This window comes from Netta rufina (assembly GCF_964035555.1).
Source record: "Netta rufina genome assembly, chromosome: 1".
Taxonomy (NCBI): domain Eukaryota; kingdom Metazoa; phylum Chordata; class Aves; order Anseriformes; family Anatidae; genus Netta; species Netta rufina.
This window is the reverse complement of record NC_140123.1, coordinates 18239815-18307431: the sequence shown is the minus strand read 5'-3', so window position 1 is coordinate 18307431 and position 67617 is coordinate 18239815. Positions and strand designations below refer to the sequence as shown.

At 43.6% G+C, this 67617-nt stretch overlaps 1 protein-coding gene across 2 annotated transcripts; it reads right to left on the bottom strand.

The window, feature by feature from the left end:
• Positions 1-6878: 6878 nt before the first annotated feature.
• On the bottom strand, positions 6879-47020 carry ZC3H12C (zinc finger CCCH-type containing 12C; the record flags this gene model as incomplete). 2 transcript variants are annotated; one of them, XM_084306189.1, is made up of 6 exons in its annotated part: positions 46952-47020; positions 26546-27312; positions 13858-13997; positions 10545-10779; positions 9469-9575; positions 6879-8278 (listed from the first exon to the last, which is right to left on the bottom strand). In XM_084306189.1, the coding sequence occupies exons 2-6, from the start codon at positions 27238-27240 to the stop codon at positions 6879-6881; spliced, it is 2577 nt and encodes an 858-aa protein (XP_084162315.1). In that variant the 5' UTR covers positions 27241-27312; positions 46952-47020. The 2 variants fall into 2 exon arrangements, with proteins under 2 accessions (XP_084162315.1, XP_084162316.1); XM_084306190.1 differs by lacking the exon at positions 46952-47020 and adding an exon at positions 46769-46797.
• Between the last annotated feature and the right edge of the window lie 20597 nt (positions 47021-67617).

Sequence of the window (67617 nt, the reverse complement as noted above, 5' to 3'; positions counted from 1 at the left end):
GTGTGGGCACAGCCCCACTGGGAGCGTCCCCGTGTGGGCCTACACGAGCTGTGGCTCTGCCATCTGAGGCACTGCTGGCTGCCTGCAAGACAGGCAACAGAGACACCGTAAGAACACGTCAACTGGCATCAGGAGCTATCTGTGAGACGAGGCCGACCCCCAGCTCCCCACAGCTCCTTTCAGGCAGTTGCAGAGAGCAATGAGGTCTCCCCTGAGCCTCCTCTTCCCCAGACCAAACACCCCCAGCTCCCTCAGCCGCTCCTCACAGGACTTGTTCCCTAAACCCCTCACTGGCTTCACTGCCCTTTGGACATGAATGTCCCTGATTCCTGCAAACAAAAGACCTCTGGGTCTATTGTGTGGAGACACAAAGGAATTGATTTAGAGAACGACTTCAAACACGTGGCCAAGCCACCGGCCAGTGCTGCACCGCTCAAATACACGGCCAAGGTGACCCGGCCTTGGGTCATAAGCTGTCTCCTCCACCCACTGGAGGTGAAATTCACCTCCACCCAGCCCTCTGCTGCCACGCGCTCTGCTGGACCTGCAAGCGTTGGTTTGCTGGAAAGCAGTGATGAGAAGTCAAGAAACCCTGGTTTAGCGCATGGGGCACCCGCCCGGTGCAGAGCAGCCGGTAGTGCCCTGTTGAAGGAGCTGTGAGCACCCAGGACAGCCCTGCCCCATCCCATCCTGGTTTCAGACAACAGTGAGATCAAGGTGTTTGCCGTCTAGCAGCAGTTCAAGAAAAAAAAAAAATAAAATCAATCTGTATAGGATAAAAAGGCAAAACCCTGGTGAGGTTGTGAGGTTGATCAGGAGCCAGGTGAGCACCCAGAGTCATTTCCCTCCACCTTGTGTAGCATTAAAATGGCAGGGATGGAGGGGAGGGGAATAAATTAGGCTTTTTCATCACAAAATGCTGGTTCTGCCCAGACAGAAACATCAAAGGCACCTTCCCAGTTCCACTCCAGTGCCCCTGTTTGCCCTGAAAGGAGGCGAAGCCACGCGCTGTGCTCAGCCCGGGTGCAGTAACACAGCTGATGCACACAGCTGTGCAGAGCATCCCATCAGGCACATTACCCATGCTCACAACTCATTTTGGGCAATGCTGCCTCATTTCTCAGGCCAACTCCATCTGCACTCACCTCAGCCCTGCCGGGCTCCTTGCCCCAGGGCTGGCAGGACTCTCTGTGCACTCACTGCTAACTTCTATGCTGCTCGAGGTTTTTATTTTATGAAACAAAACCAGCCCATCAGTGAGGAAAATGAATCTTTATTGTTTTCTCTAAAAGCAGAATTCGAGGTACATGTTTCTTTTTTTTTTTTTTTTTCTTTTTTTTTGTATGGTTTAGACGGTGGCTTTAAGGTGTGAATTGTCACCTCACAGAAACAACACAGAACAACCAGTGGAGGAACGACGAGCAAGTTTGACAACTGCTTTATCACGTAGTCCAAACATGACTTTTAACTAACGCTTTTGCCAGAGCTGGCTTCAGGACAACATTAAAATCTCGCCTACTCAGTACAAGTACAGTCATAATGAGGGGAAAAAGAACTACAAAACACAATTATTGCTGCTGTATCTGCATTTCTGTTTCCTTGCACGATGTTCTGTAATATGCTGGTAAAACATTTCTTAAATACCAGTATAATTAAGCATGTTGTTCATATAACGTAACCAACCAGCCAACCTCACTTGTTAAATGAGACTTCATCTGAGCACGACGACAACAAAAAGGCTGCCTTACAAAAATGGAGAGGTTTTTAGGAGGTGTGATTGTTACACCTTTGAGACAGTGAGGATGAGATGCGCAGAAATATCTGAACAGATTTTGTTTTCTGCGTGCTTTCAGTGCTGGCAGCAGCAGTGAGCCCTCACCTCTGCAGGGCAGCAGGCTGCTCCCAGCTGGTCCCGACGTGCTCAAGGCCCTGACTCCTCCAGCACTTGCACACATGCCCACCTTGATTCGTGCCTTCTCCAATTCCACCAAAAGCAGCCAGTGCACGCATTTGTGCGGAAGTCAGGCATGTGCGTAAGCACTCAGGAGACGGGGCCCTAAATGGCAGCTAAAGCTGAGCGAGGGGAGGGGACCTACTGCAGCCATTTACACTTCAGAGGTGAACGGGTAGGCAGAGGAATAAACAACTCGAGCACACATTGTGCCCATCCCTCGAGACCTGAAAACGGAAGATGGAAAATGATTTGCAGCACACTCACGGCTATTAACAGCTCAGTGCATTCGGCAGTGCCTGCATAAACAGCTCCTGTATGTCACAGGCACCAGCGTACTGCTGCACGGAAATCCCAGCGTGCAGGGGTCGGATCCACCCGCGTGGAGATGTTCTGCGGGTGATAGATCACGACTCCACCAGCTCCTGGTGAAGCCTGAAGACATCCATGAACGATATGAAACGTATGCTGCAACATCTGAAGGTGAAGTCTGAACACACCTCGTGTTATCTACCGAAAGGTCAGCTGGAACAACCATTTCATCACACAGATGGTTTGGGGATTAGTTACAGGGTCAGTCCGAACAATGCACACACACACATCGACCTGCAACAAAATTCTTGGACTAAACTTCTCTATAACTTACAAAGTATATAAAATGCATGATTTGACATTTAAAAAACCTCAGCCCTTTTGTAAGAAAACAAAACAAGGCCATAGGAGTTTGTTTTGTTTTGAGCTTTAATCTGTTGTTTCAACAGCTTAAGTTCCTAGGCTAAATAAAAAATATAAACGGCACTCCACCACGGCCTTATAATGCAAGGAATAAATTAGCAAGAGTCACACTGTAAATCAAAATAAATAATTTCTAAATTACTTTTATTAAAAAATGGTCTCTTTAATTGCACAGTATTTTAATTTCTCAGTAGCAATGCAAAGTCAGTTGGGTGTTGTATTGTTCTAAATGCTTTAGACAGTACGGAAAGCATCGTCTCGCTTTTTTTCCTTTTCAAGCTTCACACGTCAAAAATGTCAAAGTTGGTCAAACCAGCAACTGATGGGACTGACACGGGTTTTGGTAGCCTCGCGAGGTGTTGTGGCACCTCTCCCCTGGGCACTGCGTCCTCCCACTGTCACCCCGCGGGGACAGGAGCCGCCGGCTCCCCGCTCCAAGTGAGGTACTCCGGTTTGCACCGACGGGTTTGGTATTTTTGGGAAAGTGTTCACCAGTAGCTACTACTTTCACAGCAGAAGGTCGGCAACGAGTCAGTGACAGTCCGCATACTCGAAGGCTGCAAAAGTCCCCTTCACGGGCATCCCCAGGCTGGCACTCCTCCTTTTTGGGGTGTTCCACGAACACGGCAGCCCTGTGGCTCTCCCCGGAGCTGTTCTGCAGCGGAGCCCCGAGCTACAGTTCAGACATAGCACGGACAACGGGACACCTGAAAGGACGTGGCCTTACCTCAGAGCATTAGCGGTAGTTGGCAAGTGAGTTTAAGGTATTAAAAAACAAAACAACCAAACAACAATGTGACATTTCAGGATTTTTTTTTTAAAAAAGACATCTTAGTGATTAACACTGTCGCAGCCCGGGCACGTTGAGCTCTAAGTCAGGTATCCACGGGGCATTTTAGGAACTCTAAATATTGGCAACACACTTCGTATACAAAACTGCTGTGGGCAGACGCCAAATGTCAACGTGCGCTCAAAACACCGTGTATCTACACACCATTACTGAGGGAGCTATAATGGCTTGGATTGTATTTAAAAATACGGAGTTTCTGCTAAGTATCAAAACAACTCTTGAGTAGTGAAGACAAGGGTAAGCGCTGCCCTGTTTTTAGGGGTGGGACAGGGCTAGCTGTGCTTTATTCTCTGTAACCCCAGCACTTGCAGCAAAGACAACGTTACCGAGCCACCTTTTGCTGTTTAAGATGCTGCGGTTCAGTTATTTGCATCAACACAACCACACCGCCAGGCGCAGTACTGAGCAGTACCACCGTGGTCATGCCTAGCACTGGTTTCCTCTCCACAGGGTGTGAAATACACAGACCGATCTCCTTCTCGAGGGGGAGGTCGCACACACCTCCTCCTTCCCTCTGCTACTCACATCAACAACAAAGGAAACACCACGGCCAACGCTTTGTCCACTGCGTGTTTCCTTTACCCAAGGGCCTAAGGGGACCTAGCACATCATTGCACAACACTGAGAACCACCGAATATCCCCCGTCCTTCTACTTTTAAAGCATTTTCAGTGCTTCAGCACAAAGCACACAACGTACGGAAAGGACTCCCCACCCAGCACCACGCTTCTTGGCACGGTGGCGCTGCTCGGAGCCTTCTGAGGCTCGTGTGATGGGCAGGAGATGAAACGCCTCGATTACACGCACACGCTTCTGTTGGCCTTCAAGGAATTCATCTTTTGGCAGAAGGGAATTCCTACATAAGAATGAATGTAGAAACTCACCAAAAACACAAACACAGGAACTGCAGTACTAAAGCAGCTGCACCTACACTACGGTGTAGTACTTCAGTGTAATTCAGTTTTTAAAAAATCTTAGAGTACGACTGAGACGAGACCCATTTACCACTCCAAACCTCAGCGCGAGCGCTGCATCAGCCTCTAGGTTCAGACAAGCTCTACGGACAGCGACCCACCACACCACGGGACAAACTACTGCCAAGCAGACAACTCAGGCTAATTATGTACAGCACCTCCTGTATTGTCACAGGGACAGGCGAATGCAGATCCCAGGCCAAATCAGCAGTAAAAGCTGTCTGGAACACTACTTCCTGAATTAGTTTGCTGAACACGGTTCAGATTATTGGATATGTCTATAAGCACAATGCTCTTTAGAAGCATTTACTGTATACCCAAATCCTACTCGCCGCAACACATGGTGTCGCGCAAGTAGTGAAAATGTCTTCGTATTCAAAGGTGCTTGGACATCATTTTCAGGCAGCATTTTACCTTTATTTTAGTGAGTTTACACTACAAAGATTTTAGAAGGAAGAAGATGCCAATAGTTTCTTTCTTTCTTTCTTTTTCTTTTTAATATGTGAAATTGAGACAGACACCTAAATAAATATCTATTTTTACTCACCTAAGTCTATTCTATGTCTGAAAACTCTAATTTTCCAATAAGGGATAAAATGTTGCCCAAAAGACTATAGTTATACGTTTGTGTTTCTACTAAATCTACAAATCAAAATAGTTCTCAGTTAAAAAGATACAATTTGTATCAACAGTAAAAGGTACTTTCTGGTTCTTCAGGGCCTTTAAATTCCAGCAAGTGTACCAAAATTATCAGCAGTAAACTAGTGGTTTTGTAACACTGAAAAACATTACAATGGATGGAAACCTAAAACTGTAGGTAACTGACTATGTCACGTTAAGTACAACTGACATCAATTGCAAGATCTATTTCTATTTTATATATATATATATATATAAAAGCTTATGAGGTGCTAGTAAAACCCATGACTTTAACCAGAAATATCCCTTACTAGTACTAAAACAGACTTGTTTTATCTGTTTCTAAAACTCTACACTATTTGTGGCAAGAATCAGGCCTCCATGATGCAACAGGCCAAGGACTAATCTCAGGAACACGTACAGCCTCTTCTCTCCCCGCGGCCCTCCCTCCCCAACCGAAACAGAAAAGACAAAAAGTTTAAGTTATTATTTTGAGCTACAATATCATTACCATAGTGCAGTTAATAAACGTTGCATATCCTCAACACACAAACCCTTTTCAGGCCAGCCTTGATAAATAGCAAGAAAAAACAAAAACAAAAAAAAAAAAACAACAGTATCTTAAATACAAAACTTGCATTGAGATAATTAAATTCATTTAAAAACAGGTAAATATTTTATGAAAAGCGTATTTTATCCAGTACACTGGTGCAGCAATACAAAGAAAAACACATAAAACAACTAAACAGAACCCTACGAGATTTCAGGCCCCTTTCTACTGACCAGGAGTACAGGAAGCTGGAAAACAGCACGTGGGAATTGAAACCAGGTGGCCTGTTTCTAGGAGGTACTGAGTGTTTGCAGTTTGTGGCAGGTTCAAAGGGGGCTGCAAATTCTCAGCACCTTTGAAAATCAGGCAGTAAGGCTTTCCACCTTATCCATAAATTAGTAAAAAATAAAAATAATAATAAAAAAATTGTCCTCTGATTGCATTTGATCTTACTCATCAACTGCATCAACAAAACATGTAACTACTTAAACAAAACAAAGAGCAATGAAAAGTGCCATACTATAAATTACTAATATATCGTTACCCATTTCACCGTTAACTGGTAACTCAATTATTCGTTTAAAAAATAAAGTCAGTGCTGTAGTAAATCTTTGTTTCCTATAAATATGATTATAGCACAAAAAAAAAAAGCCCACAAAAAACAAACAAACAAACAAACACGGTGTTGTAAAAAGTTCAAAAACTTGGCTTGAAAATTGTCTGCTGGAAGAAGCAAAATCCTCTCTCTGCAGGTCGTTTTGACACCACGCAGCCCAAGGACAAATATCCAGCAAGTTAAAAAACAAAACCGAAAGTCGCAACAACATGTAACAAGGATAGAAAGTGCTGCATATAAACCCCTGATGCACCAAAGATTATAACCAGAGACGACAGATTTTTTTTTCATATATATATATATATATATTAATTTAAACTGGAGCATCCTCCAGCCATGAAAATAGCCATTTAAAAAATTTTCGAACTAGAACACAAAACATACCGGGTCCTTCGGATGCACGGGGCTATACATACAGACTCCATGATACAGCATTTCACATAAATGGATTACTATTATAACCTCCTTGCTGAGAAGGAGATCCCAAATGCTATTGTAGCAAACCTCCCTCAGCATTAGAGCTGAGCTGAAAAACTACTAGACACCACAAAGATGCATCATCTCTCAATAACCTAGCTGAGACTTCTCCACTAAGATGGCTGCGGCGAGCTGCTGCGCGTCCGTCACGTGAGGGTTCTTCTTCATGACGATCCTCACCAGGTCGGGGGGGAAGATGTTGCACAGGTTTATGTAAACCTTCTCCCTGGTGTCTTGGTGCCTCGGGGGGTCTTGAGGGATCCCGCAGTAGGGTACGCGCCAGGCCTGGTCCTGCTGTTCGGGCAGGCTTTGGAAGGCAAACTGCTCGTAGCAGGGCTGCGTGGGGTTGCTGGGCAAGGAGTAGGTCTGGCGGTAGCCGTAGGCATCGACCCCGTAGCTCTGCCTGTCCCAGCTTCCAAGCCCGTCCTGGCCAGCGAAAGGCTTCCTGTGTCTCAGCGGAGAGCTGTCGTACAAACGCGAGTCCGAAATGCTGTCGATTCGGGTGGACACGAGGGCTCTCCCCAGGTGCATGGCCTTGGAGTGCGGCGAGCTCTGCGAGGCCGGGTAGTCGCTGGGGCAGCTGGAGCGAGCACCCACGGCGGGGTGCTGCAGGTGCACAGCCATGTACGGGATCGGAGGTTTGTGGTGGTGCTTTGGTTCTTCGTGGCTGTAGCTCTGCACTCGGGCTAGAGGCTCGTGGTAGCTCTGCAAGAAGGGCTGGGAGTTAAGGCGGCCGTGGGGGTGCATGTGCTGGCACTTCAGGTTCTCCTCCAGCTGCGGGTCGGGCGAACTCATGTAGGAGCGGTCGCTGTACCCCACGTAGGAGTCGCTGCTGCCACAACTGACGCTCCCCTCGCTGCTGCAGTCAGAAGCCACGGAGCTGATCCTGTAATCGGTGTCCAAGGAGAAGCGCCTCTCGGGACTCCGTGGACCAGATATACTCAGATTCGAATACGCATTCAGCATGGAGTAGTACCCTACGTCCACGGGAGACTCACATTTTGGATACTGGTCGTAAGGCATTGGCGTTCCGTGATTTTTGGTTGCCATCATCACCGTAGGAGGATATTGTCCCTGTGGTCGTTGATCCTGAGGTGGGAAATGAACTCCGGATGGAAGGCCGTTGGTTAAAGGTGCAGTGCTTTGGGGTTTTGCAGCAGAGGAACTTGGTATGCTAACTAAGGAAGGTACAGACCTGGTTTCCAATTTGTTTTTGGTGGGAAGCTTTTCCTCCAAGTCTTGGTAGACTTGAGTCCTTATACTAGGATCCGACTGCCTCTTCGGAGTGGCACGCTTAAGCTCAGAAGTGCCATCACTCTTAGTACTACAGGGAACACTATTGCTTTTTACCAGTCCTCCTTCACTTGTAGTTTTGGCAGCTGTGCTTCGAGACATGGCACGAAGCTCATCAGCTACAGATCGCTGAGGCTGATTTCCTCTTTCTGGATGATAGTATTTGCACTTGTGTCCATAGGTACATTTCTTCCCTGTTAACACAAACATAATGAGATTAAGAACATGAAGTAAAATCTGTTAACTGTTAAACAATGAAAGTGCCTCTCATTGAAAGTTTTGCTGACAATTTGAAAGATTGATCAGAGCACCTCTCCTATGAAGACAGATAGAGGGAGTTGGGGTGTTCAGCCTGGAGAAGAGAAGGTTTCAGGGAGACCTTACAGCGGCCTGCCAGTACCTAAAGGGGGCTACAGGAAAGCTGGAGAGGGACTCTGTCAGGATGTGTAGTGATAGGACAAGGGGAATGGCTTTAAATTAAAAGAGGGGAGGTTTAGATTAGATATAAGGAAGAAATTCTTCACTCAGAGGGTGGTGAGGCCCTGGCACAGGCTGCCCAGAGAAGCTGTGGATGCCCCATCCCTGGAGGTGCTCAAGGCCAGGCTGGATGGGGCTTTGAGCCACCTGGTCTGGTGGGAGGTGTCCCTGCCCATGGCAGGGGGTTGGAAATGGGTGATCTTTAAGGTCCCTTCCAATCCAAACCTTTCTATGTTTCTAAAGAGATCTTGCAAATGGTTTTGTGTGACACAGTGAGATCTAGCATCTCCTTTCCTGTATTGTCAGTAGAAGAGGCAGTGGTAATGTGCTGAAGCAACTGCTCTAGGAACACAGACCAACACCACCAGCAGCGTTTTGAGCTGAACATGATGCCATCTGTGCGTATGCACACACTTGCTGTATTGTGCTAAGGAGACACACAAGTGGGAAACTTAACATGAAAATCATAGTCATAAGAGCAGCAAATGTTCAGCTCAGTCAAGATGCTGGTGTGCCTGTAAGGAAGTTGAGTAGCTAAACGTCAGGCAGCTTGATCCATTTTCTGGCAGAAAACTTAGATGTGCTATAGACAAAGCACATTACAAAATGGCTTTCTGGAGCCTGAAGAATTTAGGTGATGTTTTGGATCTCTTCCTACCAATGATTAATGAAATTACTCCTTTAGTTCAACTGGTACACAGAAATGTTCTTTAGCTAGCACATGAAAAAAAAAATCGCTTTGGTCTCCACTAACTCCAGTGCTCAGCTTTTCAAACATTCTCAGGCTAAGACAATAATGTAAGAACTTCTGTCTAAAAGTTTTATTTTTGGCAGCATTAAAGTAAAGCAGGAGTTCAGTCCTGAGTCCCAGCAGTACAGAAAGCTCATGGATAGAAGAACAAATTACCATATGGACAAGGTTGCTTCTTATGTTCTGGCACAATAGGCTTCTTCCTAAGAAAATTGTCCAGACTTGGGCCATGGCGGCCAAGAGGATCATCAGGAGGCATAAATCTATAAAGCAACAAAAAAGTGTTACAGAAGCAAATGCCTTTTTATATTCCTCATGCAATGACCAAGAACCTCACAACCGCGTCCCACGCCGTAAGCTGCCATGCTATCATCTTTAAGCCTGGGTACTTTCAGAGCTGCTTTGAAATCAGCTGCAGCTCTTGATGTCCCTGTCCTGCAGCGATGCAAGGCCACCTTTCTGCTGCAGGTACTACCTGAGAGACCAGTCATACAAACAGACTGTGGACACCCCTCGTTGGCTTCAGGCACCTCTAGTCTGGCCCAGCTGACTGCTCTGCAGCAGGGCAGGGCTGCTCACAACCCATTCCTAAACCAGTGGAAGGGAAGCAATTTCCTAAAACACCACAACTAGATTTGCAAAACTGTGTGGATTGAAGTCTTTTGACTTTGTCAAGGTCAAAAGAGTGTCAGAGTCTTTTTCATCATCACTGAGGCACTCAAATACAAGTGTCTGCTTGGCAGAGTACTGAGACCTTCCCACTACAAAAAGACACCAGTATTCATTGCAAGTGACACTTAGGCATTTACAAGAATTTACAAGAATTTACAAGAGATGGATCAAGGTAGATGGTTCAACTAGAGACCTCCTGAGGTCCATATGACTTTATGATTTAGGGGTCTAACCATAGGCACCCCAAAATTCTGGCTCAGTACATCAAGAAAACTGGAATACAATACTGTAACATACATACAATATAGCATATACATTGGCATACACCAGAAGCAGCAAATAATTTTACAATATAAAGATATAAACATATTGCCATAAAAAAGTCTGGCAAAAATAAACAAGTTCAAGTACTTTTTATTCAGAATACCAAATCTATGACAAACTATTCCTTCTATTTTCCTGCATGTACTTCGTGATTTGGGTAGAAGATAAAAAATCCATACACGTCTTCAAACTGTCCTTTCCTCAGTTATTTTACTTACAAGGATAGAATGACTTACTTGTCATTAACAAATGAATACATCAGCAAGCGTTCATCTATGAACTTCTTCCATTCGGGCTTCTCATTAGCTAGATCCCTGTAGTTGTCATTAGAAACAATGATGCCATCTGACTCGAAGGCCAGCTTCACTATGAATCGGTCATCGTAGCATACCACCCTTCTCCCTTGCACTCGGCGGGATGGTGTGAACACAAGAATCTTCTCTTTTTCTAATTTACGCAAGATCTCTTGATCTACAAGGAATACAAATTAAAGGTCAAAAAATAAAAAGAAGGTAAAGAAAAAGATGTTTGTTTCACCTCTGAAGACATTAGATTTTAGGAAGAAAACCCAAGCATTTAGGAGTAACTATGTCTTAAAAGGCTACAGCCCTGCAGAAGATGTCTGACGTGTGATACTTGAAGTTACAGGCAGCAATCAACCAGCAACACTTTCAAAACCAAACCAAAGCAAATGAAAACCTTCCACTACCCAGCATTTCTCTAAGAGCAACACAGGGGACCTTGTTCACTTCGCTGTGGTTAAAAGAAACACTGCTTACCAAAACTCGTGTGAAAAACTCCTCTGCTTGAGGGAAAAAAGTCTTAAATCTTACTCAATGTCAGTGATTAGGAAGATTACACCCAGCTTACAGCCAAAGGTTTTCCGTAACTGAGCTCTGTGGTAATGATACAACTCTTCCATCCTGTTGTGGTACCCCGCCAGCAAGAAACATCTTTTGCAACAACTTCAATAGCTTAAATAAATAGATCTGCCTCGTTAAAGTCTCTCCCCATCATGAGCAGGGTATTCCTACTACCCACAAAGACTAGAAATCTTATGTTTTGTACAAACACTCAGGCTCTTCACGAATTTTAGTAACATCTGCTAAAAAGCCTTCTGATGTCATCTTGTAACCATATAAAAAAAGGAAGCAGAATTTTTATTTTTTATTTTTACTGCCAGTATTGGCTCAGAACTTATCTTTCACTGTAGAGTTTTCAGTGTTATGTATGAAGTCTTACCAAACCTAAAAAGGTTTCTCTTCATTCTGCTGAATAAGTGTTTAACATTTGATGTAATTCCTTCCTGTCCTACGCAGTCCTTCAGTCACCCCTCCAAAAGCATCCTCTCTTTCTCTCTGTTGAACCTGGAGACCCTGGGGAGCTCAGACTGCCAAGGAGGTGACCTGGACTATGACTCTGGGTGTAGCACCAGAGCACCGAGTGCTGGGGCACCCCTGCCTTCTGTTGTTTCTGCCAGCTATCACTCTCCTCAGAGCAGACAAGCTACAAAAGAAAAATAAGCAGAAAGCTAGGCGACACCTACAACTGCAGAAGACACCTGCATGGTGAATATGAGTCATGGCTTTTAATAATGGTTTAAATCTCAAATAACTCAGCTGTTTTGTAGCACAAGAAACTTGACAGGGAACATGTTCCACCCAGAAAAGAAAGACTCCAGTACAGCACTGATACTACAAATAAGCAATATATTTCATGCAAGCACTTATATGCTTACTAGAAAAAACACAAGATCAGAAATGATGTCCAGCCTTTTTGTAGGCATTTTTCTCCCCATTTGGTAGATGATGAGCGAGAGTCTGAAGGAAAGTGATTTCTCCCCATTAAGAAAGAACAAAAAATCTGTCAAGTATAAGAATGACAGGTTGTACTAAGAAAAATGCAGTCATTACATAGTCCAAGAAGTTTCTTGGACAGTCTAGAGCCATTAGTAAGTCATTTGAGACTTTTTCAAAATTCCAGATGGCCAAGTACTTCAGATACCTATCTCCAGAAACGGAGTGTCAGCACAATGTATTTCGCAAGACTGTTGGCCAACAGGCTCCCTGCGTCCTGATACTTTTGTTTTACAGAAGACACAATAAACTGCTTTGGTTTTCCTTCCATTTTCAGGATCCATGATGACATGCAGGAAATTATTTTTTTGTGGTAGACAACTGGTCAACTCTGTGACTTCCTACTTGCTTGAAACTCCTTTATGGGTTTCTAGCCCTAGCCACAGCTCCAGCAGATGTTATGTTTCAATTCTAAATAGTCAACTCTTAATTACTTAGCCAATGCTCTTCTCATACCTCAAACACTGGTACAGTAAAACAACTTGATCAAGACCAGCTCTTACGACAGGGAATATGTCTTCTTTCTCAGGGTATGGTTTTCTGTTATTATCTTTGCAATAGTCTATAGCAAACATTTACCTGACTACCTTCAAGAGAAAAGCTCTACTCTGCCTCTGCCGAGGGGATGACAACAGCTTTCCAAATGCTTTCTTACACTAACATTGCATATTCTTGTAGCAATAGGGCAAATGAAACAAAGAGTTGTAAAGACCTTTCCATCTCTTCAGAAATGCACGTGCAAATCAAAGCATGCTTCCATATTCTTTTAGAAGTCATAGCTACTATTCTCATAAGCTTCTCTTCCTTTGCACCAGGGGAGGTTCTGAAAAGAAATTTGGAAACATTTCTGCTCAGAAAGAGCAGTCAGGCACTGGGACGGGTTGCCCAGGGAGGTGGTGGAGTCACTGTCCCTGGGGGTGTTCAAGGAAAGGTTGGACGTGATGCCTGGGGACACGGTTTAGTGGGTGATATTGGTGGTGGGGGGATGATTGGACCAGATGATCTTGGAGGTCTTTTCCAGCCTTTATGGTTCTATGATTAAAATGAATAAAAAAAAAAAGAAAAAAAAAAAGAAAAAAAAAAAAAGCCCTAATTCTCCTCTGTTTCAACTTTAGGGCAGAAGGGGGACAACTCTCCATACTCCATACAGAACAAGGAAGCTGGATAAAGAAGTAAATGCCTCTACAGCTTTTTTTTTTCTTTAATAAACACATTTAAAACAGACATTTTCAAAAGCTTTCTCACTCGTTAACAGGAATGTTCAAAAGGAGAACTGTTCCCTTTCTGCCGGGATCATTCCTCACTCCCGGCGCAGGGCAGTGACTCACCGCAGGTGACTGGCAGACAGGCCGGGCTGGCAGACTGCTCACCACAAGAGCCATCGCTTGGTGAATCACTGCCTTCAAACCTTTGCTGCCACCGCTACATGGGCGGAACAGCTTTAAAAAATGGCAGTAATGTTCTTGAAGAAATAAGTAGCAATATTAAGGGAAAATTTATAAGGCGAGCAGAAAGGGAGGGCTTGGTGATAACATTGCTTTGCCTTTTTCCTTCCTGAAGATTGCAATGCAGTTGCTACACCAAAAATACCTTCTATTATAGTCTTTCATTTTTTATGATCTGTTCATCTGTGCAGTAGCATTCACATTGTACAAAGCATCAAACAAACCAGTAAAGGCAGAACAGAGCTTACCTGTGATGAGAGCATCAGGTCTTGACTGTTCTTTCCTCCATGCTGGCACAAACACTGTAACATCCTTATGGCCTCTTTCCAAAAACCAGTCTACTGCCAATTTGATCCCTCGACAAGAAAATACTTCTTTATTCCCGTGGCTGAAACACACATTAAAATTCCTTGTTATATGACTTGGCTTTTCTGTGAGCACACAAGGAACACAGTGAGACACAAATCTCCCCGTCCAGCATCATGTTTTCCACCTGCTCCAGGGTTTCTGAAAGTAACTGGGCGTCAGTCTGAGCCTTGCCCAAACGCTGCTATCACTTGCAAAATGGTACAGCAGAGGGACAATGAATCTGCAGAATATTTTTAATATCTCTGCACAGACCAGAAAATAGGAAAAATATAAGCGCAGATGTTAAAAATCTTCACAGACCAACCAAAAATCTGGTGTATAACAACCCCCACAGAGACTTGGTAAGGGAAGGCTGAAACACACCATGAAAGAGTGCAACTTTTGGAGGAGATGCTGGCAATGAACACCGAGTCCCTGTGTGCACGGCGGCCTGAAGGGCCAGCAGGGAGCTTGGCGAGCTCCCGTCTGAACAGAGGAAGAGAAGGGGGACTCCTAACCCCAGGGGGTGGCAGGAGCTCTGCAAGACAAATTAGGCAAACTGGAGACTAAAATCAACAGGAAAAAAAAAAAGAATTTGCTTAGTGCTGCACTTAGGAAGGTGAAATTAATTGTGTGTTAAAAAAAACACGGAGAGACACAAGTTCAGCAGAATATGATCAGACACAAGCAAAACAAAAATGTGCGTCCGTTGTGCAATAACTGTCTGAGGTAAGGCAAGGGATGCAATTATTTCATTTTCTGAAGGCAGATGAGTCCTCAGCTGACTTCCACATCCAATTTCAGGCACTGCATAATACGAAAGATAGAGAGAAACTGGAGAGGATCCAAAAGAAAGCAAAATGAAACCTATGGGGAAAGCTTGGAAGAACTTCATGTAGTTAATCTGGGAAAAAAAATGTCTTAATACGTTGGATGCAACTGAAACGTAAGACAGCAAGCAAGCACGGGCCTCCACGGAAAGTTTCTGGTCCCCGGGAGGCTGCAGGGGTGGCCTCTGTGAGGAGAGCTCAGAGGCAACCTGTGCTGGATACAGCTGCTACCAGCGTGCGGCCAACAGGCCTGCCAGAGAAGCTGGTGGTACCTCTGTGAAAATACACTAAAGAAAGGGCAAAAGCATGGCACAGTCAGAGGAGAAGGTAACGAGGGACCCCCAAGGCCAGAGGAGGAGGAGGAGGTGCTCTGTGGGAGAGCAGGAACCTCCCTCAGAGGGGCTGCAGGGCTCCAGGGATGGGGCCACGCTGGAGCAGGTATAGCCCCAGGGGGACTGCGGCCTGTGGAGGGCCTGTGCCAGAGTGCAGGAAGAAAAACGTGAAAAGGAAGGAGCAGCACACAGAAAGAGATGTGTCCATTTGTTGGTGCCACCCCCTGCACTGCTCACCGCCTCACAGAAGGGACTGAACCTCCTGGGGAGGAGAGGAGCCTGCAGTGAGCGTGGGGATGAGGAAGCAGGGAGGAGAGGTGGTTGACGTGAAGGGAGTGTGGAAAAGATAGACATTTTCCCTCGTATTTTAATGTTTGTCTTTTTTATTTTCCAATATCTGAATCAGTAATTAGATAATTACCACAGAGGTTGGACTAGGTGATCTTTGAAGTCTCATCCAACCTAGACGATTCTGTGATAATTGTTAACTGGCAATAAACTGAAATAAATTCCCCAAGTTGAGACTTTTCTGACTGCAACAGTACTTAGTGATTTCCCTGTCATTATTTTGGGTTTTCTTGCTGCTGTTCCTCCTGTTTTCTCCCCTGTCCTGCCGTGGGGTGGTGCTGAGCAAGCAGCTGGCTGGGCGCTTGGCTGCCAGCTGGGGCCGGCCCATCCCGGTCCCACTGGGTAGGGACAGGAAAGTCACCATAATGTGTGTAAGGAACAGCCAAGCAATGCACTAGAAAACCCCTTCTAATCAATTAACGGGACAATCTGCCTAGGGGTGTTTTGAGATCTCCTCACGGGACACGTTTAAGAACAAGCCAGATGGCTCCTCTGGGGCTGGCCCAGGCTGTCTCCGCATACAAGGAGGCCGGCAGTTTTTCTAAGGTTTTCCCAACCCCACAGATCCATGACGCAGAAGAGACACACGGGCACAGCAGCAGGCCACTAGCTTTCACCTGACAGGTTGTTGCATACACTGCATCACCCGCTTTTCCAGAAAGGCAGGAGGTATTTCATGCACTGAGGAGCGGTTTGTGACAGGGACAATATGATGACACACTTAAAGGTTCCTACTTTCAAGTTGCTAAGTAAAGATAAACACAATAAAAGTTATTACATTTTTTTTTTTTTTGGTAGAACCATTCCAAAGTATCAGGTATTTCTACCTTTCTAAACCACAGCACTGCCACATGTTCCTTGATAGCTTGAGTGAACTCGAGTACCTGTGCCTTGGATGAAGTGCTACAGGAATAGTGAGGAAGAAAATTAGGAACTGTGTTCAGATTCCAGAAGCCCGCACAGGATTTGGCCTACACCTTCAGAGGTGTCTAAAGGTGGTGAATCGTGGCTAACACCTCTCACAAAGCACCATCCTCAGCAGAGGCTGTGTGGAAGGTCACAGGACCCCCAAAAAAAGAAGAAAAAAAATCGAAAAAAAGAAGACTAGCACATCTCTGTTTTAAGGAAGTAATTGCATTATTTCCTTTCCAATGATGCTGGAAACAGGACCTGGGGAATGTAAATCACATACCAAGATACTGCAGTGGCTGCAGACTGCAACAATCAACGTTTGCAGGTTTTAGCTGGCACAAGGAACTCTCTAAGGATTGCTCAAGTCCACCTCCTTGCCTACAGGGCTATACTAGGAAGACTGTAGGGCGCAAGAGATTTATCACCTTAACAGCCTGTTTAGCTATGGGTAGAGACCTCTGCAATAGTACTTTCCTTGTTTGGTAGAGTAATATAATGTAATACACCATTCCATTGTAATAACACAGTAATAATAAACTACATACAATAATTTTTTTCTAGGCATCACTTTATATCATACAATTATTCTTGCATTTGTTTAGCTGAAAGAGCAGTATGTGTGTATTTTGTAACTTCCCAGGAATGGGAAACCAAACCATGCAGAGATGCATCATGTTTAAAATGCACACACACGCACAGAAAAGAAATGGCCAAGAGTATTTCCAGCCATAGCAAATGTAATTACACCTCCCTGCGATAACACACATGCAGGACTCCTGGGTGTGTTCAGAGGGCAGGCCAAGCAGTATGCTTTTATTTCTGAGGAGTGATGCGAGGTTTCTTCCCTGCACGCATCAGTCAGCCTCCCTTGTGGAGCCTGATACAAGAAGTTACTGCTCCTGCTATCAGCACATCGTGTGCAGCCATGCACATACTGCAATCCATTTTAAAACAGTCAGGAAGGGTTTCTTCCAGCTACTAAATTCCAGTGAAATCACCGTGCTGATATTACTCCAAACAATCTCCATGGTTTCAAATGGATAAAACCACTTTTCGCTCCTTACGGTGAAGCAGCGTTTTGTTAGAGTACGCTTTAGTAACACTATGAGCAGTATGTTTCTCCCCATAAATCGGATAAATCACTTCTGGAACGAAATCCTGGCCTCTCTGAAAGAAATGAAAATTCTTTCCTGCTGCTCTCGGCTGGGTTGGAATTCAAGCCACGCTGTTCAAGGCAGAGCAAGGATCAGGCAGTTCAGCTCCTCAGCTTTCTCTTGCCTAACGCAGACCTTTGAAATATTCTCACCCAGAGCATAAATTTGAAATATACGTAAACTCTACATAACAGAAATGGGAAATATATTACAATACATACAAGCTTTTCAGCATTGCTGAGCAAGTGGATTTACAGCTCACATAAGTCTTCGCATTTTTTTGCTTCTCTTCAAAGGGATGCCTAAACTAGTATCTGAATTGATAAACTCCCCCCAAAATATGAATTATTAGTGAAAAACTCTGAAAAATGTGATTAAAATTTGTTATTTTCTTCTGTTTCGTGGTTATGCAGATTTGATGCTCTGCTTTTTGTGATCTTTGAGCTTCATCAGCTTTATGATATATCATGATGAAAAGACCAAAATCATGCTTCTTCCTCTTTCTTCCTTCTGATTATTTGTGAAGAAGAGAACTATTTGTATTTCTTTGTCAAGAAGCTTTTTTTTTAAAAACAAACAAACAAAAAACAAAACAAACAAACAAACAAACCTCTTCCAAATATTACAAGTATTTGGAAGCTCTGGGCAGTCAGGATAACCGCAGTAGCAAATTAGTGTATTCTGCTTTGTTTCTGTTTGCCGACTGTATTTAAACTACTGCTGCAAGTTAAAGGAAAGTAAAGAATATTCCTTACAAAGTATCTATTACTCTTTCATACCCTGCATGAATGATTTCCTTTTGTTACTACCTTTATGTTTGGTCTGTCGATAGATGTGGTTTTCTTTTTAAAAGAAAAAAAAAAGCTAGTAGTATTACACTGAACACTTCCTGAGCAAAATCAGACAAGCATTTCCTAGGCTGACAGAGGTAGTAGAAAAGTGGTAAAATATCTGATAAGAACATTTTCATTTTCTCTGTTACCTTCCTAGCCCCTAGATTAGATTTTCAAGAGATTAAGTCATTGAAAGGAGTTACAGCATACTCCTAAAACCCTGACTACTAACAACAGTTGCAAGCCTTCTGCCATGCCCTAATCCAATATTCAACCCAAAATTTGGCTCAGATTTTGAAAGCTGCAGAATACATACTAATGACATTAGAGCTGAAAGCTGTAATAAGGTCTGGGGCAATTCATACACAGGCTTTTATCTGAGTGAATTCTGTACACAACAAGATACTTCACAGGTAAAAGTATATTTATTAAAAAACAAGAACAACAAAACTAAATCAGTCTAGCACATTTAGAGGCGATTTTCTTAAATTTAGAGGATTTTCTTCCATCATGTCATAGGGGGAAAGCAGTCCACAAGAGAGATAAGAATTTCCACCCTGGATGAATGACTCATTAGCCTGGCAGGCTGGTTTTATTGCTAACCTCATCCCTCCTCACCTCCCTTTTATTATTATTTCTATTATTTTAAATTTTGTTATGAAGCTCCACCAATTTCCTGACCAGAGTAATAATTTGTTCCAAAGTATTTCTCAATAACCTAAACCTTCCATCCTGCTCCTTATCAGCATTTTGCTGCAGATGTGAAGTGGATCAAACAGTTTACAATTTTTTTCTCCCATTAGGCAAATGACTGCAGCGCTTTGAAGTCTTTGAGGGAAAATGTCCTTGTCTCAAAAGCCTGTATGAAAACGCCACTTCAGCTGCCAGATTTCCAGTGCTGGGGCACGGCAAGCGTTGGCACCAGCCAGACACGCATGCGGGTGCGTGACCGAGCCAGTCATGCACTCAGCAGTCAGAGTTCAAAAGAGACAACGAGAAGTTACACTCAGAGCTGCCAGCAACAGGCTCCCATCCACATGATCGTTACTTGTTGGAAAAATATTTTTATCTATTGCTTAAAGCGGCTTCATCAAAATAATTTAAGAAACAAGTCAGATCATGGGGAAAAGGCTGCTGGTGCCACTGAGGGATGAACGTCTCAACCAGTGCTGTTGTGGCTACTGAGCTCAGCAGCAGAGAGTCTGAGAAGAGGCTAATGCAGCTGAATTGTTGGTTAATTATCATAATATATAAGCAGTTTAATTGCTAGATGGAAGCTACATCTGGCATAGAGGAGACAAAACCACTCCTCCTTTGGTTGACACTGCACGAAGATTTGCAGCTGTGGAAAAACTACACAGAGCAGGTATCAGCAAACCTTTTACTACAGCCAAATGACCTGCAACGTGATTAGCACGTGTGGAGAGGACTCAGATACCTAAACAGAGACACCCAAAGGTGCCTCAGCCAGCACTGGGCATCTCCTGCACATCCTCCTGCTGAATGCCCCTCCTGAATAGCATTGGGACTGTCATACCTGCCAGGTGTGGATGTGCATTTCTGATACCGTGGAGTGCTGGAGGCAAGGCTGGGCAGGAAAGCTGTAAGAAAACTGTACAATTTCTGCCTTTTGTAAGTGGGAGCACATTTAACTAAAAATAAAAAAATTCAGCATCTTCTTCTCCCATAGAAAAGTTAGGTATGCAATGGATATCTCAGGTGGCCCTGTCCTTGTGCAAAGATGTATCACCAATACAGGCTGGGGTTTTCCAAAAGGGAAAGCTGAAGTTCAATGCCTACATCATCTTAGAATCCTAAGGGTAAAGGTTTCAGAAAAAACTAATTACTCAGAATAAGATTCACTGATTTTAACCAGCAAACCCACATGACACATGATCAAAACTCCAGTTCCTTCTCCTATGTAATTCTGAAAGTGGTTGAATAAAAATTCTAACACAGCCAATTACATGCTTACCATTCTTGTCTTCATGTTGCTTTCACCGTTAAGCACGGCAACAAGGATCAGACTTTCTTGTCTGTATGTTTTCAGCACAAAGTTTTATGTACATTTACATAAAACCTGTAACTCATTCTCCCTGTCAGTTAAGAAAGCGAAGGCACCCACAGCTGCCTTGTAAAGGTAACAAACATGGGACAGAAGCACATAAATTACACAGTGAAGGTTTTGCAATCGTCTTTGTAACTAACAACACTGTTCCTTACCCTGTACTCTTGCTGGCAAAAGGCTGACTTTGATTCCAGCAAAGAGAAGCATCACAGCAGTAACTAATTTTAGGCAATTTTCAGAGTCCCAGCCTTATCCTTGAAAAGGACAAGCAAAGGAAAAGGACTGTGTCAAATATGCTGCAGCATATTTTCTCTCTTCAGAAGGAACTCTCTGAAGCTCTGCGGTAGAGCCTTAAAAGGAAGGGGCAAAAACCCTTCAAACCCTTGTCTCTGCCACCTCATGGAGAAACAGGACCTTCTCCCTTCCACTCCAGACAAGGCAGCCTGGGATGCACAAAAAGTGGATCCAGGAGAGACAGCGGACACGGGGGTGAAGAGCTGATGATCGGTAGTTAGATGGGCAAAGATTACCTTCCTTTGTCTACCTCTGTTAAGTAAATGACAAATTTAGGTTAGCTTAAAGGTTCAGATGAGGATACAGAACTACTGTGGACTGAAACGTGTCATCTGTATAGTACCTGCTGTGCAGTTTGCGCTAAGTAAGGTGCTGAGTGAATTTCTATACAGTGAACAAATGCTATTCGTACTCTTGTGGACTAAAACTCTAAATTACAGTTGTGCATTACAATGCATACAAACTAGAGCACTATTCTACAGCATGATCACATCTACACAGCTCTCTGCAGTGCCAGCGTACATCACTGCACAGGTACAGTATGAGTGAATCCCAGGTTTCTACCCCGCAGTCCAGCCTCACTCTCAGTTGTAGTAAACGTACAGCAAGAGCTCTACACCTGCTCTAGGGGATTATCCAGCCTACTCTTCAGGTCTGATTTTAAATTTAGGGACATGCACACACGAGTCAGTCTCATCTGTAAGATTTTTCTAAGAAAAGAGTGTGTGTTTGTGATTTAAAAGGGGGGGGAAGATTGCTTTGTTTTTACACTTCAAGCAATTCTTTAGACAGTATTGGAGCATTACAATATGAAAGACACACAATGCATCTTACCAACTGTTCTTGGTTCAAGGCACGAATGACAAGCAATGCCACCTCAAAGCGTAAGGAAGATTTTCCAAGCATTAGTGAATGACTGGAAGCCCACTGCAGTAAGAGAGGGTTAGCAAGCTTGCTAAAGCAGCTTGTCTGGAGCAGCCACCAGACCAGACCGGCACCTAGACCAGCCAGAGTGAGTTATTCTGGCCCAAACCTGGATCTATGCTGCCCTTTATCCCCAAGGGACTCACAAATCTACCCACCATCACTTGGCTTTACGCAACCAGCTACACAAATACGAACATCCAGCCACATAATCAGGCAAGTCCTTCCTCCTTTGTTTCAGACCTAGTAGTTCGCCCAACCACCAAGACATCTGGCTTCATTTACAGGTCTAATGGAAAAAATAACCCTAATTTAGGAGAAAAAGAAGTCAGAAGGGAAGCTGAATCAACTCAGCTTGCAGCTGTGCTGTCACTAGATGAGATGCAGGGAGGGGAGCATCACTTTCAGGCTCACCTCTCACTGACAGGAAGCCACCCCGTGTCCCTCCCTGGATGTGTTGTGCAACCACGTCCCTAGACACGAAATGGAGACAGAGCTGCATGCAGTCTCTGATGCTTCCAGAAGAGGACAGCTGTCTCACCCCATTTGTATTATCGGGCACTGCTCACCTCATCCTTCATCAGAACACCTCCCTCCATCCCCTTTACACCAAACTGATCCCTTAAAGGAAAGCAAGCAGTCCTTATTTAGAGTAATTATAATAGGAAATCATTATGTCCATGTCTTATGACAACAGAGGGGTAAGAATATAGCTCAGCCTACCCATTCCTGTCAGAACATAAGAGAAAACCCCCTAGACTAGCTATTGTCTTGCTTTTCCTGCTTGCAGCTCCAAAGTGGGCTAGTTGGCAGCAGCTTGGAAAAGCAAAGAGGAAAGAAAAAAGACTGTGCCAGTTCACAGGTGTTAGGTACTCATAACAGTACCCTGGACATACAGAGATACAGAAATTTGAGTAAGATCATCTGAGCTGCAGGAGAATTCCTGTATCTTATATACAAACCAACAACATTCAAAGCAGTGGGAAAAAGCTGAACTCCTTCAAGTATGTTAAGTACCTATTAGCTATTTTCTCAAAAGGGAGAGGACCCATTCTGCAGGTAAACAACTGGCCGCATGGCTAGTGTCAGCAACAGGTGCACACATTTTCACAAACATGGGACCTTCTTCCATAATCAAGGACTGATCTCTAGCTGAAGATGGAATCTGCCTGCCCAAGCAGAAAAAGCACATCTTTGCCAACTGGCTGAACAAAGCAGAACAAAAATGTCTTTGCCATCAGGCTGGCCAGAACTGCACAAGGCATGAGCAACCCAGAAGTTTCTAGAGTGCATTGATAACTTCTTAACACTGCTGACTAAGGAACCAACATGGGAACCTTGCTGGATCTCATACTTACAAACAAGAACTGGTCAGGGATGTGAAGGTCAGGGGCAGCCTTGGCTGCAGTGACCTGAGTAGTGTTCAGGGCCTTTGAAGAAATTAGCAATGGAAAAAGCAGGATCACAACCCTGGACTTCAGGAGAGCAGACTCTACCCTGTTTAGAAGAATCCCATGGGATATGGCCCTGGGGAGAAGAGGCAAGTACCTTGTGACAAAAGATGTGAAAAAGCTGAAGGTACTCAATGCTTTCTTTACCTTGGTCTTTACTGGAAAGATTTGCCTTCAGGAATCTTGGTCCAAGGAAAGTCTGGAGCAAGGAAGGCTTCTCTTTGGCAGAGCTCAGGGAACACTTCAACTGGACATTCCCAAACCACTGGGTCCTGACAGGATGCACTCAGCAGCGCTGGCCGATGACACTGCGAGGCCACTCTTGGTAACCTCTGAAAGGTCCTGGTGAGCATGGATGTTCCTGAGGACTGGTAGAGAAATGGGCCAACAGGAACCTCAGCAAGTTCAACACACAGAAACGCCAATCCTACAGCTGGGAAGGAATAACCCCAGACATCAGTACAGACTGGGGGCCACCAAGTATAAAAGCAACTCTGAGAAGAATGACTCTGGGGCTTCTGGTGTGCACCAAGCTGGCCATGAGCCAGCAGCGTGCCTTTGTAGCATGGAAGACCATCAGAGTCCTTGGCTGCATTTAGGAAAAGTGTTGCCAGCAGGTTGAGGGAGGTGATCCTTCTCTGCTTAGTCCTTGCGAGACACATCTGGTGTGCTGGGTTCAGTGCTGGGCTCCCCCGTATAAGAATAGATATGGGCATACTGGAGCAAGCCCAGTGAATGGCAACAAAGATAATTAAGGGACTGGAGCATCTGTCACACCAGGAGAGGCTGACAGAGCTGGGACTGGTGAACAGAAGGCTCGGGGAGATCTTATCCATATGTATAAATACTTTACAGGGAAAGAATAAAGACAACTGAAACAGACTTCTCAGTGGTGACCAGTGACAGTACAATAGGCAATGAGTACTAACAAAAATACAAGAAATTTTGTCGAAACATAAAAAAAAAGAAAAGAAAAGAAAAGAAAAACAACTTCCTTATAGTGAGGGCATTCAAACACTGGCCCAGAGAACACGTGGAATCTCCACCCTTAAACACATCTGAAACCCAACTGGACATGGCCTAGAATTGACACTGCTCTGTGCAGGGGACCGGACTGGAAAACCTCAAGAAGTCCCTTCCAAACTCAATGATTCTATCATATAAAGTTGGTGAAAAAGAAGTAAAGAGCTGTTAATTGGGTTCTTAGGTATAGACTAAATCAGTTAATATAATAGTTTTTCTATTTTAAGGCCCCATAGCATGCATAGGATGGACTCACATTTGGCCCATTTTATGTAGGCAGTCAAGGAGAATAGTAAGTCATAGCCTTATTACTTCAGGTAATAGTTGAATAAACATCAGGAAAAAGTGACTGATCTGGAGCTACTGGAATCTGTTGGGTGCAGTTAATGGGAGTAGTTGCACCTAAGTTCAGGCATCACGTTTGAACTAATGCACAAGTGTTTTGGATTTCTGTAAAAGGCAGTTCAAATCCATTTTAGCATCAGAATAGCGTTTGTTCGACTGGACATAACTGCTTTACAAGTCAAGTTGAACAAGACTACGAATGACTCATCACATAGAAAAAACTAGGAATGCCCCATTTAGAAAGAAGCACTACAGAATCACAGAATATCCTGAGTTGGAAGGGTCCCACAAGGACCATTGACTCAAACTCCTGGTTCCACGCAGGAGCACTCAAAAATCACACCAGACATCTGTGAGCATTAACCAAATGCCTCTTGAACTCCTTCAGGCTCGGTGTTGTGACCACTGCCCTGGGGAGCCTGTCCCAGTGCCCGAGCACCCTCTGGGTGCAGACCCTTTCCCTAACCCCCAGCCTGACCCTCCCCTGTCCCAGCTCCATGCCGTTCCCTCGGGTCCTGTCGCTGTCCCCAGAGAGCAGAGCTCAGCGCCTGCCCCTCCGCTCCCCTCGTGAGGGAGCTGCAGGCCGCCATGAGGCCTCCCCTCAGCCTGCTCTGCTCTGGGCTGAGCAAACCAAGGGGCCTCAGCCACTCCTCATATGTCTCTGGACCCTTCACCATCTTTGTAGTCCTCCTTTGGATGCTCTCTAATAGTTTTATGTCCTTCTTGTATTGCGGTGCCCCAAAACGGCTCGCAGTACTTGAGGGTGAGGCGGCACCAGCACAGAGCAGAGTGGGACAATCCCTCCCGTCGACTGGCTAGCTTCATGCTCCCCTGGCTACCAGGACACACTGCTGGCTCATTCAATTTGCTGTTGACCAAAACACCCAAATCCCTTTTGTCCCCAAGCCTGTACGTACAGGCAGGGTTGCTCCATCCCATGCACAGAATCCATCTCTTGCTCTTGTTAAACTTCACACTGTCGGTGATCGCCCAGTTCTCTCATTTGTCAAGATGTCTCTGCAAGGCCTCTCTACCTTCAATGGAGTCAGCAGCTCCTCCCAATTTAGTAGCACCTGCAAGCTTACTCAAAACACCTTCAAGTCCTGCATCCAAGTCATTTATGAAAACATTAAAGAGAAACGGCCCTAAAATGGAGCCCTGGGAAACCCCACTAGCGACCTACAGCCTTTATCCCAGAAGAGTCTCGCACCAGCTTTTATTGCTATGTTAATATAACCACATCAGTTCGTTAGGAGACTAAAAATGTCCTTCTAAACTGTGCTGCCAGTAATCAGATAATCCCTATGAATTACCTAATTAGTTACTAATCAATTTGTCACTTAATCATTTACATAGCTGTAAAAACCATCTCTGAGAATCTCTGCCATTTCCTTCTCTCTAATCACTGAGGAAACACGAACCTCCTGCCTCCCCCCAGACAAGTCTCTTGCTGTGCACCTAGACGAGTGGGGTCAGCATGGGTGAATGCTGCAGGTAGGTGCATCTCCCAAAGGCACGTCAGTGAAAGTCTAAAGATGCAGTTATCTCAGAATTTAACAACAGTATAGCCTAGCTCCAAATCTGATAACCAACACTCAGATTTTACAGATAGATCACTTATCACATGAACCTACTGGGAAAAGTATCCCTTAAACCACTCTCTTCTAAGTCACTTACTGTTTTATGATCTTAAAGAATCTTTGCTTTGACCTCTTGTAAGTAACCGGATACAGCAATTACTCGTAGCAATGGTGCCTAATAAGGATTTTTTTTTAACTATATCAGAAGTTAATTAACTATTAGACTGGCAGTGGGAAGGAGAGATTTGATAGCTGTGTACACAGGGAGATTGACATAGTTAACCTACGGTTATTTTAACAGCAAGTACAAACCACTGAACTCTTACAGACCTCTAGCCTGATTACAAGATCAGCACAGTGTGTGGTTGAGGAAGAAGCTTGCAAAAGAACCTGCACACAGTTTTAGGCAATTATACAGAACATCAGTGCTTGAATTGGACAAGGTAATTCTGTTTCCATTTAAAAACAAAAGGAAAAGCTTCATGGTCACATACCTCATTGCAACATTGCTGCCATCAATAACTATTGGCCTCAGGTTGTCACCATCCTCCGTCACATCCTCCTGCAGCGGAGATTCTGACCTCTGAGACTCTATGGAAGACGCTTCACGCATTACACTAGTGTTAGCATTAGTTACAGACTGATCAGTCTCAGTTTTATTCCCAAGTTTGACAAGTTCTCCCAAAATATCGTTTATTAAAGCATCAGTACCAAGTTTATTTAGTACAAGTTGAACCTGCTCTTCAGAGTAACCCAACTTAAGTGCAAACTCCAGTTTGGTTTGATATTCTTTCACCACATCAGGGGGCTTTTTGACTTCCTTCGGTACTATCTGAGCCTCTTCTATCCTAAAGTCTTGCAAGATTTCATTTCTTTTTAGAATATGAGGCTCTAAGCAAGGAGATCGGCACAGCTGTCGGTGAGTCTTAGGCAATAAATGTGATTCTGATGCAGAATTATTCAGTTTCTCTGAATCATTATCAGAATTTGTGCTTTCTTCAGAGTCACAACTGGAGCTTCCTGAAGTCTCTTCAGATGCCTCCTTGACTACATCTTCTTTCCTAGAATTAACCTTATCCATCGTTGGCTTCTCCGCCATCGACCAAGGTACAATTGCATTTATTTGTGTGCCAGTGCTCCCCACATAAAGATGGCCTAAGTCATGCCCCAGGTGATCCTTCAAGCCCATGAAGCTGCTGCATGTACTTGACTCCACTTTGCTGTTTTTCTTGTATTCCTGAATATAAAGTGTTCCGTATTCCTGAAGAGAGAACAAAAATGTTGCAACTGGTTACACATCTTACTTGTTTTGTATTTTCTTCCTGCTTCCTTGGAACTGCACTTACTGTCTCCCAGAAACGAAATATGACTTATTTTTTAAATATGGAAAACTTTTTTGGGAAAAAACAACAACAAAAATTAATAAGGAATAAATGTAGGTAAGCTGACTAACAACTGTTTTCCGAATGTATGAAATGCTTTTACTTAATCATTTCTAGAAATGTGAAAGAATAGGAAAGTTTATATAGTTTATGAAAATAAATAGTTTAATGAAAGAATAGTAAACCAAACAAGCTTTTTTTTACTGTAACTCGGAATTCATCAAGAGCTAAAGGTACCCAGGTATTTCTTCTAACTATAGACAAAACTGCAACAACAACAAAAAAATGCATCTGTACAAGTACTATAAAAACTTTTTAAACTAAGTAGCTTAGATTCTCTGTTGAATAGAAATTAGCATAATACTAGATTACCTGGCTTATTAGGCAAATAGAAGACACTACCATAAACAAAAGTTATTAGTAACATAAAAATAAGAAACTTATTGGCCCTAAAATACACTATCGGTTAAACTAAATACACTCAAGCTATTTCTGAACTCTTTCATAAAGTGATAATTAAGTGAAGAAAGGCTAATTGCTCTCAGAGTACTGCATTACTAACATATATAGGATGTAGAGGCATGGATTGATCTAATGGCCAATAAAGCCAATGGAAATCCTTGCACTGATCACACCAGGCTATTCATCAAGCCAGTACGGCAACAAAATTAAATGCTAATTTCAACTCTTGGACTTGACTCGTGCAAGCCTTTTGCTGGATCAAACTAAATATATCGAAATAAGTCACATAGGAAGAACGGAAAAAAAAAAGTTGCAGTTTTCTGGACTTTGTACATTTGCTGCACCAGTTTTTCTGGAGGTATTTCGTATAACAGTTATACAGAAGTTAGCTGCCCATTTCATCACAAAGATTACTTCCACAATCTATACTTCTAAAGATAGCTTGCAACCTCTTTCCCGTATTTTGTTCTTTTAGAAGAATTTAGATGGGAATTTTTACTAACTGCTTCAACCAAAAATGTAAAAGACTTCTCGTAAGTGACAACGGTCAATATGAAGCAATTGTGCTGCAAGGTTACGATAAAATAATAATAAAAAAACACCAAGGGAAGACTATGAAACAAAGAGATTGTTCACACTTCATCTTACAAGGCAGAATATAAGAGTAAGATATAGACTCAAGGGATTTCACTTGAACTTGACAAACACAGTACAGACACAAACTTCATTAAAGAAGTTATATTGAGAAAAAAACATTATGCTAAGCAGAATCCCTTGATCTACTCTAATACAAGTTACTGATACATCCCACAAAGAGCCAACATCTCTGACAGCAAGTACATTAACTCTCCTATTCCCTTACAGGAGAGCATTTAAGAATAACCCAGTGTTTTTTTAAATACAGCGTACGTTCCTCTTCTAGGGATAAAGATCTGGGTGCACATGAGCAATTCATCCAGGCTGGCCTTAAGACTAAAGGGAATCAACCAAGGAAACCGGCCCCTGATTTAATCACAGAGCATCCCATAGGCACTTAATGCTAAGATATCATTGCTGGGGTGGAGATTTCATTAACTGAATAAAAAAAGTTTACCTGAGAGTTTTTAGTTATAATACATAAAAAAAATCACCAGAAGCATTTCTGTATCCAGTGCCATAATCTGGTTAAGACGGACCACTAAAAATATTCTACTTTGAAGTTTTATTTTGATCTGGCTATTAGAAGGGAGTAAGGCCACAACATTCTCCCAAACAGAATATCAAGGAACATTACGTTCCCTTAACTTGAAGTTTTAGGATTTCTAGCCATACCACAGATCAAACACAACAAGAAATTAAGAGATGAACCTTTCCAACCAGTGATTTAGTAACTAATGTAATGCACTCGATAGCACAGTGCTAGTAACAAATCACAGAGATATCCCAATAAAAGGATACAGTTAGAAAACCCAACGGTGTGGCCTTCATAGGACTGACCCCCCTCCCAAAAAAACAACAACAACAACAAAAAACTCAAACAAGGAAAACCTATTGGAAGCAAGGCTGCTAAGCAACAAGCCCTTAGTTGCTAGGATGCGCTCCTTTAACATACCATCATGAATACTAGCGCGGCAAAAGAATAATTTGGTATGAACAAAAGCCCATGAAAAAGAGTGGGACTTAAGTGCGTCTGGTTTCCCCTCGGAGAACAATGCAGCTGCCAAACCAATCTGGAAGGCCCGACATCATTGTTCCCCAGCCGCAATCTGCTCTGACTCGAGGAAGTCCAGTTAATGGGCAACACTGAAAAGTTGAGCTGGCTCATGTACCGCCGCCGCAGAATGCGCTCGGATAATGGGTTGCTGCCTAAATCCGTGTACTGTGAAATGTCATTTTAGCACTCAGCTAGGAGGAGAGAGAGGCTGGGTTTTGTTTTTCCTTCTCTCCCCCCCCCTTGGAAGTGTGGGGGGGATGAGGTTGGATATTAACAGCATGGCATAAAGAAATCTTGAAGTGCCTCAATCACCAGGAGGATTTTGTTTGCTTAGTGTTAAAATAACACTTAAGTCGTTTTCCAATTCCTTCTTCGCTGAAATTTGAGTGCCTCACAGCAACTACAGTCATAACACCCTCCAGTGTGATTAAATAACCTCATTGGCATATGAATATATCCGAAGATCAGACCTAATACGGAGCATAGTTGAGATGATTTGCACATCAACTACATACAAAAAGTGACCACAAGTTGAGCTCCATGCATTGTTGGGAATGTATGTATCACCCCCCCAGCACGCATCTGCTTTAAGTCTCCCCAGTCTCTCAAGGGTAGTTAAGACGAGGCATCCACTGCAAATCCCAAACTGAAGATTTCTGAAATAGTTGTGCTTAACAAGCACTGTGCTATTCCTGGCATTTGGCCTATACCCTGCATGCAAACTGTACTTGTTTTCCGACCAATTTTTGCAACATCCGTGAACTTTGCACACTGTATTTGTGGTCAGCAGCATCTCTCTGAAATGCTGGCCTTGGGAGCTCCCAAGGTGATGTCCCTTACAAGAGCCTCCATTAGAACCATGAAAATCAGACGCCACTGTTAAATGCTGCTGGAGTTGATTATTTTATCTTGACCTGGTTAGCGAGGAGCAATATGCCAGAATCTGTTTATTTGGAATTCAAATTCATTCAAGCACTAGTGTACCTAGATATAGCACAATGAAGGTCAAAAAAAAAAAAAAAAAAAAACAACAGAAAAGGTCACATTTATTCAAGGAGTAACATCAGATACGAAGAACTCCTTACACTCTTTATTTACAAGGAACTCTCATTATGCACATAAGGTTTTGAAGTATGCGTGCTGATACAATGCAATATAGATAACAAAAACATCCACTACGAGTTCTGACTTGACTGAGTGCCAAACAAGCAAACAAATCAGCCAAAAAAACTCGTGTCAAGAAAAGCCTGCAACTTTTGGTTATTCTGAGTAACATAACATGCTTTTACGCGTAAAGAAAAAAAAAAACAACAACCAAATTGGGGGTTACCAATTTCATTATAGTTACAACAATGTAACTTTTAAGAACAAACTACAGCCTGTTTGAAACCAGAGCATCTCATGCTAGATTCACTGATAATGGCCCAAAATATTGTACTATTGAGTCATGTATGAAGCATAAATGTAATACGTTGGATGAGAACTGTGCTATTACATTGTAGAATTGCATTCCTTTTTCATTTCCATTTTCATCCACTGTTCTCCACTAGCTGTTAACAACAATCAACTCATTAATTCACAGAGTATTTCTATTTCTCAGAGGAATGTGGGCAAAGAGATCATCTAATCTTTTAATGCATATTCTGAATATTATTCACTTACAACTGAACATAAGAAAAGTAGTTTAATGCAAATTTCGTTCATGGAGGAAAATAACAAGGAGCAAATGGCATGTCTTGTGGCAAAGTACCAGAAATTGTGTATTCTCAAAAGAATTCATGAGTTTCTGAAGATGCATTCTACAGTGAAATAGATCATCTTGTTTTCACACAGGAGGTTTTTTTCTAAATCTTCTAAAAAGAAAATGGGAAATATTGAAATCACAGTTTGTTGGAACACTGTAATCACTTGTCACAAAGAAGTGCATAGCTGATCAGGAAAGAAAAAATGAACGTGTGTTACTCAAATCGTAAAGATACTGCAACAATGCAAATAAAATAATGAATATGTAATAAATACCTACTGCTGTAGTTTCTATGTATTTAATTACCATTGTATTTCAGCGAGTGCTGTTGTCTGCATCATTCTACCCAACAAAGGAAGGATGTCCCATTGAACAGATTGGTTAATGCTCTGGGGCAACAGATGTCTACTGGAACTGCAGGAGACCAGCAACTGGTGGCCTGCCCATCTTCTGAAAACTTTCAATAGACTCATGCATATGTTCACACAATAGGGCATGTGGTAGAAATGCAAACCTCTTTTTAACCCTTTTATACGCTCTCTTTCCCTCCCAACTCATATATGAAGGTCTTTGTTTTTTTGTTTTTTTTTTTCTCTACAGGATCCTTGGAACACAGGCTCATGGCGTATATAGCGCTTGTTCTTCAGCCTAACATCTGAACTCAAAACATAAAACAGATTAGAAACTTTATAAAAATAACTGTGCTAGATTTGACACACTTATGAATAGCTTTCAAAGCACAAAAGCTTTGAATGGAACACGTTCCCACCTGAGAATATCCTAACGCTCTCACAATACAGTATCTCTGCACAGCTCACAATGGAGCTCTTCCTATTTTCACAAACAGAAAAACTTACCCATTGTACGGTACAAAACAAAAAAAGTTTTCTTTCTTCTTTTAAAAGCGTTTTCTACCTCTCAGAAATTAAAATAAGCAATAGCCTACTTGCAAAAAGAACGTCAAGACCCGTAACTCAAGGTTGAAACCTTCCCTTCTCCTCAAAGGGCCAGAAGGAAATTTGTTCTATGGATGGGTACTGCCTACCATTTTCAGGTTCTTGCAAACGCACTGTTTCTACTGCTTTTAAAAGTTCCTTAACAGAATGCACTGAGCTAGAAGATGACTCTTTAATATACTTAGTCTTCATGTATATATATATATATATATATATATATATATTTTTTTTTTTTTTTTTTTAAGAGGTACCCAAAGTGTGCAAACCTCATCTGACCCAGACGCTAGCTACGTTGTCGGAGCACAAACTGACCTGCTGGAACATCAGAAAGGCGAAGCGTCCCATTGCTGCAGAGAGAAGCCCGTATACTTACGTTCGCTGGGAAACACACAGACATTGGTTTCTTGTAGCTGTTCCAGAAGCAACTCCTTAACACGATTTCAGCTGCAGACTTCAGGCTAGCGAGCAGAACAATGAATGGATGAACAGATGGACCCGCAATGTCTTTGCTTAACCTATTACTGAGCGGAAGAGGAGCCAATCACAACCCGCAGCGCTCACAATTAGTTGGCCGGGCAGATGCAAGGCAACCTCCCCACCCTGCATCAGGTTTGGAGGTTTCTAAGATAAGCAAGTTGATGTCATTCGCAGGGTCTGCCCCGGGCAGCATGTGTATTAACGAGGGGTATGCAGCAACAATAGGCCATACAAAAGAGACTAGCAGGCAGCTGCTGTATGAGAGCCAGAGTCATTAGGGAGCAGGCTGCCAACAAGAAACACCTGGCTTGGGCAGACTTCGGCTTCTCCTCATTGTTTCTAATTCATGAAACAAAGAAAAGGAATTATTTTTTAAGTAGTAAAAGTTGTGAGTTCCTATGAAATTAAAAAAAAAAAAAATCACTCCCAAGGAATATAATCTCTCCCATCACGGAAACTAAAAGTTTTTTTTAAGGAAAAATATTGAGGTGAAATAAATCCATCAGTAACTATGCGTGTTCCCCTTCTCTTGTTAGCAAAATTAATCATATCGGTACATTGTGCAAGGAGCTATGAAAGGAGCCCACACTAGGCACTGAAATGTATTCAGAAACCGCTTTCTGATTTTCCTGACACTTTTGTGCATCAGTCACTAAGTGTAATAAATTTGCATTTATACACAGCTATAACAGTACTTGTGGGTATATTTCAGTTTCAGCAGAAGGCAAAACTGATTAAACTAAACTCACATAATATTAATACATGCAATAATGCACATTTTTATGCAATGGCAGTGAAACATTAGGGCACTTGACAGAAAGGCATCAAGAAGCACCCTTTTGTTCTGGCACCGCTCCTGTTTGTAACAGGACTTCTCTCCCTGTTATTTCACAGGCCTGTTCTGGATGTCAAGATCTTTCTGCTCCTTTGCAGTGATGAAATACTTGAACAGAAGTCAGGAGCTAGGCAATAGCCGGCTTCTCTTGTTTTTATTTTGACTGAGGTAAGCCACAATGATAACCCAAACCCAAACTCCAGTCCTGCTCCCTGCACTGCCCAATGTTTCCAATCCAATAGGCCCTACAACAGCAGCAAGGTTTGATGTCTGATTAAAAAAGCAGAGTCATACGGCCTTCCAAATCAGAAGCTGCCATGGCTGGTAACCTCAGCACAGGCAGCTCAGTGCAGAGAAGCACGCAGCCTTGCAGGGATTCGACATTTGCAAACATTCACCTGAATGACTGCTAGAAGAGCAAATTTTCTGAACTTCAGCATCTGTATGTGGCTGAAAGCACGACTGAAAACCACAGGGTCAGCTGTCCTCCTCCTCTGCTTGGGAAGACAGGCGACCTGCCGGGAAACTTCAGCTGCGATTTAGAAGAAGTAACGAACGTGAACAGGTTTGTTAGGCCTCTCTGGGTGATTTCCCAGAGCTTTATGTGGATGTTAGCGATTCAAGGCAGTAAACGAAACCACACTCCATCACGCTACCACCTGATGACTTTACCACACGTCCAGATACGAAACTGAAGATCGGGACCCCCAAGTTTAGTTCCTCTGCACTGTCCACTAACCACTCCCGAGAACAACAGCCAGCACCACTATTTTGGGGCTTTTGAGTCAGCGGCAGGAGGAGACTCCTCACTAATTTCTGCCACCATGAACACAAAGACTGAGGGAAAGCTACCCACGAGCACAGTGGGAAGCCTGATCTCCAGCACTGGATTAAGCCTCTTTGCAAACAGCGAATAAAAGCAGTGATCTGAAAAAGCTAATCAGTCCCTGCTGTGGTATTTAGACTACCTCAGTCGCCGGTATTGGATAACGTTAAGCATGTTAAAACTTCTGTAGGCAAAATAAGAAGCCAGTCCACTTCCCCTATGCCCAAGATCTGCCCTTAAAAGCAAGCAGGATCACTTGGTAGTCATTAGTTTAATATCTCCCTGATTAGAGCCAGGCACTTCTTCCGTGACACCAGAAATGCCTGTTTTGGCAGAGGGCATGTGAGCCACCATTTACATGCAAACTGAGAACTTCCCAGCACAGAAGTGGTGTCCTTATGGCTCCACACACACAGCTAGGACAAGAATATGATCGGGCTTGAAAACCTACCTTCAAAATAAGGGTGTAAGTTCTGGAAGTTTATTTGCTAAGACGGGTCCCCTCAAGGTCTTCTGCAGTAGCGATAAGTATAACAAAAACAAACAAACAAACCACACAAAACAAACAGAGAAACCCTACACCACAAAACAACTTCCCATACTCCAACCTCGTGTCTTGTGGGCACCAGGTCCGAGCGTCGGCTGCTGGTAAATCTTCGTGCTAAGGCCACGCTGCTGCCCTGACTGTGACTAAACTCAGGACAATCTCAAGACTTGTGCTATATTGTTTCATTTGCATAAAGTTTTCTAACAAGCTGCAGTTGCGTGAATTAAGAAAACATTTTTTGCATGATGTCAGCTCCGTGAACCAGCTGCCTGGACTCGAAGAATTCTCTCGGCTCGCCCCTGAAAGAAGCTGTGCTGCCGAAGGTTTACAAAATGTCAGATCATCCCATTAAATCATGTTTGCAATGACAGCACAGCATTCATATTAAGGTTTTAACCAGTACACTAGGCTTCCTACTGGGATTGAGGGGGTCAACAAAGAAACCTCAGTAAGAAACAATGTGGATCTCCTGTCACATCTGTGACGGGCTACAATAGAATCACTTGAAAGTACACAGCGCAAACGAACAAAGAGCTCTACTTCTTCGCTAAAACCTGCAAATCCCATAACTTGACTAGCTCAGCAACCTCCTCTCACCTCATTTAAAATACAAAGAGTCACGAAGTTAAACCCCGTCGCCAAACTACAGCATATGGCAGCTCTTCAAACTTCTGACCTTTCAAGAGGGGGAAGCTCCCAACACCTACTTCTTGTGGCTCCCACAGATCCCACAGCTCACAGCGCTCATTGGGTCTCTGACGCCACTTGGCTGAGCAGCAGGCTAGCCCAAAATCGTGAGCTGGGTGGAGCTGGGGGGATAACTCGGACTCAGAGGCAGGAGGAGAGTCGAGGAGGGCACAGAGCCAGGGGTAGGATGCTGTAGGGGTGCAGCCTCGGCTGGGAGAGGGGTGGGAAGGGAAGAGTCCCCTCCTTGGGAGGATCTGAGGGACCACGGCAGACAGAGCTGGAGCACCTAGGAAATCCGGACTGCCTAGAGAGAAGAGCTGCTGCTTTCATACAAGCCTTGACATTTCAAGCACAGAGACAAAGCCTTTAAAAAAAAAAAAAAGTGATTGCATGGAAGCATACAGATTGGTCACTCCGTAACTCCCGGGCTACGGTTGCAGCAATTAGGTGATTTGCCTACCAATGCATTTCGTTATCTTTTATTGTAGAACTTTATGCTAAGTCTCCAGTAATAACTGATGTATTTGCAAGAAACTGAACAAGTTAAATCAAGCACATAACACTGCATTTATGAAACTGAGACAAAGGTTGTATGCTAAGACAAAGCTCACTGCTGTGCCATTGCAAAATATCCTACGTTCACTGCTGTACTTGGAAGCTGCAAGGGAAATGCTTTTATTCCAAACAATGAGGTGGAAATAGGTGTTCAAGACCAGGCTGGATGGGACTTGGAGCAACCTGATCGAGTGGGTGGCATCCCTGCTCGTGGCAGGGGGCTGGAACGGGATGGTCTGTCAGGTCCCTTCCAACCCGAGCCATCCTATGGTACGATGCTACGAAATGCAGCAGGAATTCCTCTTCACCAGTCTGTGTCTTGAGTGATGCCAAGCGTCTCAAGCTCAGCACTCAGAGAGAAGGATGCTTAGTTTGGAGAAATGCTGAAGTGGTACTCTAGACGCTATCTACACATGGCCACAAAACAAACAAACAAAAAAACCACCGCCACTCTTACAGCCACACAGAGAACTAACCGGCCAGTAAAGACCCCCTAGAATTCAGGAACACAACCGATGTTATGATAAAGATGAGTAATGCTCTGCCTAGAGAAAATAGCTAGCCTGCAAAACAAATATTTTTAAAGTATCAATTGCATTTTAAAGTGCAATGTGATTTCTCCATAGGAATATAAATAAAACCACTTTCAAATGAAAAAAGCTGAGCGGCAAAGAGTTACTTCAATCGTGGAAAGACAACCAAAGATGCCTGTAGTTATCCTTTAATTTTAACAAGGCAGGGATGCGCTTTCCACCAGGCCATCATCCTAAGAGGTCAATGAGTTCCCAGTGTAAGTCTATTAGATCACCAGTATTGACAGCATGCAAGACTTGAGCAAGCTGTTGCTCAATTCATCACATCCTCTAATATGTTTTAAAGAGAAGAGCAAAAACTTAAGCTTTTTCTTTTCCAGAAGTAGCAATTACTTCTTTGCTGACCATGCAGATGAACAGCTGCAGTCTTTCCTCATCTGTGGGTAGACAAAGGCCGTGACCACAGGCTGTTTGCCATGAGATGACTTAGTGCCCACATGCAGCTGCCCCCAAATACTGCTGCCTGCTTAAGGAGGCCGACGGGCTCGAGCCCGACCAGCCAACTGAGCAGAAAGCACAGAGCAGAGACACTGCAGTCACCCCACAGCCTCTCTGGGCAGCCTGTGCCAGGGCTCCCTCACCCGCCCAGCACAGCAGTGCTGCCTGGTGCTCAGAGGGAGCCTCCTGGGTGCCCGGCTGTGCCCATGGCCTCCTGTCCTGGCACTGGGCACCACTGAGCAGAGCCTGGCTCCGGCCTCTCTGCACCCTCCCGTCAGGGATTTAGGGACATGGATGAGATCCCACAACCACATCACACATGACCACATCTGCATAAATAAACCAGTGCTTGCACACACACACGGCACAGCCACAGAAGTCCTGCTTCCAAGAAGAGTAAGTCAGGTGACCAGAAATTCTAGGTGTTTCGGGGAAACAGATACACAAGAGCAATCCAAACTGTATCAGGAAAGTGTTCTCCTTTATGGGATGCAGATGTAATTTCACCATTCCCACTGTTTGGCCATTCAAGGTTTAATTTCTTAACTATGCCTGTAGAAGAGGATCCTTTCACTCCCTGTTCAGATACAGCCATGAGTAAGACCCACCAACCCTGTGGACCTTGCTTTAGGATTGTTCCCTCAGTTACAGTCTCCTGAGGGAAGGGATTTTTTTTATTTCCCCTCTTCAAAAAATGCAAATATCATGGAAAAATACAACAGCTGCCACTAGTGCTGAGGGTAAGTTCAGAAGCTTTCTTTAGAAATGCACTGTAATCTAGTATCTTGTATTTATTTCTGCTCTTTTTGGTGATGCAAGAATATGTTGTTATTAAGGAAATTACCCAGATTAAAAATCCTTTAAAAAAAATGACAGAAAAATCACCTGCCAGCGGTTACCAAATTCTAATCTGTAGCCACATAAGGGTCTATCCTACTTTTACACAGCTTGCTAAAGGAAACCAAGAAAAGCAGCTTCCAACCTGCGCCTTCCAGCTCTACCAGTCAGTTTCTCCTCCTGATTGCAAACCACGATGTCGAAAGCCCCCTGCCACGCAGCAGGGTGGCTGCTGATCAGCTGCTCCCATCCACACCAGGGCAGCATGGAACATGCAGGTTTCTGCCACAAACTGGATGACGACAATTAGTTTAAGGTCATTGCCAGAGGACATCGTTTCATTCCTTCCTTATTTTGATTTATTTACTCGTGAATTGAGGCAGAGACACCGACAAACAAATCCCTGTGGAGAGGAGAGAGGAGTTTCCTGCGGTACACGTTGGATTCGATCTCTTCCCACTTCCAGAATGAGTCACGCTGTCTGGGTGCTTTCTGAACGTGAAAATCTGAACTGTCTAATTAACTTTCCTTGTGACAATATTGGGCGGCCAGACAATGCCTACAACTGTACAAAGTGTACGCCGTCATGCTTAGCAAAGTACTTTTATTCAAATTTGTTCTGTCAGAAGAAAATCCGCTAACAAAACTAACATGGTTAAGTGGGGAAAAAAAAAAAAAAAGTATTGTCTTCATTTAAATACAAATTTCAGAGACTTCGCTAGTCAACCTAACATCTTTTATCTGTGCCATGCTATTATTAAGAGTTTGAAAGGAGTGTCAGAGGAAAATAGGCTTCTCAAACTGTCTAGCGACACGGGCAGGTTGTGTTTCAGGTCATGCTGCTGGCAAGAGAGCTCCTTAATCTCCAGGGTTCCTGGACAGAGTTCAAGGTGTTGGTTGGACTCTGTGTAGCCCTAAATGGCTTCACAGGGCTATGCTTATTTGAGAGACAATTCCTCTGCCTGTACCACGCTGCTGCAGTTGTCATTTTGGACTGGAGCCTTCTCCGAGGGAGCTGCCAGCAGCGGATTTTCTGCAAGACTTTCAACTTTACAATTCACTCTCTACAGGGATGAAAAAGCCAAAAACAACATGTTAAGGTTCAGATTTTTTACTCAGATTTTTAAAGTAAAGAATTAAGAAAGAGACAGCAAATGTGGTTTGTTGAGACACACTTGGTATATAATTCTTCCCTGCTTTCTGGGGAATCTTTTAATAGTGCTGACAAGTAGTAACAATAGCCAGATCATATAGTAAGCAGGTTACTGTAGCTGAAAATCCAAGTTCAAAAAGAAATAAAGAGAAAATAACTACCCAGAGATCAATCCGATTACCTGTCATCTAGGTAAGGATTTTCTTCAGATTGCCGTATCCCAGAACTCAGGAGAACCGACCAGGAACTCCACACACTAAGCTGCAGACACCAATCTTTGAAATCCTAATTTTACATATTAATAAAAGTTTGGCCACTTTTGTTTAATAACCTAATATATCAGAAAGAGACAAACCATCTGGTAGTGATTTTAAACAATCTTTGTAGGACTTCAAAGTTGCAGATTCATCTTGTTCTAAGCTCAGAAGGTTGCAACTTTTAAGTTAGAAATGAACATTGCAGACCAGGTTTCCTCTATGTTTAGTCCCCACTTTATCATTTTATTTTTAAAGTTGGAAAGCAAACCAGATTTTTGTCCTGTGAGTGAATACCTGTGCATATTCCATCATTAAAGTTAATACATTTTGATTCTTTTTGGCTCCCCAAGCTCACATTTTCCTTTCCTGAGTTCCACCCTCATACACCGAGTGACGCTGCTTTTAAAATTAAATGATTTAGCTTGCAAGGGATCTCCAGAGGTCAACTAGTTCAACAAATCCCACAAAACTCAAAGCAAGGGCAACTACAGCAGGTCACTCGGCACCTTTCCCAGTCAAGCTTCCAGTCAATTTCCAGGGCTGGATATCCCACAGCCTCCCTAAGCACCTACCCAAGCGTTTAAATGCTCTCATGGGGAGAACGTTTCTCTTTATGGCCAGCGAGAATTTCTTCACTGTGACTTGTGACTGCTGGCTGTTGTCCTTCTGGTCTATTCCTCTACACAGAGCATTTCTGTCTTCTCCACACCCTCAGGTTATAGAGCTGAAGAGAGCCGTAAGACTCCTGAGCTTTCTCTTACCAAGGCCACAGAAATTCAGGTTTCCCAGCCTCTCCTCGTATGTGAGGTATTTCAGCCCCCTGCACATCCCTGGAGCTGCCTTCTGGATTTGCTCCAGTCAGTCCACGTCCCCCGTCCTCCAGAGACCAAACCTGGGCACGGCGCTCCAAGGGTGATGTCCTGAGTGCCAACAAGAGGCAGACAACCACCCCGTGCATCTGCTGGCTGTGTTCTTGCTAAGACCTATTTCTTAGGACCTATTTCTGCAACGTCATCTTGAGCTTCACTTTCCACAAAAGCCTTCCTTGTCAGCAGATGAACTGAACTCTACTCACAATGCCTGCTGGAGGCATCTGCTTCCAGCGCTCCCCCAGGCACACCGCTGAGTGCTTCCAAGCTGCACATGAGCAATTCAGACTGCTTTCTGCTCACAGAGGGCAGAAAGATCAGCGTTAAGATGATGACACTTGTTGTCTCATGAATGAGTTTGCTCACCTGAGGTCCCTCTTGTACACATCACCAGGTAACTGATCTGTAATGTGCTACCCTCTGAACCCAGCGAGGGGTTCTCATCAGCAGAGAAATGAAGCCAGAGCCACCTCTGTGCATCTGTACTGCCATGATGGAACTAAAAACTCCAGAGCCTGGTGTTTCGTGCTCTGTGTGAGCTACAGGCTGCTACCACGGCCTCACGAAACTTTGGAGCTGCCAGCTTTGTGAAGCAAATCAGACACAGGCCCGTCACCAAACGCTGAACAGAACCTTATGGGGAGGCCACACACGGGACTAACAAAGCCAAAGTGCAATTACTCTGAGTCTTGGAAAAAGGCTGGCTGCCCAGCTCCCCGATGCAAACACACACAATTTCTGTGAGGAGCTACAGTTTAATTTCTCCTAAGTTATAAGGGCAAAGGAAGCTTACCAAGTGCCACTCCTAACACAAGGGATGGCCCATCTGGAGAAGAAGGCAGAGTTCAGAAGAAACAGCCCAACTTTGAATGAGTTTTGGAATTAAGATCAAGCTGCAGCTAGTGGGCACCACACTCGTGAGCCACACAGCCTCTTGCTGGAACCAGATGAAAGCTCTGCCAATGCACACACGATATCAGGTGTTATTTTCCACGCGATGGCTACCATAAGAAGCTATTACCAGACAACTGATCAAGCGGCTGGGGAAACAGCAGCTGAAGCAGAAAACTCTGACTTTAATCTGACAGCAGCCAGCGCGGGCTGTAGCTCAGCAACAGCTTCAGGAAGCCCAGACTGCAATCCGACCGCGACAGCGCCGGGAACAGCAGCGAGCCCAACTCACAGCTCAGCTGGCGGCCCGGCGAGGGGAGCAGCAACAACCCCGGAGCAGCTGCCATAGAGACTCGTGAACCCAGGTGCACTGCCCTGGGCGTTTGTAAATCACAGCCCTTCCCCAGCCAGGAGAAACCATTTCCAGAGGTGCGTCTGGCAAGACAAACCGTATGTATTGGAATTATGGCTGAAGGAGAAATTACCTCAGGTTTATAACTCGGTTGAGCATTTTGAGCTGGGGAGGGCCTTAGGGGATGTTGTTGCAGTCTGTGAGGCCCTCAGACCCTCCACTTCGATGGAGAACTCCACAAAAGCAGCGATGGCACTTTACCAGGTAAATATCTCACTGAGGATGAGGCTCTGCTTCGATGCCTTGTGCAGGAAGGAGTAGGTAACTCCGTGGGTCAAATAACTTCGCAGATGACGAAGGATTCAGAGCCCTATCAGAGACAGGGCACCAGTTATAACTAGGAACGCAGAGAGACAAGGGTTTAAAGATACCAGCTACTTGTGTAAACAGAAACTTGCAGAACAAAAGGAAGCTAGGGAAGTAATTTCTATTGGCGCAATTGCAATCTGTCCCTTCTCTTAGCCAAAACCACCAGATTTAATTAGTCCTAAGATAAAAGGACCAAGTGACAGCAGAGCAGCAATTTTCAACTCATCACAAAATCTCAAAGTTTCATGGCATTTTCCTTCAAGAACTGATCCATTGATTTCTCAACTTAACACATCACTTTTTATAGCTCATATGGGAGGATGGCTCACAGAAATGGTCTTTCAGGAACTATCATGACAGTTTTAGTCAATTACCAAAGCACTCAAGGATTTCAGCCTCTTGCCAGCCTCGGAGCTTGAGCTACTTGCAGCAAGCAGACTGCTTTTCAGGTATCTGCAGTAACTTGTGTCACATGTGCCGCTGAACACCTCCAGCTTCACTAACTTCCCCAATCTTTGGCAGCGCTCTGCAACTTTCAACCACCTCCTAAGACATTCCTTTCATACCAAAAGAAATTGCTGTATTTCTTTCTCTGGGAGGATTACTAATGACCACTAAATTCTCCTTCACTCCCGACCACTTCATGTCTTGCTTTGTCTCTTCCTCGCTTTTCCCTGCTTTTCTCAAAATACCGACTTCCACATAAATAAAATCCCTCCTCCTGAGCACAGCTTTACTTTTCTCTCTATCCAGACTCAATAAAACTATTTTATGAGAATGCATTCTTAGTTTGTACAATCTTGCTGAAGTTTTATGCCTATTTATCCTGAAAGAACTCAGACCCAAATCACTTTGGATTAAAAACAAAGGTGTTGGGAACTATATTTTCAGAGGGTGTATGATGTTTCTACATTTAAAGGACAAAGGACCCTGGGGATGGTCTAGCATTCTGTTCTGCATCTGTATCTACCTACATGTATACATAAACAGACATCTTCCCTCCCAGGGAGGAGGATGACGAATGAGAAATCTTCAAGTGTTACACTGGTATCATAAATCAAGCAAAAGCAACCCCAACACAGCCAGGCACTCAGGAGAGGTAGTCTGGAGCGTGACTGTGCAGTGAGCCTGGCAGAAGGAATCCTGCAGTTGCAGAGGGCGAGCTGCTTTTCTCCCTGTGGCAAACTTCAGAAAGGTTCTTGTCTGGACCTTTCCAGCTGGGACTACAGATGCACAAGTCTGCAGATTCAAGCAGTCTTTTAAAACATTCTCCTTCTGCAGCTGTGATACAAGAACGAGTAGAGCTGGAGTTTACCAAAAAGCTGAAACAACTCCTTAACCAGGGAGCACAACATCCTTGCAGAGTGACAAAGTGTCAAGTCCAGCTCTTCACGCTAAGCAAAATACAGTTTGAATTTTTGGTAGTGCAAGCCCAGCCTTTTCACACAAGAAACGTGATACAGCCTTAAGTAATCAATCCCAAAACAGGTAAAAAAGGGAAATGCCTAGTTCATCTAAGCAGAAAGCCCCAGGGTTATGAAAACGTTCGTCAGTTTCTGCTCATCAATAAACAACATGGCACAGAACATGCCTTTTGACACAGTCTCAAGATGCTACATAACAGTATTTAAAGATGCAGAGCTTTAAGGGGGAAACCATCCATATGGTATTTTCCCCCTCTAACCCTGCAGAGCTGCCTATTCCACAAGATACGTAGAGGAAAAACATGGAGAGAGGGGAAAAAAGTAAAAGGAGGAGGGGGAAGAGAAGGAAAATTTGAGAGATGCCTCATAACTCTAGCAGGAAGGCAATTATGAGCAGATTACAATTGATTTTCTATCTGCGTGCTAACTGGAAATGAGCAGGGGGTAAGAAAAATGACTCCACTTCTTGTTACACCATCTTACCTCTGCTGTTCTTATACACTACTTCAAACATACAAATTAGTGACTAAAAAGCAGTAAGTGTCAATTCTTTCAAGCATAAAAAAAAAAAGAGGCTTGTTCAATTAATGGGTTACTCACTTCAAACATATGGCAGTGGTAGTACATTCACTGTAAATATTTAGCATGCTTGAAGACGGGAGGCATTTTAAACATAACTGCGCAGTACACAGTAAGAAATATCACACATAACTATACGATAACTTCAGTCCAAGGACTGAAACACTTCAGTCTTTTCACAGAAACAGTTCGCTACAGTCTATGTACAACATCTGTTTCTTCTGGTACCTCGGATATAGTTTCCAGTATCACAAGACACGAAAAAAGAAGTGCAACCACCTTCATCACTAATAAGGCCACTGGCCAGCTGCCATGGCAACAAACACTACGGAAATGAGTGAAGGAGGAAATATCTCCCGAATAACAACAACAAAAAACCCACCCCTATCCACTACTTCCTAGCTACATGCGGGACATTGCTTCACCGAACAGCAGAAGCAACAGAATAATATTTACAGAACAGGAAAAAGGTAAGTTTTACGCCATAACCTGGCATATCCCATTTCCAGCCTTCCCTTTGATTACTGTAACTCTCTACCCCCACCTCTTTTACTACTGTCATTCTTTTTCAAGTAGCTCAGCTTTTAAGAATTAATTAAAATACAGGCTGAGATCCATGGTTAGTAACGGAGGCTAGACAATTCAGATTAGGATCTGTTATAATTAAAAAAAAAGAAAAGCATAAGCAGTGAAAAATCCACACAGACTTGAAGTACTCTAGGGTAGGGTTTTTTTTTTTTTTTACACTATTATTATTTTTTCCAAAGTATTCGTTCAAGCCAGAAGTCACAGATCTGATGCAGAAAATACTGAACAAGATTGTGACCTCATTAACATACGAAATCAACCTAAATGACATGTGCCCTTCCTACCAAGCACTGAGTACTTTTTTTTAAATCTGTAGCCATTTCTGAATACAACAAAAACTGACCTGAGCCAAGCAAGTTCCTCATTTCACTTCAAGTTGTCTTTTAATTGTCCTGTTTCAGCTTGCTTAAGGAGTATTTTCATCTACGTGTAGGATACGTAAGATGTCAGTGAAGAAAATCTCATAAGGTTTTTCACTTACCTATGTAAAATTAAAAAGCAAATGGTTTCATCAAATATTGAACTGAGCCTCCAGTCTTTTCAAGTCTCATCAACTGCTAGCTTAGTTTCCTTCAAAAAAATAAACAGCACTAGAATACCAATAACATTTTAAACAGTTGGTACAATCCAGAAAAGCGAGCAGTGAAATCACTCCAGTGGACTGTTACTCAGCTCACTGTTCAGCCTAAAATGCACAATATACACAGATGAGTCAAGTCTAGATAATCCTTCATGCTCTGTCTAGTTGAATAGTGCTGGTTTTTAAATTGCATACCTTAAATAAACTCCACTTTTCTTTGCATTTATAAGTCCACATTTCTTTAAAGCTTTTCGAGTTGGAGATGCCTAAAAATTTTGGGGGCAGTTCTGTCAACCAGGACCTCATAAATTATAGCTGCTTTTCTAAAAGGATCAAAAATGGTAATGTTTATTGTATGACCACTGAGTAACTGCTGTCCTATAGATGTCTAGTGTAGTAGTAACAGTGAAATGGGCACATTGGACTGAAACCATAAATATGGCAAGGTTTGTAGGGAGATGAGATTGGTTCAACTACCTCCACTAGAAAAAAGAAAGTTTTTGATTTCTCAACACTAGTAATTCTAATTAATGAAAAAGAAAGGGAAGGGAGAAGGCAGAGGAAGCACATTTACCTGTAGAAGTAATGTAAGCATGCTAACATAGCAGTGAACTTGTTTTGGACTAAGATAAATTCTCTTAAAAATGACAGCACACTTGAATTCTGATCAGCTCACTACCTCACACTTTGTCGAGGTGGAATCTCATCTCAGAGCATCCTCACACAGAAAAGAAAAAAAAAAAAAGAAGTTTGTTAAGCTTTCTCTAATGCTGTCCCAGAAGAAGGGTGACAGTAAGCTCATAAGATTGCTCTATGGGCACATGCCAGGTGGCAAAGCGACGGTGGAGGAGGAAGCATCCCGGCACTCTGCAAACCCAGACGTGAATGGTTTATTTTTTTTTCCAGATCAAAAGACTGTACACCCAGCACTTTCTTAAGCACCTTGTTAGTTGTGTAACACGAAGATCCCCAGTTATGAACCACGGCTCCACTGTGCAAACACAGACCAAGAGGGCAGGATGCAGCACTTTAACGCTTCTCTGGGTGGAGAAGCGAGACCTGATGCTTAGCGGGATGGCTTGACGTGCTGAAGCCAACTTTCAGCAGTAATATCTGACGGGGGCTACCTGGCCTTACCAAAGGCACAGGACTGCCGGCCGGGCCCGGCTGCTGCCTGTGGGTGCTGCACTCACACAGCAGCCGAGTTTCCTCGCCCGAGGGCATTACAGAATAACGTCAGGGTGCCACAAACGCAGCCGTACATGCCCGACGTTACTCATACCTGTCTGCAGAATCAAGTCCAAAACACACAGGTGAATGGAAATCATTATTATATTTTCCTTTTTCTGAAAAGAAGCTGCACCTGGAAAGGCTGGGCTGGACCTGGCCGTGGCTCAGGCGGTGCTCTCTGAGGTGGCCGCCTGCCGCGGCTCTGCCCGCACAGCCACAAGCGCGGAGAGAAGCCCCCCGCCGCCCTGACTTATTAAAAATAATAATTAAAAAAAAAGGGTGACGGCGGGGCGAGCAGAGGACACGAACCAACTTTCTAATTCCCTCCGGGGCTCCGAGAGGAGCAGGGGCACCCCGGGACCCCCGGGGCTGAGGGACGGCGCCGTCTCCTACCTCCACCGAGCTGCTCCCTCCTCCTCCTCCTCCTCTGCCGGCCGGGCGACCTCGGGGAGGCGCCGGGGGCAGGGCCGTGTTTACCCGCACGCCGGCCCGGCCCCGGCAATGGGCGGCCCCGGGGCCGCCGCCATGGCCGCTGCCACCGCCCCCCTCTCCCCGGTCCCCCCCCCGGGCACCCACCTGGCCGCCATGCGGGGCGGAGGGCGGCTCGCCCCGCCAAGGTCGCCGCCACCTCGCCCACCGCCACCGCCCGCCTCATGGCCTCAGCCCGCCTGGCCCCCGAGCCCAGCCGCCGCCTCTTCCTCTTCCTCCTCCTCCTCCTCCTTTCTCCTCCTCCTCCTGCCGGGCGGCACCTGCCGGTGGGTGCCGCGGTGCCGCCCCCCAGGCACCCACACACGTCCCCTCAGTGCTGGAGGGGAGGCTCCGTGATGAAGCCCCCTGTGATGAACCCCTCCATGATGAAACCCCCCGTGATGAAGCCCCCCGTGATGAACACCCCTGTGATGAACACCCCCCGTGATGATGAACACCCCTGGCCATGGCAGCAGCACGGCCTGGGCTTGTGGTCCTCCATGCCCACCCGGCTGCCACCAAGCCAGAGCTCTGTGAGCGGAGCCTGCTCGTACCTCGCTGTCCTGGTCTTCCCAGGCGGAGGAGCAGGGCTGGGAGAGCTCTTTGGCAAGGACGGCAAAGGGAGCCTGTGGCGGAGTTGGTGGAAAGCTCAGTTTCCGTCCCATGTTCTAAAACGGGGGGTGTTTCCTCCCACCCCGCTGTTGCTGCTGTGGAGATGAAGTAATCCATCTACCTCGCGCCATCCCACGGTGCCTTCTGTGTTCGTGCAGACGTGGCTGCGTGCCAGGGAGGTGGTTAGAGGAGATGAATGAAGCGCCGATGTTGTGGTTGTGGCTTGCTAGCTGGCTGAGCGTACACACGGCACGACACAAAGCCATCGCTACTCACAGGCGCAGAGCGTGTGTGTAAGCGTTAGTCACGCACAAAATCAGCCAGGTTGGAAAAGACCTCCAAGATCACCGAGCCCAACCTCTGACCTAACACTAACCAGTCCTCCACTAAACCATATCACTGAGCTCTACATCTAAATATCTTTTAGAGACCTCCAGGGATGGTGACTCAACCAGTTCCCTGGGCAGCCCATTGCAATGCCTACTCGTATCCTACTACTGAAGTTTGTAAAGAATTCTTCAGGCACCCAGCAGAAAATGGGCTGCATTTCTGAATTTTGCATGTAATAAACCCTATGAAGAAATATCAGCCTGAAACGGCGTTCTTCAGGTTTCATTTTTCCAATAAAATGTGATAAATTTACTTGACAGAACATTCTAGAGAAACAGATCCGTGTCACTTTCCTGTATATATTTCAATAAAGCTTCCCTCATAGAACTGACAGAGTCTATAAGCAGGATGGCATTGTCTATTCAACCCGTTCAGCACAAGATCTGCTCAATTTCTCAGTGTATCGCATTCCCAGTTTGCTTGAGCATAATTTGGAAGGTTCAGCTTGGTGCAAGGGGCTGGCTGTGGTTTACTCCTTGGCTGTGCAGAAAGTCTGAGACCTCTACTAAAAAAAAAAGATAATGCTTGTACCCTTAGTCCCAGACATGCTGATGCTGTTTCAGAAATGTCAGAGTGGTGTCCAAATGCAACTAACAATATTAATTTTGAAGAGGAAATTAGTGAAAGCAAGACTAAAGAATTAGACACTTGCAATTCCACTTTGCTGCTTATTATGGAAGGCTTTGCTGGTGATTGAGGAGTGTATGAGTCAGTTAAAAGCACTGCGGCACTGAAGAAAATGATTCGTAATTATCAGAAGAGGGAGAGACTTGAATTGATTTTGAAACTACTTAAAGTCACAAGAGAGTTTCACATTAACTTTTTCCTTAGTAAACTCGAGTTCCCAGTGAGTTTGTCTAAAGGATCTTTTTGACCTCGTCTCCTCTTTCAGATTATGTAAACCTCCAGTACCTTTGTAACTGATGAAAATGTGCTCACTGTAAGCATGAGTTAAGTTTGCTCAAACGTGAGTTTAAATGAAATGAGCTGCTTGATGTCACTGGATTTCTTATTGGCAAAATCCCATTTCCTCCCTATTGACTTAAGTAGCAAGTTGCTTCCAAATTAAAATAGAAGTGTGGGAGTCAGAATCCAAGATTTTTCTGTCCCATGATCGCAACCCCCAAATATAGCAGCAGTACCTGGAAGGGAACGTTGTAGGAGTTAAAAGTCTTCGTCTTGGTAGGACAGTCAGGTGCTGGGAATTTATACGCCTCCAGAACTTCCGATGCCTCCCTTCTCCCTCTGAGTTTGCTTCCCCATTACATGCTCACTGTTCTTCCCACACCACTGTTTTTCAGGTTTTGCTGAAACTCAGGACTTCAGTAGCTCGTCCGGGACTTTCACATGTTGCACAACCCTTTCCTGGTACGTAAAGGGAGGAAAAAGTTGTTATTAATAACTGACAATGCACTCGTGAGCATAATCAGTGCTTAAAAAAGAAGAGGGAAAACAGGACCAGCTGCCCCGTGCTGGAACCAGAATCTCCTTCATTTCCAGAATCTGTACTTACATCACTATAATGTAACAATACAGAATCAGATAAGTTTATAAACAGTATGTTTTCTGTGAAACCATCTGTCTTCCTGTGCATGTTAACTCTAATTTCCCTTGTCTTCTTTATGAATCTCTGTTAAGTCAGGTTGGCTTTAGCAACTGTGCATCACAGCTGTCTCTTTTTTTTTTTTTTTTAATAAAAAAACATATATTAATATTTTCAAAGTTTTTTTACTTTTTCAATTGTGCTGTGCATTTATTCTGCCATTTCTGCTCTCCCCGTACTAGCTACGGCTGTTTTCCATGACTTGAATATTTTCTGCCTGTTGGGTAGAAAATGCCTCTTTCATGCCTGCAGTTGTCCAACAAGCTGCCCTCTAAGTGAACCTACTCACCCTCTTAACCTGGGAAACCTGTGTTACGTGCCTTCCTCCACACCAGTCCACTTCTTTGATTTAGTCCCTGCTCAAAACTCTCTTGATCCGGCTTGTTCTCATCAGTTGTGCCAGAGCAGATAATGGATTTCAACAGAGCGATTGTTAGTGCTTGCTGCCTTTATTTTATAATTAACTCCTGCTTAACTTTCAGATCCTAAATGGTAAGTCTATTTCCTGCTGGCCACCTGCTTCAATATTTTGAGAACCTTTTGCAAGTAGACTCTCATCCTTTTTTTTTTTTTTTTTTTTTTTTCTTCACTAAAACACGATTGTGGTCCCTGGTTCCAAACTGGCTTCCTTAAAACATCTAGATGATTCGTCAGCTCTTGCTTTAGCCTCCCACTGTCATTATTTTCCCTTTTCAGCCACCACATTTTGTCCAGTTACTTTTTCATCTCAGATCCTTGTGCTGCTTCTGCCATGATTTGCGTAGAAAAGCCTACATACTTGCTATGACAAAGCTGCTACGACAATGTACATTTTGTTAATTTATGTTACCACAGCAACTGAGTCATGCAAAGATGTAATGTCACGTTGTTTGATACTGTACCTTGGTATGCTCATAAAAAGCTAGGGAAACGGGGTCTGTGCAGAGCTGCTGTGGAACTGGGGCTGAAATAGTTAGATAACCGTACCTACAGAGTAGGTGTCAAGGGTTTGTGTCAAAATGGATGCACTGCATAAGATCCTCTAGGAATCTAGATTTGGTTCTGTTCAGTTCTGGAAGGAATTGCAGACATGCTGGAGGAGGGGGTTAGGGTCAAATACAAAGCTGGTCTAAAAAGCAAGGCATACCTTGGGGGGGGGGGGGGGGGGGGACAAAAGCAAGCTGCTTAACTTAGGCAAGTATTAAAAATTGCACAAACTCAGGAGGAAGAACAACTGGTGAAAAAGTAACCGTTCAGAAATAAATCTGGAGTCTACTGTAAGCCATGAGCTTAACATGAATCAGCAACGTGCTTTTGTGGCAAAAAATTGTAAACATCCCAGGAAGATGTACATGTGGGACGCTATCCATGCGGTGTGCAGTATTGGCAGGACATCATCAGAAGGGTTGGTTTTGTGCACCATAGCCCAGGAAGGATGGGAGCCAACAGGGGACAGTGCAGGTGGCAACAATAACAAGAAAAGGGCTGGGAAGTCGAAAGGAGCTGGAGCTGTTGGACTAAAGAAAAGAGGGCAGGGGAAAAACATGCTAAGAGTCGTCATGTACTTAAAAGGCCATTGCAAAGAGGAAGGGAATAATCTATTCTTGGGTAGGTAGAGTAAGATGTAATGGATCTAAATTGCATCACGGAGGAAAAGCTTTTTTAATGGTAACATTAGTGAGGCACAGCTTTATGTTGCAGGGGGTGTAGTAGTGTCTCCATTACTGGATGTCTTTAAGGATGTGCTGGACAAGTAGTAAGTACTATTGATCTGGCATTGGGATTGGAAGATGGATAAGGTGACTAATCCAAGTCCATCGCAGAGGTATTTTTCTGTGATTACATGTACTCGCGGGCTCCTCATTATTCACCATTCATTTATCCAGTCCCACTGTACATTCTGTTTTCTTTTCAAGTAGGATCCCCGGTCATTCCTGTGCCCATTGCAGGGCAAAAAAATGTTTTGCCCCATTTTTCTCTCGAGTATAGTTGAAGACCCAAGCTTTTCTCATTTTCTTGGCAGCCTGCAAGAGACACGTGTTGGTGACTTGTACTGCAGTGAGCTGCCGAGGTAACTGATAATTTCATGTGAGTCAAACATGCAATAAAAATTATTTAGATGACTGTTTCAGTCTATTCAAACACGTTCCACATAAACCCTACATAATGTTAACATAAATCTGATGTTCTTTGGACATATACTAGATAAAATCACTCCATTTGTAATATATTATTTGTATTCCAGACCTAGCTCATGCACACACTCCTAAGTTCCCCTATTTTCTCTGCCAGGAGCTCATAGGAGTTTTTAATGGGAACTGTGATGTGTTATTTATTTTCTAGGTAGCATTTTCTTTTAAATTTTAAATTAAAACTGAATTACAGTTCAAAAATGTAGCTTAATACCCACTTACGCATTTCAATTTAACATAAATTGCTTATACCAAGAACAATGGCCATTTGTTTTCTAGTTAGATCTGATCAACAGACAGCACGCATGATAGGTTTTCTATTTTCTGGCCAGGCTATCTAGTCTAAGTAGATATTACTTGCTTCTACAAACTTTTGCTGCTACAGCCTTAAATCAGCATGTCTGCGAGTGTAGACCCAGGCACGTTTTGGGCACCCTGGAATAAAAATGCTATTGCAGTAAATGCCAACGCTGAATACATCACTTGTGGAGATTTTAAAGACAATGTCCATTAAGAGATTAAACCTACATTTTTCCCCATTATAGGTAACTTTGGAAAATTGGATGGCCATTTTACCCTTTCAAAGAATGGAGTTTTTCTTTCTGTACTTGTTCCCTGTTAAAGATTAAAAGTGTGCTTTTCTGCACAGGATATGTATTGCCCATTTCTTTTATCTATGCACACCTGTGTACCTGCATGTGTGCTGATCGCCATATTTGCAGCAATGTGGAAAAAGAAGCAGTGAATAAAGGGGCAAAAATTCATGATATTATTTTTTCAGGGTCATAAAAATTAAAATCCAGTGATGGAGAACTATTGACCTCATGTGAGGCAGAGGACATTGGGGTTATAATGAACATGTCAGTCCTCAACAGTGGCTGAATGAAATCAGTATTAAAAAAGAATAAAAACCAGAAAGCATCATTATGCCACTGTACACGTGTATGGTGCTCCAGGGTTTTGGATGCTCCAAGCAGTTCTTGCCTCTCAAAAGAGACACAGGAGAAGCAGGGAAAAGGGATGTGGATGGTCAGGGATGTGGAACAGCTTCTTCGTGAGGTGTGACTGAACAGACACTCTTCAGCCTGCACAGGACACACAGCCAGGTGAGAGTATGAGAGAGACTTGTGAACCATGAATGGCATGAAAAACATCAATAGCACATAACTATTTGTTGTCCCTCTTAATATGGGAATTAGGGAGCATCAGATGAAATTGTCAGGTGTCAGGTTTCAGAGTAAGCACAGGAGAAATTCCCTGAAACTACCAGGTTTTTTCCAAAAACAAGCAGAGTCATTCATGGAATAAAAATCTCTCTAGAGCTATTGAAAACCGAGGAGCAGAGATCTCTGTTTCAGCGAGTCCCTAAGACAGCTCTGAGCTGTAAGCTCCCTGCTGGAGCTTTTTATGTTTGTTTGGTTCTTGTGCTTGGCAGAGGACTTCTTCAGCTGGCTGCTGCCAGAGAAAGATATGGGGCTGGGCTAAGACCCGTGTCCCAGCATGAACATTCGTCCTTTAATGTTTATTAGCCTGTTTACTGCAAAAGCTCTGAAACACTTTGACTTGTCGAAGGCTCTGCTCCTGCAACCTTACAGCACTGTGGGAGACAGTGAGACTGGGAGGTGATCAAAAGGATAAGCAGGAGGCAGAAATCTGCCTTTGATGAGTCAGCATATTTATTTTTTTTTTAGTTGAAAAAAAGACAAAAAAAAAAGACTGCCTCATCCATCTGTGGACGCAAGCGTGGCCTGCATTATCACCTTCCCCCTCATCGTGAACAAAACAATCAAAACCCTGAGGCTTCTTGAAGCCAGGAGATGCGTCAGTAACGTGGGGGTGGGGGAGCCAGAGAAGTAATTCCCTGGCTGTGCCTGTGGGAGAGCGAATGGAGCAAATGCCAGCTCCTTCCCGCAGCTGGGAGCCAGCGCTTGGGGGATCCCTGAGGTGGTCAGGGCAGGTCAGAGGCGCGGGCTGCAAAAATTCCACAGCAGCGGCAGGAAGGAGAATTACTCACTGTCAGCATATCCAGGGGCATGATTGAAAACCGAGGGGAATCTTCTTCCTAGCAGAGAGCAGGAAAGCAGGAATCTGACGTTCAGAAAATGCTGATGGACTTTCGCTTAGCAGGATGTGTGCGCGTTGGCTTCTGGAGCCCAGGAAGGACAGGAGGCACCTCAAGCTTGTTGGAAAGCTGTGAGGCACGGCACAGCCAGAGGAACATCGGTGCTGGGGGGGGTTCCTCATGCCAAAGGGCCTCTTTGGGTCGGGGAGAGTGCTAGGAGAAGTTGGTGAAGAAACCCAGTGTATGGGGTTTGTCCTTCCTTTAGGAAGGTCTTTATTACCCCATGTATTCATCTGTTGCTCTTTAATGGATAAGGCAAAGAAGTAAGATGGGAGAGTGAAATGCCTTCATCCCATTTATTTTCTTTCGTATGTCTGTGTTTCGGAGCAATGCAAATTTGAACAAAAATAGTTGCTATAGTGTTTCAAGTTTGGAGTCATAATCCTTAAAACATGGAGCGCTTTTAGATGGAAAAGTCTTACAGAATTTTTATTATGTATAATAATTTGAGTTTCCACCTTTATTTATTTATTTATTTAGATTTCACGGTTAGGAGAAAAACAAACAAACAAACAAACAAACAAACAAAAAAACACAACTTCAAAATTTCCTTGAGTTTATCTTAAAATATTTTAAATGCCCAGAATTAAAATGAACAAGTACTTGAGTGATTATTTTCAGATAGTCCAAAATCAACTGGAATTTCCAGTGAACCTAAACCTGCTTGTCCCTATAAATTCTGGCCAGGACTGGGCTCTCATGTCAAGGAGGTTTGAGCACCAACATCCACATTGTGTGAAAATAATGCTACACTTTGGTTCTTATATGCAGGAAACTCAAGTGCCCAGACCAGAAGAGGGCTGTGTCTTGCTCCAGCAATTCCTTTGATGTGTTTAATTGTGGCATTAATATTTAGGGGCATGCTGCAACCGTGGCTTTCCTCTGGGGCAAACATTGCTTATGGGAGATGGAGAGAGGAGATTCACCTGTCACAAGCATAGGAATGTTTTCTGAAAAGTGTATAACAAATTTGAAACTTGGTACCTTTGAAAAAAAAATCAAATCAAAGTGTCCCAGTGAATTTGTAAGTAAAATTTGTCTATTGGTAAATTTGGCAGATGGCAAAAACTGGAAGAGTGCTGCAGAGGAACAAACTTTTCTGTCCTTTTTCAGCCTCTTAGTCATCTTCTGTGGTTTCACCTGACAGTATTTTTTATCATAAGTTTTATAGCTCAGTGCTGTAGCTGGTTGGTGTTTTTACAAGTTGAAGTGATACAATTTTGTTTCCTTTGTTTTACTAAATTCTGATCTTACTGACGCAAAAGAAGAGTCAACGCTAGCATTTTCTTTCCTGATTTTTTTTTTTTCATGTATATTTCTGCTTCACGATGGCTCAGGGCTGAGCACAGCAGAACAGCTTCCACAGGCGAACAAAATGGCTTTTGGTTGCAGTGAGAATTCATTTTTTTCAGGAACTATGCAATTTGACCAAAAGCTGCTAAGTACATGAAGTTACCATTTTCTTAGTGGTTTTGCCTATTGTTAATGAGACAGCGGTAATATCTCCTCATAGTTGCTGTTCTTTATACATCATCTCCTGAGAGATAAGAATCTCTACTTTCTTTCTTCCTTCCACTTAAATATATATTCTGCCCCTTTTCTTGAAGAAAGTTCTGAAAGCAGGCAAGCACTGAACCATCTCCATATATTTATGTATTTATTCTTTGCATTTGAGATGCAATATGATAGTTGCAATTGAGCATCCAGGTTTTCAGCCCCTCTGCTGGGTTATGTTCATTCTGATTTCTCTTTGTAACAATTTTTGAACTAATGGAACAGTTTCCAGTGTTCAGGAGGCAATAACAGCTTTATACATTCACCTTTTTAATGCTCCAGTTTTTGAGCCTTTTGGGGTCTATTACCCGCATCCCTGGCCACCTTTGTACATCCTTATGTGCAGAATCATAGAAATCACAGAAAATAGGACGAGAAGAGACATCATTTGGCCCCCCTTTATGCTCCACAGCAAGATCATCTCCACCTAAATTAGTTCTAAATGTGTTTGTCCTAGCTCTTCTTGAGAACACCTGGTGATGGAGATGCCACACACTCTATAGGTAAAATGCTCCATCAGTACTTTTTTGTACTGCTAGAACCATTTCCATGGGAAATTTTCAAATACTCAGCATGGGATGAATTTTCTAAAGTGTAGGGGTCTACAGGCATATATCTACAAATATTGTAGGTTTCTAAGTTTCTGCTGGAAGTGGAGATCTGGAGCTTGAGTCGGTTGTCTACAGTATGGTGTTTAGAGCTGAGCTGGACAGACCATCCCTGAAGTCTAACCAATATCCAGAGCTGTTTTCTCTCTGTCTCTTCTACAGGACATGTGTGATGAGCAGTTTATTCTTTTCCTGTTTGTCACACCCTTACCCTTATTTGATATTTGTCATGTCGTCTCTCATCTTCTATTGACAAAACAAGCCCACTGTTTCCCTTAGCATTGTTTGTTCTTAAATCATCCTTTTTGTTCCTCTTTGGGCTCCTTCCATTTGGTTCGTGTAGTTCTCAAAATAAGGAACATGAAACTAAGCATGTGGTGGAAGAGAGACTACATGGCATTAAATGTATGCTGTGGGAACCCCAGCTTATCTTTTAGGACAGTGACTGGGGAACTTAAACAGAGGAAAAGCCCTCTTCCATTATATCACCACCAGAGCAAAAAATTGCCTCACACCCCACACCGCTGTGTGCTGTAAAACTTGGCACTGGATGTCAGGGAGCCACAGTGACTGCATAGAGAGCATCCAAATCAGCAAACACCACATCAGAAGAAGTGTGCTGGTGGATTCTTGATAGTATACACAATGCTTTAAAAAGATGCTCACAAAAATATGATGCCAAAAGTGCTGTTAAGAAGCTTACTAGACTGCTAGTTTAAGAAGGTATTGCCTTCATTCTTGATGTGGTGGAGTAAATTTTCAAGTTCATGGGTGGGGGAGGAATATTGAGAGGAATTTTACATATATCTAAAAAGCAAGTGGATCTAAAAATGTACTCCATTGTAGCTCAGTGTTCAGAAATATTACTCTTTTCAGTTCTATTTTTATAAACTGCTTAAATGCTTTATAATAGTTCCATAAAAAAATCCTTATTACTATCATGCATCTTATGGGGGATAATTGTTTCTGAATCTTCCAATTGTTCATGTGTCAATCTGTAAGAAACTCAGAACATTTTTTTTTGATAAAAACGGAACAAACTTCAAGAGAAGAGAACTGTCTGAGGCCGAAGGTAATAAAAAGAAAATGCAAATGACCAAACTGATATTAGGGGTGTGGGAGAATGCATGAGTGTCTGCAAACAGTGCTTGTGTTTGTGGTAATCCATACCACTTTGATTATTCCTTGATTTTATTAGTGTTATGATACTACTAATAACCATAGTTCACATGTAACCTGAGACACAGTTCTTCTGCTTCTTCCAATTATTTGATTATTATTTGTTATTTGTGTTAATGTTATGCCTACAAGCTTATTAGTGTGAGATCAAGGACTTGCCCTCTTAGGTGTTGACAAACACAAAATGCAGAGAGGATCTGTCCCCTTCATACCTCCTAATTTAGAACAGGTGAAGATAGATGGGTGCCACAGTCAGACACATGTCATCTGAACAACCATCGATTTTGGAGATCTGAAACAAGATATTTCAAGATTTATATCTAGACAATCCTTTTTTTTTTTTTTTTTTTTTTTTTTTTTTTTCTCATTTGAAAGTGAATTTTCTACTTAAACTGTACGGTGAGAAAAAATCATCAAAACTGAATTAAAATCTCTTTTTAAAACCAAGTCATTTAATCTTTTTTAAAACCAACATGAAGACTTCTCATCTTGATTTGGACTGAAGAATTTTTTTCAGTTCTTAAAATTTTACCCAGGTGTCAAAACTATCTGCCTCTTCCCCAGCAGACAGAAGGCTCTTTGGGTCTGATGGCCCAGCCTGTACTAACACAAGGATGCATACCGTAAACCATACAGTTCATTTTCATGAATATCAAGCAGTTTTCAAGCCAATTTCCCTGATTTTGACTTTTTCCAAGTAATAACTAATAGCAATTTATGTATGCCTCTAGTGCTTCTCAAAATTTAGGGTTAGCCATATTGTAGGTGGTCTGTGACAAATGACAGCTTTTCTCTAAAAGCAGCGAGAGGCAATGCTTTGAACAAACTGAAACCATGGCGCACTGCTTAGCATTTGAGAGCCAGGATGTGGAAAAGGCCCTGACACTGGTTCCCTTTTTCTGTCGTGAAATGTCAGGTTAATTTTAGTTACTGCTGTTGCTTTTACTTGGGGTTTGTTCTATTTGTAGTCGGTCTGAATTTGCTTGAGCATTTGAGGCTGTTGAACCCAAGGCAGAGTGGCATCGAGCAGGTTTAGCTCTGTTATTAGAAGATTTGTTACTGTTTAGACACACTGTTGTTGGGTGAAATCTCACCATCTATTAAAAAGCCACAGGGTGCGAAGATTAGCACATTCAAGAGGCATAATGATTTCCAATCTGATTTTTTAGTGTGCCCCACTGTAAATTAGCTTGCTTGATTGCTGTCTAAGTGACAATGTGCAATTTGCAAAATTACTTATGCAAAACACGTTATGAAAGGGTGGCATCTTAGGTGGAGGTTAAAACACAGCTCAGAAGTCCTTTCCTAGCCCAAATATACTTGAACTGTGCTAGACCTACCCTAAAAAGGGTGATTAATCATGTAAATGTCTTGAACTTCCCCCAGATGTTCCTGTATTTCAGCGTCTACACACCACATTAACAACAATATACTGTGACCGCCATCCTGGTTCAATTAAAAATAATGTTGCCATTTTTCATTACAGTCCAAAACGAATTTAGCACGGATCTGGAAGAAGGTACATAGTGCAGGATGGATAGCGGCCCCTCTGTCAGCAGTCGTAAGTGGATTTTCAGTAAATGAGGACTTCTGGTGGTGTTTCAGCCCTCACAGATGCGTGGTAAGAATGATTTACACTTGTCCATAAACATGTGCAGCACAGGGAAGGCTCTTCTGCCTCTCTGCTTGTGGCAAATGGAAATGAACACTGTTAAGGCCACTGTTCTGGGAAGTGCTGAGGGCTGGCTGTGCCAAGGGCCCTGGGAGCGATATGCCTGCGGTGTAGGCCTCAGTGCAGTCAGGGTAATAATGAGAGCATAGCCCCAGCTCCCGGGGTGGTGGAGTTCAGTGAATTGCTGAGTGAAAATGCCTGAAAGAACTCTGCAGATTGTGGTGGAGGTTCCACCAGAAACACCCACACTGTGTCCTAAAGAGACGCATGCTGGCAACAAAACATTAGCGCAATTACGGACCCAGTAGGAGTTAGGGAGGTGGGGGAAATAGTCAGGGCTACGTAACTGCCTTCGTACCATTACACTCATGTTCCTGCTTTTAATGAAATCCTGGCCAGTTTGAGACAAGCCTCTATTGTGAAATCCTCAAGATCCAGCTCTTGAAGATGAGGCCAGGCTTGACTTGATGGGGTCTGCTGGGCAGGAGCTATGCTATAAGTCCCTTAGCCTATGGTGGTATGTAAAGAAGTGCAGAATCTGCTTCCTTTGAGTACAGTTTTTGCTGCTGACTGATTGAGTTTGGATGGATTTCTCATACCAGAGGTGCATCTATCTGGGTGTTTGCTCAGAGGATGAATGCAGAGTCACTTTCCTCCTGGGACAGATGGAAGAAATAGCGAGGTTGATGTCACAGATCCACATGATGCTACAGGCTCCTTGAGGATGGCAGGAGCTGCTCAATTGCATCATTAACTTCTTTGATTTCAGCTCATGTCCATTAGTGGTGTTTGGCTCTGCTAACTGTCCTGTGTTCGGAGTTCTGGCAGTCAGGGGCTCCGCATGAGATTGGCATTCATATCCTTGAGACTGGTGCTTTGTATCCTCAGGCAGTTGCACTCTCCTGGGAGTTTGGTTGGCAAAGAACCGAACTGTGTTGGCTTGTTGGGCAGAGGAATGGGTTTCTGCCGTGGAAAGCCAAATCTTCAGTCTGCTTCTTAGAGCTATCAACTGTTAGAGGCAGAGTGTTCCTGGGGCAATCTAATGCCATGTAAGAGGGAACTGAGGGAGTCCTGGGAAGAAATCACAAGGCTTCCATCTTTGCCTTCTCTAGATCTTACTCAAAACAGAACCAGTTATTCTTGTATCTGCTGCTTTTTAGTAGGTAGTAGTGAGACATTCACTCAAGAAACAGTCAGTCCTTTACCAGTCTGGCCATGAATTTAATCTTGCCTCTTTCTGCAAGTGATATCGCTACCCAAAGGGAACCTTACAGTTTGGGCTCAGCTTACTGGTCTTGTTAGCAGTTTATAAGCATCTTGCCAAAATAATAGCATAATGTGTACCATGACTGGTTCTAGGCATACTGCTGCATGAACCACGCCTCTTTGTTCACTTCTCTAAATGTGCTGCTGAAGGCTATGGTTGCAGGAGGATGATACTCAAGTGGTAGTTTGCATAAGGTCAAGTTTCATCCAGGTATCTGAAAGAGCAAGCCTGAATGAAACTTGCTGTTCTTACCTCATTTTTTGTTAATACATTTTCAAGATCATCTGCTAGCATTACTGCATGTATATTTGCATCATGCTTAATCAGTATGATTAATCTGCTATTTTTGCACAGGCGGCAAGCTTCTATATTAGGAAAATGCTGGGTCCTTGCCTTAGATGTCACAACAGCTTTCTCCGTATCAGTTCTTACTTTGAGGGTTAGACAAAATTTTATTTAAATTATGTCACACCCTGGGGTTTACCCTATTTTTATTTGAGAGCAGATGAATGCTTCTTTCCTTATTCTGATTTATTGTTTGTCTGGCTGAGAGTTATGTTTCCAGAAGAAGGCTGGAGTTTAAAACATCAAGCAAAAATGCAGACTTCTGTTTGATTGCTTCTAATCCAGCTAGGGCAGAAATTTGTAAGATACCTGGCTTAGCTTTCTCTAACTGGATTGAGAACATGGCTTCACTCAGGTTCATAGCAGCATCTCTGAGCTGGTTTAAAACTAGATCACTTAAGTACCTCTAGTGGTTTCCATGTGCATGATGTCCTGCATGAGGGGTGAAACCTGATGGCTTGCGTTTGGGGAAACTGTAGTGGTTCAGAGAGTTTCCCTGCTGTTCTGCTGCACGCCACTGAGACTCACGTGTGTTTCTCAGTGCACTGCTGGATACCTGGACTCTCTACTAGAGCTCCAAGGAGTTTGAAGGGGAATTGGTCTTCTTCAGGATCAATACTAATTCTGGTATATTTTTGCCACTACTTTTCCAGCTACCCTAAAATCACTCATACTATTATGAGCATTATTAGTGTGGATATTGTTTTGTTTTGTTTGTTTGTTTGTTTTTCCCAAGTAAAAATAAATTTTTTAAATGAAAGAAGATGGAAGAAAGTAATCTCTGTGTTTAAGGTCTAATACACACAAACACATGAGGCTCTTTCTTCTTCCTACAGACACAAAGCTCTCAGGTTCTTTGATGAATCTTACCCTTGAATTTTCCTGTTTTGAAATGGACAGATTTAAGATCAAACTTATTCTTATGTCCCCATTTTTCTCCAGAAGCCTTCAAGGAAGCTCTCACAGGAACCTCCATAAAGCTCTGTGTGGTCTTTTGGAGTACAGTTTAAAATTCATTACACAGCCCTTCATAAAGTAGCCCATGAAAATGACATTTTATATAAACATTTGAGTATCACTTCTGAGACAGAATGTTTACATTTATAAAAGAGTGAAAAATACAAGTGATTACTCATGCTTCACTGAGAACAGTTTTGAAGGTAACAAAATGAATCTGGGAGCCATAATGTATTGGTGGTAAACGTCTCCTCTCGTTTGCTATGCTCCCTCAGGTCTGGCTTTCTGACACTTGGGATACCACGAGGTGTGCCAGAAAGCTGATAAAAACTCAATTACTTCTGTGCTGTTGGTGACTCCTCTGATCATTGTACGTGAAATAGCATTTTACGCTGAGTAGATGCCATTGCAAAATCTTGGCTTTGGAGGTGCCAGGTTCAACTGAAAGCAGCTTCAGGGTGCAGCCTCAGGGCGTTGTTTTCTCTTACAGCAAGGCTGGGCTGAAGGGTTCACACCCTCCTGTGCCTCCTGCCGCTCATCCCTGGCCCGATGGCACTCTTACTTCACTGCTCTGTTGGCGGAGATGCGTAGGAAACGGAGCCTTTTGGGAGGTTTTATTTTAATTCTGTTATTGCAAGCCACAATAACTCCAGCTGGTGCCGGAGTAAGGATATCTTACGTGTGCTCATGTATTTTTAAGAGCTCCAGCTAATGCTTGCGGGAAGTTTATATTTATATATACATATGTAAAAATATAAATATAAAAATAAACACTCTCTGCATATTTATCTCCGAACTCCTTGTTTTATTCAGTGAGTAACAATCAAATGAACTACGTTTTAAATGTCTTTTTTTTTTTTTTTTTTTTTGCTGGACTCCAACATCCGTGAAATGTCAAAGAGGATGGCATTAATTACCCATACTGTGCGATGTTCTGCACCTGTTGTTTGTGCTATTTCTTCCTTTTCATTCTCAGGAAGTACAGAACTTAACAAATATTTAAAATAATTCATTTGTCCTGCCAGATTTTCTCTCCCTTTGATGAACGTAATTTCATCAGAAAAAGATTTCAATAGAGGTTTATTCTTCCCCTCTGCTTGGTGGTTTTGTGCCAGGCTTTATGAAATGCTAATCAGTTTTTCTGTACAGAGAAAGCTTTCGACGATGGTATCAACATTGAAGGAAATGACGGCTGGTCACAGAGGTTACACTCTCTCTGGGAGTTATGGGAAGAGCCCTGTTCACTTCAGCTGCAACAGCTAATGGGTTTTACATTAAACTAAAACAAAGTTATGGCATGCTTCTCTTCTTGCACTTACAGTAACTTGCAAACCAGCCAGGGCTGTGTTTCTGTTAGTTCTGCACCTGCACTCAGCACAGAAAAACATTGCTATAGCCCAGCAGATCAAGTGGCTCACCGGATGTGCTGATTTTGGATAACGTCTGCAGGCCTTATTCTCAACTGCTGTCACTTTCGGTGGCATTGCCGTCTGTGGGTGACCACTGTGGACTCACAGCAGTGCAAATGCCAGTGGAGTTGGTGGTGAACATCTCCTGGGTGCTCTCCAGAGATGGACCCAGGCCATCCTGGGGGATTTCAGAAGTGGGATTTCCCCAGTTTTGCCACTACTGTTGCTGTGGCTAATCTCTGAGGGATCCTTTGCAGTATCAGATGGGTCCCCTTAGAGGCCCTTTTTGGCTGAGGGAGGTGATGGTAGCACAACCCTGGGCTCACAGGCAGTTTGGATGAGGCTACTCCGTTCTGTTGGATAGAGGCCAGCTACATGGATGCAAGCTGTACCATGCCAGGTGGTCAGATAGGGGTCCCCAAGCTGTTTTATATACTTGCACAGATGTGGTATAATGGATAGCCTAATGGGCCCCACTGTCTATATTTTAGCTATTCCTCCAGCACAGGAATTTAGAAATAGTTCCCTACATCACAGAAGAGCTTTGAGAATAAACACATTGAGAAAAGGCGATGAGATGCTCATAAAATGTGCCTACCAGGACTACTCAAGCACTACAGATCACATTGGAGCACTACGTTTGACGAATCTCTGCTGTCTCTTTTTCTGCTTGAAAGTTTTTGCATGCTCAGCGAAGAAGACAGTCAGAAAGCTCAGAGAAGTAAATGCATATAATAAGCCATCATCCCCAAAGCTAATGATAGGAGAACAAATAAATAAATAAAAATGAAAACCAGTGCCATCAAGAACATGTAACACTATATCGCAAAGCATGTGAATGCTTTAATTGCAGAATTGCAATTAGGAGTGAGCAAGTCTCCTGTCGTTCCAGCCTGGTGTTCCTCTTTGTTCCTGTTTGACACAAGGAAAAATCATTCGTAATCCTCTCTTTAAAAAAGTGGCAGCGTGCTGCTGTCTGGAAAGCGCTTCTCCCTCTGCTCTCCTCCCTCCCAAGGGTTTGTGTTGGTCTCTCCTGCAGTGCTTTTAGCACACAGCCGGACTGGAAGCGCACCACGTGCTGCTCCATCCCTGCTGTCCCTTGTCGTACAGACACAGACCAGGCTGTGATGTGCTGTGTGCTGGAGCCCTTGCAGCTTCATTATTATAACTCATTAGGTCTCAATCAGCTTAAAACAACACTCTGTTGTGCCAAGTGACAGTGTTTTGCTTCATGACTCTTCCACTCTGTATTGTCCCCGCTTCCCATACAGTGTGTGGTTCCAGTGCCCCGTCAAAGCCCTTGTGACACCAGCCTGAGCTTCCTGAGTCCCTGCTGATGCTGAGGCAGCGATATACAATGGAAGCTGTCCTCAGCTGGAGGTTGTCCTGGACTCGTGAGGTCCTGTGGGTTCATTCCCATAGCCAGGCTGCACATTTGGGACACCCTTCTGCAACAAAAAGGATGGCCACAGGTCGAGCCATCCTCACACCTCAGACCTAAGCCTAGAGAAGTCCCTGCCGTGGCACCAAGCTGCTTCCCCTCCAGGCTGGGGAAGGAGGTTTGGGGGAAGCCAGGTAGGTGGTGGCCTGAATGCCGTAGGTGGCTGTGTCTCTGAAGGACGTGAGCAAAGCAGCCAGATTCAGGTCTTCCAGCCTTCCTCTGCATCTGCTTCCATGCTTCTCTCCGGCTTCCTCAAGGTCAAAGGCAGTACCACGGTCTGAGAGAGGAATATTTTAAGCCCTGAATATCCTGGAACATGTTTAGAGTCAGAGCAGCTCTCACACTCTAGCAGCTAAATAAATACCAACCTAGCTGCAGAGTCACAGACACAGACAGCCCTTCCAAGCTGAGCTTTCAGTTAAGAATCAGAGTTCCCAAAATATCCATCTAACTTGTCCCACGGGTCACCCCAGCAATCTACTGTATTCAACGGAGCAGGAATTACTTTCTCTTCCAAGTGGAAGTATGTGGCAGGTGTCAACATCCTTTCCAAGGTAGAAGGCCAAGCTGAATGTTTCTTTTCTGAATTAAAGGTCAAATGTGCCAGCGGAGAACTGCAGGAGCCAGAGCAAGATGCCGCTAATCAGATATCTGAAGCATCTTGGCTCAGGGTGAAGCGTGGACTGTGGGCAGCAGAGATCTGGAGCCCTTCTCTCTCACAGCCTGCAAGATGCACAGCCACAAGCTCCAGCTCAGGAGAAGGGCAGGGAGGATGTTCACAAAATAACCAGATACAGCTGTTTAGAAGTTATGACTCAGACCGCCTCCCCTACACCAAAGGAAAAAAAATAAATACATCAGAGCTGTTTTCTTTTAAAGACCTATCTATTTTTGTTTCTGGCCCTCCCTCCCCTGTCCTTGGGCAAGTCAAAGAATCACGGAATGGTTTGGGTTGGAAGGGACCTTAAAGATCACCCATTTCCACCCCCCTGCCATGGGCAGGGACACCTCCCACCAGCCCAGGTTGCCCAAAGCCCCATCCAGCCTGGCCTTGAGCACCTCCAGGGATGGGGCATCCACAGCTTCTCTGGGCAGCCTGTGCCAGGGCCTCACCACCCTTTGAGTGAAGAATTTCTTCCTAACACCTAACCTAATCTCCCCTCCTTCAGTTTAAAACCATTTCCCCTTGTCCTGTCACTCCACTCCCAGACAAAGAGTCCCTCCCTAGCTTTCCTGCAGGCCCCTTTAGGTACTGGAAGGCCTCTGTATATGTCTCCATGCTTTGTCCCACCAGAGCAAGAGGTAGAAATGGGATCGATCTGCACTGAAGGCCAAGCTCCTCACCTGACCATGGTGCCCTGGGCTTGGAGCTGGGAGTTGGCAGGAGCTGAGGAGACCCCGTGGCACCAAAACAGGGACCTCAGCCAAAAGCGTGTGTGGAGAGCCCACTTCCACACCTTTGGGAAGTTGGAGGGCAGAGGAAAATAAAGAAAACAGGCAGTTAAGTTTATTTCAGTAGGCTCAGGGGAACAGGGCTGAGGAGGAGGGATTCCACAAACAGCTCTGGAGCTCTGTGCAAATCCAAGGAGGCATTAAGGAGCACCAAACTGCTTGTGATATCTCCTCCTTCCTGACTCACTAGCAGGAGTGCCTGTGGCAAGTACTCACCTTCCTTTTAAAATTGGTCCAGACATAGGATTTTTTTTTTTTTTTTCCTGAGAGTAATTAAAATGCATAGGAAAATATGTTTTCTCTTATGTCTTCGCTGATGAATGCTGTCAGCAGACATTTTGGCATGTCTATGTCCGGATTACATCTGCTGTCAGTTGGTGTCCTGCATGAACTTGCTCTAAGTCTGGAGCTGAAAAACCTTTCAGATAAACTCCAGATAAATTTAGGAGAATGCAGTGACCTGAATGGGAGACTGGTGGCTGGGGTCTATGCTGTCAGGAAGTTTCTTTTTCACTGACTCTGCCAGTGAATAAAACCAGTGCTCATCACTCATTTTCTGCAAAACAATTCTCCTAAATATATATAAAATTGGGATATAAAATCAATTTTTTAAAAAAGTGGACTATCATTTCTTTAAGATTGTTTGTCTTTAAGGTTATTTGGCCAAGAACATTGTGGAAAAAAAAAAAAAAAAAAAGAAAAGAAAAATAAAAAGAAGAAAATGGGTGAGCCCTGAAAACTAAATAATAATAATCCTTTTTTTTTTTTTTTTTTTTTTTTTTTTCTTTTTCCCCATGAAAATTTAGCCTTTTGTTTAACTGAGCTCCTTTCCTGGCTCTACTTTCATTTAACACTTCTGAATGTTCCTGTGGTCTTTACTCATGGTGATGCACAGATCCAATTTGTAGAAACAGTAGGCAAGAGCGGGGAAATATAGTCTGAACATTTTGTCTTTGAAATTATGGGCACAACATTAAAAACGTAGCTAAAACCTTAATTAATGGTATTTTCAATCCCTCTTCTGAACCAGACCTATTGGAATCTCCGGTGTACTCTCCCAAATGCAAGTGTTGTCCTGTTCTTGTTGCTGTCCTGTTGTCCTGTTCAGTCACCTCAAATACCAGCAGCTTTGCCTCAGCAGCAATGCCTCAGGGCACGATTCTTCATGCTCCTTGCACTGACTCAGTACCTGCGCTAGGAGACCAACCTTCCCTTTTCTTTCCTCAAAGCCCTCGAGGGCGAAGAACAATTTGCTGGTCCTAGTTCTGCTTTTTTTTTTTTATGGATGTAGAAAATATTCTATTTATTTCTAGAGATGTACTTTTACCTTTCATGCTCTTTTTCTTGTTAGCTAAAGAGATATTGCAAGAGTTTCTTACTCCCTCTGTGGATTTTTCCACATAATTAGTAAGAAATGGCAATTGCAGCGTTCGCCATGTACTTGCACAGCGGGTAAATCACATCTGAACACTGAAAAATGTAGTGTCATTTCCCACCAAACATAATGAACAATATCATATCACCTACAGAGTGGCAATCTGTAAAGCATTGGCAGCTCCACAGTTGATGCAGAAGGAGAATTTAGTGCTTGATGTCCTCTGTTCACTTGCAAAGCCTAGAAAATATAAAATTGTAATCCACACGATGATGTATGGGGCCTAATTTTTATTTCACAGAATGCTTGTGGAGGGGCTGGAGAGGGCTGAAAACCTGTCCATCAAACAGCCTCAGCAGTGACGGCAGTAGCAGCTGTGCCATGGTGCTCACCTTGTGCTGCCTGGTTGCCCTTCCTCTCAGCCTGCTGGCTGGCACTGACAGCTTTTGGGGTGCAGGTAAATTCCCAACAGTTGTGGAACTGGGATCAGAAGCCCAGCCATTTATAAAATTACTGCATTTTGAGAGGACTGAGATAGATGGGCAGCTCAGAGGATGAGAAGTCTTCAACCAAATTCCTTGTGCATTCCAGGGAACCCACTGAAGTTTTTGGTGAGA